Source organism: Apium graveolens, chromosome 9, assembly GCF_009905375.1.
Source record: "Apium graveolens cultivar Ventura chromosome 9, ASM990537v1, whole genome shotgun sequence".
Lineage (NCBI taxonomy): Eukaryota > Viridiplantae > Streptophyta > Magnoliopsida > Apiales > Apiaceae > Apium > Apium graveolens.
In genome coordinates, this window is record NC_133655.1 from 201,716,585 (window position 1) to 201,788,673 (window position 72,089).

The 72,089-nt window shown below is 36.1% G+C and overlaps 4 protein-coding genes across 4 annotated transcripts; 2 read left to right on the forward strand and 2 right to left on the reverse strand.

The window, feature by feature from the left end:
• Window positions 1-6,546: 6,546 nt before the first annotated feature.
• LOC141686831 (formin-like protein 14) lies at window positions 6,547-18,094 on the forward strand. Its single transcript, XM_074491915.1, has 18 exons — window positions 6,547-6,659; window positions 6,903-7,023; window positions 7,120-7,823; window positions 7,909-8,130; window positions 8,227-9,980; window positions 10,114-10,234; window positions 10,839-10,910; window positions 11,603-11,701; window positions 12,194-12,235; window positions 12,322-12,402; window positions 12,486-12,536; window positions 12,616-12,697; window positions 12,793-12,887; window positions 13,617-13,688; window positions 13,811-13,927; window positions 16,515-16,583; window positions 16,682-16,748; window positions 17,414-18,094. The coding sequence occupies exons 2-18, from the start codon at window positions 6,951-6,953 to the stop codon at window positions 17,653-17,655; spliced, it is 3,963 nt and encodes a 1,320-aa protein (XP_074348016.1). The 5' UTR covers window positions 6,547-6,659; window positions 6,903-6,950; the 3' UTR covers window positions 17,656-18,094.
• A 1,320-nt stretch (window positions 18,095-19,414) lies between these two features.
• On the reverse strand, window positions 19,415-21,045 carry LOC141685871 (GDSL esterase/lipase At5g42170-like). The gene is made up of 5 exons (XM_074490949.1): window positions 20,733-21,045; window positions 20,525-20,654; window positions 20,174-20,408; window positions 19,710-19,965; window positions 19,415-19,623 (listed from the first exon to the last, which is right to left on the reverse strand). Exons 1-5 carry the CDS (start codon window positions 21,013-21,015, stop codon window positions 19,442-19,444), a joined length of 1,086 nt encoding a protein of 361 aa, XP_074347050.1. The 5' UTR covers window positions 21,016-21,045; the 3' UTR covers window positions 19,415-19,441.
• Window positions 21,046-21,794: 749 nt separating this feature from the next.
• LOC141685872 (GDSL esterase/lipase EXL3-like) lies at window positions 21,795-33,584 on the reverse strand. Its single transcript, XM_074490950.1, has 7 exons — window positions 33,445-33,584; window positions 31,475-31,575; window positions 22,997-23,185; window positions 22,767-22,897; window positions 22,456-22,689; window positions 22,126-22,381; window positions 21,795-22,006 (listed from the first exon to the last, which is right to left on the reverse strand). The coding sequence occupies exons 1-7, from the start codon at window positions 33,582-33,584 to the stop codon at window positions 21,795-21,797; spliced, it is 1,263 nt and encodes a 420-aa protein (XP_074347051.1).
• A 9,840-nt stretch (window positions 33,585-43,424) lies between these two features.
• LOC141683044 (uncharacterized) lies at window positions 43,425-45,632 on the forward strand. The gene is made up of 2 exons (XM_074487730.1): window positions 43,425-44,820; window positions 45,132-45,632. Exons 1-2 carry the CDS (start codon window positions 43,692-43,694, stop codon window positions 45,167-45,169), a joined length of 1,167 nt encoding a protein of 388 aa, XP_074343831.1. The 5' UTR covers window positions 43,425-43,691; the 3' UTR covers window positions 45,170-45,632.
• Window positions 45,633-72,089: the final 26,457 nt, after the last annotated feature.

Below are 72,089 nucleotides of genomic sequence, written 5' to 3' on the forward strand. Positions count from 1 at the left end.
CCAGTGTCCTCCAAAGATCACCATAACCATTGAACCGTGTCAAATCTACCGCCCTTCCAACAAAAATTCTTTGCATGTGAACCTGTGAAGTTTATATATACACTTAATGCCCCTAAAATACATATAACATTTCAAACAAAGTAATCACCAATGATGCTAATATCAGAACTCATACTCGTATAGTTGTAGTTGTCACTTTTTAATTTAGAGGCATATTCTCTCCCAAAAAAAGAGTAAAATTTTAGGACACGGGCAACTGAAACCATAGTCGGCAAGAGATGCTTGTCTCTCTTCGAGTGGAAGATCTTCATCTATATATGATATTGTTATCTGACATTCAAAAATACAAGCATGATGTAGATTATGTATAAAAAAATCCCTCCAATTACATTTATAATTTACTTTACCAAGGTAATATAGTAGAATCTAGAGGCAAAGATTGCACAAGTACCTCTTCTCCTTTGCGAATGGGTCTGAGAGCAATAATTATTGTTTGCCTATCCCTGTACTGCGATTTCAAGCCTTATAAATCAGAGATCATGGAAAAAATCGATAAAGGACAAAAATTGATCTGACTTGCTACACGTATACGCAACATATCCCAAGGGAGAAGCTCTACTGAAAATGAAGCAGAAGATCGTAAGAATTAGATTTCAAAGAACCAAAAGTTTCTTTATAGTGTTATTTTTTCATTGAAAAGGTTCAGTGAAATCTGACAAGTTATATCAGTTTAATCTTACAAGGGCAATAAATAATGCTAGTTCAGCTGACACCGGTATTTCTGATTGCTAAGGATGTAGGAGCAAGCTTTACATTCAGGAAACCTGAATATATCTTCAGGAGGTTAGCCATGTCATAAGAGAAATTTGTTACTTTCTAAAAATACCTCTAAAGGAGGAATAAGATAGTCAAATTTGGAAGAACTTAATATTTATAGCATGAGCAGCATAAAGTGCAGGCATGTGCAAGTTTCATAGCACAACAGGAGACACTATTGGATTTGGCCTCAAAATTTTAAGAACATTTCAAAGAACAACCCACATAGCGCATACATAAAAAAGAAAAGCTTTTAAATAGTAAAACATACCTTGGTGCAACTCCGTGTTTGTTTATGCGACTCCTGTGGGGTTCTTGGACATGACCTCTCAATATCACAGCTAATTGAGGGATGATCCAACATATTAACATCGGACGGTACTGATTGCTGGTCAAATTCAACATCCAAAGATGGTATGGGCGTGTTGTGGTCAACTAACTCGATTCCAAATAGCCTGTAGCCATTTCCCTGTCTATTTTCACTATTATCCTTGTTAAATGGAGAAGCAAAAGAGTCTTTTCCAGCTTCAGCTTAGTTAGACCAATGCATTGACTTGCTAGAAATCAGAGGCATGAGACCATTATCATGTAGCTGATAGAGTTGTCCTTGCCATTAGAAGATAAAACTTGGGAGATAAAAAGAGGTCTGGCACTCGAGATGAATCACAATATCACACATAATTTTTTTTACGCCATATACAAACAGAACCAGTAACACGGAAGCACATTGTGTATATTGTATAATTAACATCTAATTCAAATTAATTTTAAAAAATCTTAAAAACACAAATTGAAAATGGGATTCTCGTTATGGAAAATAATTTTGTAGGAGGGTTAAAACTGATATACAAATATTAATTAGTTATTGTCAGTACAAAACATGCTTGCACATCGCTTTTATTTTTATCAAGCCAAAGCATTAAAAACATAAAAGATTCCTGTTAATCCAATCTATGCAAATTAAATTTTCATCAGTAACAATAAAAATACAATACAGAGAGAATCTTTTAAAATTGATAACCCCAAATTTAAGAATTTAACACCACCAAAAATCAGATTTTGTAAACAAATTCTAAACCCCCCCCCCAAAAAAAATTAGGGTTCATGAATAAATTCTAAAAATCCCAAAAATTAGGTTTGTAAATATTAAAGGAGCCCAAACATTAGGGTTTGTAAACCACATATTAAGAAATTATAATCAGAGCATACCTTTATTTGGATCTTTGAAAATAGAGGACATATTGTGAAACTTTGAAATAGAGCCAAACAAATAAACTGGAGATTTGTGACCGAGATATGAGCGAGCTTTGAGAAGTGATGAGCGGTGGCGATGAGCGGCGACGGTGAGAGGATGAATAAGCAGAGTTTTTATGTTGGTGTGGAGAAGAGTGTGCTCGTGTTATAATTTGTGGCTTAGTTAAAAGAGAGGATGGTCTTTCAATTTACTTGAGTGGCCTTTTTATTTTAATTTTAGCCGGATTTCCCCCCGCCTTTTTTTCTTCTTCATTTTTTCACATGTCTACAGCAACACCAATATAGATGTTGGCATAACAAATCTAAGGCAACACTTATAATAAATTTGGTTATGATGTTGCTATACGTAACATTTTTTGTGCCAACACTGTTTTTGGATATTGCTGAAGACCATTTATGTGGTAGTGTATATTTCACATTTGCTCAAAGATGTAAAGATCAGGTACCCCAACGCTGAAAAGTTCGCATATGGGTTCGTGATAGCCACTCGAAAATTGTGACATTATTTTTAAGGCAGAACTGTACAATTGATCAAAGCTCAACCACCGAATAAGTTCCTAAATAAGCCAACATTTTCATGCAGGGTGGTAGTACAGTTGATTCAACTGGGGGAATACGACTTGGAATATGTGTCGGGAACCTCCATTAAGGTCCTAATATTGGTTAATTTCATTGCAGAGTGCATCTTCTATGGGCTTGAGACCTTACATCAGAAGAACAACTCATTCGGACCCCGAGAATATGGAAATTATTTGTGGATGGTTCGGTTGCGGTATCAAAGTGTGAAGCAGGGCTCATGCTGTCAAGCCCCAATGGCTTTGAAATTTGTCAGACCATTCGGTTCACTTTTTCCCTTATTGACAATGAAGCAGAGTAAAACACTTAAGAGTCTTCAGTGGCTCGATGGTTATGCTGAAGCACTTTTCACGAGAATATGAGCAGAAAGACCCCCGAACAAATGTATACACTACCTAGGTACGAGAAGCCAATTTATATTTTGCTCTGTGCCGAAGCAACCTCATGAGAAAATGACTTCATTTCTTATCCCATTCGCTTTCGCCATGTAGGCGGTCGACATCGTGACATTCTTCCTACCAATACAAAGCAAGCTAAATATTATATCGGGGCCATTGATCATAACCAAATGGGTTAAGGCTCGTGATGCAGAACAAGGAATAATAGAATTAATTTGTGTATATTTTAAATTATCATATATATTTAAAAGTAATCATAATTGAGTAGGTTGTTAAGTTATATTAAGTATATTTATTAGGAAGATTCCAGAAGAATGATATAAGGATTTATTTTCTTTAATTAGTTATGGTAATAGATATTTATATAGCTTAGTTTTATTTGGAAAATAATTGGCTCTCAAGTAAATAATTAGCTTTATGAACACTTGTAATCCTTCTTTATGGAATAAAATTGAATTATGAATTAAAATCTGTGGATTTTTGTGTGTTTTGCTAATTCTCTACGGAGATATGCCTTTATCTTATATAGATCCTCAAGTATTATACGTTCAATTTTCATAACTTGACGGATTACTACGTGGAGTTGAAGTCATTGAACAGTCATATCCATGTAATTTTAACTATTGGGCAACCGTTGATATGTACGAAGAACTAAGGATTGAACATGAACAATTGTATGACGAATACAGAGAATTTTTGATGAATCAAATGAAGCTTTTTGAAGAAATATGCATCAAGTTGACAAAGCCTACAAAACCTTGTATTGTGGAGCAACCGAGTGTGAGAACTTCAAGTATTATTATAGACAAGATCACTTTAGGCGATTCAGAAGTACAAGATGTACAAGTTCATGACGAAGAACTTGTTCATCATCAAATTAATGTTCCAATAAACGAGACTGATGTTGATGAAGTGAAGATCATAAACAATGATATCAACGATAATTCACTCCTTCAAGATGTCAAATAGTGTTTTCAGACAGCTCATATTGTCTTTATTATTCCTCATTGGTTTATGAAGTCAAACATGTAAATGATATTTCTGAATGGATTCCAAAGATTTATGATTAACATGTATGAAGTCCTATTTGGGAATTATGGATTCTTCTTCACTATAAAACTCGTGGTCGAGTTTTTTTAAAGGAGAGAAGAATTCAGATGAAGGAATAATTGAATTAATTAATTTGCTAATATTTTACATTATTGTTTAGATTTAAATGTAACTATAATTGATTAGGTTGTTAAGTTATATTAAGTATATTTAGTTGGAAGATTTTAGAAGAATAATAGAAGAGTTTGTTTTCTTCAATTAGTTATGGTAGTAGTTATTTATAGGGCCTTAGTTTTATTCAGAAATTACTTGACTCTAAAGTAATTAATTAGCTTTATAAACACTTGTAATCATTTTTTATAGAATAGAGTTGAATTATGAATTAAAATCTGATTTTTTTTGTGTATTTTACTGATTCCATGCGGAGATTAACCTTTATCCCCTTGTTTAACCAATCTCTCACCCTTGTCCTACATCAGCTCCCCCTTTGGCAATGATCATTGAAGATGCTGTAAAAAAGTTAAAAAAAATTATGCTAGAGCAAGTGATCCTATGACTTGGAATTTCAAAAGTCTGTATGTCAGACAACGACACCCATTTTATAGGAAACAAAAATGTTAATCCACTACTTCAATGTTCAACAGAAGTTTAGTTTAGTTAGTCACCCCAAGGCAATGGGGCGATCAAAATTGCAATCAAGATCATATTTGATAGGATCAAGAGGAGGTTGGGTAAAACCAAAAGGTAGTGGGCGGAAGAACTTTCATGGGTGTTATGGCTTACCGAACGACGCAAAGGTTGTTCACATAAAAGACTCATTTTAGGCTTTCGTATGAGACATATGAATTTGTACTGGTAGAAGTCGATATAAATTCCTATAGAACATAAATGTTTAAAATAAAAAATAACGAGTTTGGTCTGAAATAAAATGTAGACGTACTAGAAGAAGAAAGAGAAGCAACCTATCAGATGAATATGAAGTATCAGATGCAATAAGCTCGAGATTATGATTCATGTGTTAAGAAGAGATCATTCCAAGTAGGCGATTGGGTGCTAAGGGAGTTGTCTAGTTCCATGCCAACCAAACAAGAAAAACTACAACCGAAATGAAGAGAACCTTACAAAACGACTGAGGTCATTCGACCAGGTACATACAAAATATAAATTAGATAGATTGTATGAGAATTTGATAAAAAAATACTTGACATGCTAGTAGACTTTGAAATTTGTATCAATAAGTAAGGTATCATGAACTCCCAAATTTTTATTTGAATTTTGATCGTTGCAATTTCCCATTTTATGTCTGCAATGTATTACGATTCCCTGAAAAAACGAGATATGTTCGTTACTGTTCAAGCGAATATTAGTGAAAGATTTTTTTCTCGCATATATTACACATTACTTACTCTATATTGTCTAGTTAAACATGCTCTTCATAAGTTATTGTTATGTAGTTAAGTGCATAAAATAGCGAAAGCGAAGTGCTGTTTGACGGGAGTACATAAAGTTTAATTAATTTTGAACGGGAGAATTTCAAGTGATAGTTTTCAAAAACTTATACATTAAGGCCTCGTTTATTTCGTCAATTTTATATTTACATGTGAACTTAAACTTCCTTAGAATTAAGTTACTGCTATAAGTTACACCGTAATTAGAAATGTATGTGTTTGGGTAATTTAGTGATTATGTAGTTAATTTTGGTAAGTATTAAATGATTTTGTACATGTTAGCTATCTAACTTTTAATGACCATATATGAGCTTGGTAACTAAGTTTCTATATTTTGTAGGAACTACAAATACCATGTCCAATTTAAAATACATTAAACCAAATAGTGTAACTATTTTATAATCCAAGGAACTCCAAATTACACAGTTGAGTTTTATCGAAGCAAACGAGACCTAAGTGGTTGGACAAAATTATTAAGTATATTTTCGTAATTTTTTATATTTTTTTTCCTTATATTTAACACATATTTTATGGATATTATTAAGTATATTTTTGTAATTTTTAAGAAAAACTTTTTTTAAGAAAAAATTGAAAGTTATATTTTTATTTAAAAGATTTTTTTTTAAAAAAAATTTAGAAAAATATATTTTGCAAGAGTTTTGAAGTACATGTCGAACTCCAGTCCATCAATATAAAAAATTGTGTGGGACATAGGAAGTATATATTAATTTATAAATTACCAATAAATAAGGATATTGAATTATATATAATTAAAATAATAAATATATTCAATTTCTCTCATAATAAATTCTAATTTTTTGCCTCAATGTTGCTTAAAATAGAAAGCCAAAAATGTAAAGCTTGATAAAAAGAATAGAATAATCCATTCAAAATAGAAAGCCGTTCAAAAAGCACCTTATTATCAGCCGGGTCGGTTTAGAGTCCTACCCACTTGTAAGTTTAAATCCATCTGCCCCCATTTGTTTTAATTTAATTTTGTAATTTCAAAACTCAAATAAATAATAAATTAAATTAAACACCAAAATTTCTAAAATCAAAACAAGTCACCTCTACTCAACTCTCTTCCAAATCATCCTCCCTTGTCTCTCCTCTTTCGGTAACCTAGATTTCTCAGCTTCATCTTCATTTTTTCATTTATTTTTATTTAATACGTTTAAATATAAATAGTATTTATATTTTGAATTTTAGTTGGTAATTTAAGTTAAATAATTTCTTCAGTTCATTTGTTATAATTAATCATTGCTGTACTGTATCACAATCTGTTACACACACATATTGTGTGTGTGTGTGTGTGTTTGTTATGTTTGTGTTAATTTGTTATGTACACACATTTTTTCAGGTACTGGATCATTTTAGGTTGTGCTAAGTAGTTTGGATTTCGAATAATATGTCACTACTCAGTAGATTCTTTCACAAAAGACCTCCTGATGGCTTGCTTGAATTTGTCGAAAGAGTCTACGGTAATTAAGCCTTTTCAATTTAGTGTCACTTGTTTATTTGGTTCTGTTAATACGACTGTGTTTAGTTGTTTGATGTTTCGTTTATGTGCTTTGCAGTTTTCGATTCTTGTTTTTCCACTGAAGTTTTACCTGAGGAAATTTACCAAATGTATTTACATGAGATTGTTAATGAATTGCATGAAGACTTTCCCGAATCGTCTTTTCTTGCTATTAATTTTAGAGAAGGTGAGAAAAGGAGTTCGTTTGCGGAAATTTTGTGTGGGTATGATGTTACTGTTATGGATTATCCGAGACAATACGAGGGTTGTCCGCTTTTGCCAATGTCTTTGATTCATCATTTTCTCCGTGTTTGTGAGAATTGGCTTTCGCTTAGGAATCATCAGAATGTTATTTTGCTGCATTGTGAGAGAGGGGGGTGGCCTCTTTTGGCACTTATGTTAGCTAGTCTGTCGGTTTTTAGGAAACTGCATGGAGGTGAAACGAAAACTCTTGAACTTGTTTATCGAGAAGCTCCTAAAGGGCTGTTGCAGTTGTTATCGCCGTTAAACCCGTTTCCGTCGCAGCTTCGGTATCTTCAGTATGTATCCAGAAGAAATATATCCCCAGACTGGCCTCCTGCTGAACGTGCTATTTCTTTGGATTGCCTTATTGTTCGCGGTATTCCTAGATTCGATAACCAAAATGGGTGCAGGCCTATTATTCGTATATTTGGGAGGAACCTCCTTAGCAAGGGTGGGCTGTCGACTCAGATGTTATTCACCATGCCCAAGAAGAATCGAAGCCTCCGACACTACTGTCAGGTATAATGCTTCTTTGCTTCAATTGTTTAATGCTGGTTTCTAGCTTTGTGCAATTGGGTGCTGACTAAGTGCTTTTATGTAACAGAAGGAGAGTGATGTTATTAAAATTGACATTCAGTGTTTGGTACAAGGAGATGTCGTGTTAGAATGTGTTCATTTGAATTTAGATCCTGAGAGGGAAGTAATGATGTTCCGAGTGATGTTTAATACTGCTTTTATCCGATCTAACATTTTAATGCTCAACTCTGAGAACTTAGACATGCTATGGGATTCCAAGTCAAGGTTTCCAAAAGGCTTTCGAGCAGAGGTGAAAACTTTTCACTGAAATACGTTTTCCATTTCTATATTTCATTCCGGATCTATCCTTTACATCTTATTGAGTAGTTCTTCCCCTCAAGTTCAGGTTCTTTTTGGTGACATTGAAAGCATACCTCCCCCTGAAGCTCCAATATCAATATTAAATGGTGAGGAGAAAGGTGGATTACCCATGGAAGCTTTTTCGAGGGTTCAAGAACTTTTCACTGGTGCTGACTGGGTTGATAATAGTGATGATGCTTTATGGTTATTTAAACAGCTCTCAGTGTTGAATAATGTGAATGATTTGTCCATGCTAAGGAGCAGACTTGGCGGATATTCATCACCTTTGGACTCCGAGGAAGAAAATAATGCATCTAGTACTGCTGACAGTTTGGACTTTTTGGATTCTGAAAAGGCTAATAGTCTAATTTATACTAATTCAATGATGAATTTTCAAGACGACCCATCATCACAGGATTCGGCTTCTGAGGAAGCATCTGATTCAAGGCCAAAAATATCAATTGATGTTGATTCTGCCTTTTCTCCTCCTGAAAATGGGGTTCATTTTGACGCCAACTCTGCCTTGGAATCCTCAGTACAATCGATATATGATCAACAATCTTCACTTTCAACTGAAAAAACATTATTGACTCCACCCCTTTCAATATCTAACGGTGTTGCTTTGACTAATGCTTCCCAATCACCTTCAATGGTAGTACCTCCTTCTAGCAATATATCTGGTGGACCTCCACCGTTCCTTAAGAATTCCAGTGCAGGAGGTTCGGCACCTATTAGTTCTAGCACAGGACCTTCACCACCTCCACCACCACCACCACCACCATCTTTACCTCTTAGCTCTAGCAGAGGACCACCTCCACCTCCACCTCAACCTTTAAGCTCTACAAGTGGACCTCCAATACCACCTCCTCCTCCTCCTCCACCACCACCACAACCCCAACCTTCTAGTTCTGGTAGAGAACCTCCTCTGCCACCACTTCCACCTCTTTTCCCGATTCCATCCAGTAGTACTAGCAGAGGTTCTGCTATGCCTCCAGGCCCACCTTCAGACTCCTCTGAAATTTCTGGAGAAGTTCCACCACCTCCACCCCCGCCACCTCCCCTTCATAAATCATTAACCCCTTCAAACACCACTGCAATCAAAAGTTCTCTTGTGCCTGCTCCACCTCCACCTCCACCACTACCTCCTCCATCCTCAATTGCAGCTAAGAGTAATGGCATTACACCTTCCAAATCATCGAAAAGTAAAGGCCCTCCACCTCCTCCACCCCCTCCACAGCCTCTGCATCCTCATTCAATTTCTTCCAAGGGTCCTCTTGCGCCTCCCCCTCCCCCACCTCCACCTCTTCCCGTCTCATCTAAGCAACCATTGCAAAAAGTATCACTATCACCACCACCACCGCCTCCACCTCTGCCTCCATTATCAGCGGCCTCTGCTTCTAATAAACCACCACCACCTCCTCCACCTCCAGGCCAAAAAACAAGTGCTGCAGCAAGGCCTATGCCACCTCCACCCCCTCCTGGACCACTTCGACAAGGAGCAATAGTCCCACCTCCTCCACAGGCACCAAAACCTCCTAGTGCTCCTCCACTTCCAGGTCGTGGTGCTGCAGCTGTCCCACCTCCTCCAATGGGCAGCAAGGGATCTGATACACCCCCACCGCCACCTCCCACTTCTGGTAAAGGACGGACTTCGTTGGGACCTTTACGGGGTCGCACTGCTACTGGTTCATCAATTCCACCGAAAAAAGCTTCATTAAAGCCCTTACATTGGGTGAAAGTTACAAGAGCAATGCAAGGGAGTTTATGGGCAGATTCTCCGAAACAAGAAAACCAGACAAGGTAAGTGAAAATGAATTATGGAAGCAGTACATTCTTTTCTACAGACCAGAGCAAAGAAAGTGCAAAAGAAATATTGTTCTCTTCTAGGTCTATGTTGTACATTTGATGTCAAATGACTAATTTTTTTTGGCAGGGCTCCTGAAATTGATATATCAGAGCTTGAAAATCTCTTCTCCGCGGTTTCTGTGTCAGATAGCAATGGCAAGGCAGCTAGACGAGCTTCCAAAATTAGCAAACCGGAAAAAGTGCAACTGGTAATTATCCTCATTTTCTTGTTGCACTTTGAGCCAGGTTACACTCAACATGTAGGTCAACATATTCATACTTATAATATGTTTATTCTGATGCCTTTCTTGTGATATTGGATTGGGATTATATAGTGTTTTTTATTTTTGTTTGGTTTTTCTTGGGGGTTGGCCTCATTCAATATTTATGTTTTTTTCTACTATGTGAGGGCTTTTAATAGTCTCACTAAGTTCTCCCACCGGAATGGCCATGGCCGTGGCTTTCTTCTTTTTTTTTTTCTTTTTTTTTTCCCTGGTACTATCTCCTATTTGACCTTACATTGCTACCTGGATTAAAGTTACCCTCAATATTACAAGAAAACGTAGTTTCTGGTCGAGAAAAATTTATAAAACGTTTTGTTGAAACATTTATTTTCTTAAATTTCGGTCTTTATGGCTTTACCATAAGCTCAAACTAGAATTGTAATAATTGGTTAGTTTTGTTAAGATTTAATTTTGATTCATATACTTAGAACTGTAGTGCTTTCTGTTTCTTTGAAGTGCCTCGCTCTTTGAGCTAATTAATGCATCATCGTTAATGAAGTTTATGCTCCTCTAATATTTAAATATGTAGGTTGACTTGCGAAGGGCATACAACTGTGAGATTATGCTCACGAAAATCAAGATTCCTCTACCGGATATGATTGTAAGAAATCCTGCTTCTCTAAAAGTCCTTTTTCTACATATTAGCAAATTTGAATTAGGACGGGGATAATATGTATAATGGTTTCCCCCCTGAAAAGTTGATATTAAATAACTATGATCCATGTTCTATATAAATATTACACTTGTTTATGATACACATTGGGTTAATATAAATAACTCGTTTCAAAGAAATAACTATTAAGAAGTAAGTATTTATAAATAAGTTTATAACAACAGGAAATAAATTTATAATTTTGATTATATAAATAAGTTATTTATCAAGAATTGACATTGTCTAGGTATTCTTTTCTTGTTAATTTCCGATTCCTGTTGAAAGCCTTACCGTGTGAATATCTATCAGCGAAATGAATCCGTTGATGTCAGAGTGAAATATTGGAACAGAAATATTGAAAGCTTAAGCTTGACAACTATGAACAGTATGTCGCTAACAGAAAGGAAATTTGTTGTCAGATTATTTCCTCAACATTATGTATTGAACGAAACTTTGTTTGCGACCTATTACTTTTACTCGTGATAGTGCTGAAAATATTTGTTCGTGAACTTTTGCAAAGAGGAACTAAAATGGGGATGCTAAGATGTTATTTCTTTACAACTGGGTTGCAGAATATTGTCTTTAATAATGTTTTATTTTGACATCGTACTTTAAGTACTCATGGTCGTGCATGTTTCCAGAATGCTATCCTTGCTATGGATTCGAACGTCCTTGACATCGATCAAGTTGAAAATCTTATTAAATTCTGTCCCACGAAAGAGGAAATGGATACTCTGAAGGTACTTTATATCTCTCTCTCTCTACTCCCTCCAACCCGGAACTCCAAAAAAATAAAATCAAATAAAAAATATATCTAGACACCCTCTCCAATACTAGATTTTTTTTACTACACAAACATTATGGTCAAAGTTTTTCATACTGCAAGAAGTATACTGAGTTGCATACATTACAATTTTCATTAAATGAGATGCTGAAGCAGGCATAACTTGAAATATCAAAATAAATATTCTTCCAAGTTCAAGTAACTGCTCTTTTCTTGATAATAGCTCCAAGAGGAAAGATGAGACGATATAAACCTCCTCAAAGCCACAAGTAGTTGGAATTCGGCTCATACTCCAACCTCTTATTTATATTTTTAATAATTTTTTTATTGAATTTGGGGCTGCTAAGCTGTATATAGCATGTCATCAGAATTTAGCAAACAGAATACATGTATCATAACCTAAAATTAGTTATTCATTGGTTTATTTATGCTCCTGGTCTATGTTCAGAACTACACAGGAGAAAAAGAAATGCTCGGAAAGTGTGAACAGGTCTGTCTCTTCATTGCTCTAGAATTTATTTAAGGAGATGCAATTTTTTAATATTCTCTGAATATTTATTTGAATGAGTGTTTTAGTTTTTCATGGAGTTGATGAAGGTCCCACGAGTTGAATCTAAATTACGAGTATTTGCATTCAAAATTACCTTCTCTAGTCAGGTAATTGAGCAATTGGTTGTCTGTTATTTGATTTAATATTGCTGCTTGCAGCAGTTTATTATTAAAGACTTGTCATATTGTAGGTTGATGACTTGAAACGTAATCTGCTTACAATAAAGAATGCTGCCAGTGAGGTAACCACATTACTAAGAATTTGTTTTATATTAACAAAATTGCAGCAGTGTTGTAATGTTACTTTTTGATCAAATGTAGGTAAAGGAATCTGGAAAGTTACGACAGATTATGCAAACAATTCTGACTTTAGGAAATGCCTTGAACCAGGGCACTGCTCGAGGTACCATATTTAAAGACTAGTGCAATATTACCAAGAAATTCTAACTTCGCATTCCAAATTTATATCTTCAGCTAATAATTTTGTGTTTGTTGCAGGATCTGCTGTTGGTTTTAAGCTGGATAGCCTTCTAAAACTTTCTGATACTCGTGCAAGAAACAACAAAATGACACTGATGCATTATCTCTGCAAGGTAGAGTTTAGGCATTTTCTTTTGTGAAATGCCCTAATAGTCTTATTGGCATTGTTGAGGGTTGCTCTTTGGTGTAAATTTGAGTTTCTCACAAGTCTGAAAGCAACTGAAAATCAGAGGACCTTCTGTGATTTTTCAGTTCATATAATAGTCATTAAAAAATCACAAATTTTAAGATTCAGAAATATGCTTTGAAGGAGGTTGTGCAATTTCTCAGTTCTCTTTCCAAAGGCTGTGCTTGGACTTTTTAGTTTATAATCCAGATTCCAATATGTTCAGGAACATTGTTTACTAAATTATAATTTCATTACAGTTAAAATGTTATCACATTAATCATTACTTTCCAGGAATGCCCGGAAAAGGAAGCAATATACTTTGGCATAAATAGCCTATAGTATCCTTGCATACAATGACAACGATAAACTCATGGGCCATTACCCTATTGGCAGCTAATATATATAATGGATGATTAGGATCAAGTTTTATACAAATTATTTACAAGAAAAACTTTAGGCAGTCTGGCAGTCGGGACCCGGAAGGTCCCACCCTTTCGCATACCCCAGGGATACGCTTGACCCTGCTATCTATTTATTTTGATTGTTTATTTTTTATTTTTTCTTATTTCAAGGTTTTGTTCTGCATCCATTTTTCTTGTGTATATTTTTTCCAATGTTTCTTGTAGTTAATCTTAATGTGTGCTCAACTTATTAATCTATGTTGTTTAATTAGCTCCTTGCCGAGAAAATGCCAGAGTTACTGGATTATGACAAGAATCTTGGTCATTTAGAAGCAGCATCCAAAGTATGTCAATCTGGATTAAGCATCTTAAATAGTTAGACTTAAATAATTTATGCATGGGTTGATGATTAGTGATTACTGAAGCTTAACTCATTCTTGTTTCATCCTTGTTTCCATATGTATAGATTCAACTGAAGAATTTGGCTGAAGAAATGCAAGCAGTGAGCAAAGGTCTTGAAAAGGTTGAGCTGGAACTCACTGCTGCACAGAACGACGGACCAGTTTCTGCAGGCTTTCAGAAGGTGAGAACGAGATAAATGGCATATTTTACTAGGTCATGTGCAATATAAAATATTATGCCTTGAGAAAGTTGTCTTTTGAATAACCTTACCATTCATGACTCCTCACTCATAGTACTCCTCTTGTACGCCCTTTGATCCGGAGATAATGACGTGGTTTAATTTTTTGTCAAATCGCATATTGTGACTTTATTTTGTTATCGGATCTATTATTAGATCAAAGCTTATCACGGTGCCAAAGTCGAGCTTTAACGCCCTAGTACCTTGGAGAGGACTAGTCATATATGTATATTTACCAGAAATTATGTATACCATAGCCACGCCAATTTTGTTGTTCAAATAGAAGCAATAGACTAATAAGTTCAGATTCAACAAATATTTAGTACTCCCTCCGTCCCTTTGAGTTCTGAACATTTGAAATGAAGTCTTCGACACGCATTTAAAGTCTCCTATCTAATATAGTTACATAAATTATTTTTAATTTTTTTTCTTCTGAATAAATATTAAATGTTTAAACTTGTATTCAAAAAAAGAAAATTTTCAAAATAAGTTATACAACTATATTAGATAATAGCCTTAAAATGCGTGTCGAAGACTTCATTTCAAATGTTAACAACTCAAAGGGACGGAGGGAGTATAGAACTGCCCAGAAAATTTGATTTCAGAAAAAGTGTACCAAAAATCTGATACTAAATGCCCAAAAGAGATTTAAGTGTATATATATATATCATACATTTATCTATATTTATGTATAAAGTGAAGCTATGGTGTATCTATCTGTATAAGTTGTACTTCCCTAAATTTTGGGTCGGGATTCCAGGTAATATTCATAGACACGATGACAAACTAGTCGTGATTCGTGAAACGACTAGTTCCTATACTGGAAAGCAGGGGTGCAGCACTACCCCTGCACACTAGATACGTTCGGGTGCGGCTGCATACGTACGGGGTGCGCCACCCGGCGTGTTGCCGTGTTTTACTGACTCGATTCGTTGGGGGTGCGGGAAGGGTGTATGGGAAGGGCAGGGACCGTAATTTTTTTTTTGTTGACTTTCACTTACCGGAGCCTTAATTTGAAGTTTGAGATGAGAGAGAAGTTTTAGAGGAGAGATGATTGAGCTCTTATTGTCGCCACCCCTTCACGGTCGATATCAACTGGGTCAATTTCTCTTCATCTCCGTCTTGAATTTCGAATCATCAATGTGTCTCAATTGGTTTGGGGAGTCCGTGTGTATCGTGCATGTATATATGGGCTGAGCTTTTGTTGTTTGACTGTTTGAAAGTTAAACCCCGATTTGGTCTGTTAGTGTAATTGACTACTTCAATATTTTATCTTATTTTACTTTCTTTAATAATAGTTTCTTAATTTACTTATTGTTATTATCATTTGTTATGTGCCGAGTATTTTTCAGTTGTATATAAAGTTTACAAATTATATTTATTTGGCTACTTTGTTTATTTAAAATGCAACCTTGGATTATATCAAAATATATTCTAATATTTTCCATATCCCCCCGCACCCGAATCCCCATAATTTTAAAATTGCTGAATTCCTGTATCCCCGCAACGCGTATCCCGGCACCCGCACCCATGCTTTCTAGTTCCTTTATGTTGGTTGGTCGACTGTTCATCGACTTGATAACACTGTACTAAATATTTACATGTACTGTTTTGTACTAATTATATGTGAGAAGGGAAGGTGGGATTACCTTACCTATGATAGGCAAGATAATATAGTAAAGCAACGTAGTTTCATTTTAAAATTACATAAAAAGAAATTTAAAAAACAAAAATAATTTAATGTGTATTCTCTGTATCATATTTTACTAACGTCCATCTTTTCTCAACGGCTGCCATCTTTCAATGTTATGCTGCAAAACCCAATTTTCTATGTTCTGCTGTAGAAAATTGATTTCTCAATATAAAAAAGAGTGTGTTCTCCACCTCTTTAGCCGTCATCCATCATGTAGAACACAACATTCTGCTGTAGAATTTTTTGTTTTGTAGTAGTGTTGTTCTGTTACAGAATACACATTTTGCTGCAGAATCCGACGTTCTATTGTAGATTTTTTGCTCCGCAACAGTGTTGTTATGTTGCAAAATTGAGACTTCTGCTGTAGAATCCAGGTTCTACTCCTAAATGTAAAACATAACATTCTGTTGTAAAATTTGTGTTCCGTAAATAGTGTTCAAACTTCAATATTAATTGATAAATATTAGTGTGTTAAAGATGAATCATGCATTTTTCTCTTAAATTTTACAGTAATAAAATGAAACACTACAATTGTAAAATAAAATATGTACTTCTACTAGTTTATCTTATCATAGGTATGAAAACCTCACCTTCCCTTTTTCTCTTTGTTTATATACATTATTATATTCTTGTATATTGCGTGTTCCATTTTCAAAATTAAATTGGTCAATCTGACCATAAAAAGTCAATTAAGCCTGTCAATGCTGGATAGAGGGAGTCTAAACTTCTTAAATACAATTGAACAGGATGATTCCTTTTGCTTTTGCTGGCTGAAGTCTATCAATAATTTATTATAATTTTTTTTATCTATATATGCAAACATGTTCATTCTTTTAGGTCTTGAAAAGTTTCCTGGATTCTGCTGAAGCTGAAGTCAGGTCACTTATTTCCTTGTACTCTGAAGTGGTAAGTACTTTTACTCCTGGGAGATGTCTGGATCCTTTTTGAGATCTAAGTTTTAACACATGCTCCAGTTTTGCTAACTATTAACACATGATCCATAGGGAAGAAATGCAGATTCGTTATCTCAGTATTTCGGGGAGGATCCTGCCAGATGCCCATTTGAACAAGGTTTGATATGAACTTGCTTATTATACTTGTCAAGTATTCTCTGGCTTACTCATTGAGTTGTTTATGACATCTTCTATGTTCCACATTTGCCACCTAAAGTGATAAATGTGTTGCTGCATTGTGATATAAGAGCAAGTCCCGTGCAAATTGCACTGTGCAATGCTATACTTGGTTCTATTGCTATATTATAGCACCAAATGTAAAAAAATCAACTCCAAAGGGGTTCTATATTTGGATGCAAATATGCATGCATCCTTGGTTCTATATTTATATATTGTTAGCATAAAATATATTTTTTGGATCTTTGTAAGTTAGCAATCAACAGCTAAAATACTACTCGTACATAAACTGATACTAGTGATACTATATAGTATGTACATGCTAAAAATATGTAGTAGCCTGTATATGTTTATATACATTGAATTCCCATTACCAGAGACATAATCAGACTTAAGGAGAACTGTAGCTTTCTCAGCACTTCAGTTCATGTAGACTACATCAAAATTATCACAACTTCCAGAAGAAACAACTGTGACGAGGTTGTTTGTTTGTTAAATAATTGCGCACCTGGATGGGTCTCTTTTTTTTTTTTGATAAAAATTCTGCTGCTTAAAACCTCAATATTTAGATTACCGTATTTTGAGATTTTGAGTTTGTTGATGCAGTGACACAAATTTTGTTCGTCTTTACGAAGATGTTCAACAAAGCTCGTGATGAGAATGCGCAGCAGGCAGATGCAGAGAAGAAGAAATTGGAAAAGGAAGCTCTGAAAGAACAAGCAGCAGCTAGTGCTTCATCAAAGAGGGAGAATACTGATTTTGAAACCCCAAAGGATATAAAATCCATGATTCGTGATCAATACCTATCTGCAAAGCAGAGGGAAACTCGTAATAATGGCACAGGCTGATGTGCAGTGGAGTTAAGAAATGTTGCCGCATTCTTGCAACTATCTTATGGAATTATTGCCAAATTTTCATTTTTACCACTGGCGAATCAGTTCGGGATATACCATTATTTTCCGGAATATGTGGCCACGAGTACATTGATTAATCTTCTGTAGGTATAGCCGAATTATTGGTGTAAAATGCATTTGTTGTATAGTTTTTGTAATTATAGCCAGATGCATTTTTATTGAATGCAGGTCGCTTTTGTATAACTAGAGTTGTTCAGGCTTGCAGCTTGGCAGCTTGAAATAGATTTGAGAAATGTAAAGAGCATAGTGTTTAAATTTACAACTACTGAGGTAGGATATTACAAAAAACCCAGAGAGCCAATGATGTAATGGTTGAAATATCGGCTATTATTCGAGAGTCTATTGACAAAATTGAATATAAGTTTCAGTAACATACTTCAGCATTTTCGTAGGTATATTTGGATTTTTCCATCCATGTTTAGCACCAATAATAAATTCTGTCGAGCATTGTTAATACAGTATATGAAATTTTTATGTAGAGTTATTTTTCTAAAACATCACTCCGGGTAAATAAAGTATAATCTTTCAATATAATGTATGGTGTTGGCTCCAAATGTCACTTTTTTGAGTCAAATGACCCTCAATATCACTTTTAAAATTTTTGGCCCTAAATGTCAATTCAAAACGGAGTTTCGGTTGAAGTTTTTGAAAATAAGCGAAAAACGCAGTTTCGTGTTGAGTTTTTCTATAACAATTTTTTTTAAATAAAAGAAAAACGCAGTTTCGTTTTGTGTTTTTGTCTATAAACGTGGTTTCAAACTGTGTTTTTGATGAAAATGCAATTTCAGAAATTGTTTCGGTCAAAAACGCAGTCTCATCTTTAGTTTATGGATATAAAAACGGCGTTTCAAACCGAGTTTTTTGTAAAAACGCAGTTTATAACCGAGTTTTTATCGGGCAAAAAAAAAAAACCAAAACGCAGATCCAAAATGAGTTAATATGAAAAACTCATCCTGAGATTGCGTTTTGCCCCCATAAACATGAATCGAAGTTGGGTTTCAATTTTTTTGGAAGAAAAAATTGAAAACAAAACACGAAATCGCGTTTTTTATTAATAACAAAAATTTCACCCGAAACTCCGTTTTGGAGTGATATTTGGGGTCATATTTTAGTAAAGTTACATTGAGGGTCATTTGAATAAAAAAAGTGACATTTGAGGTCTTTTTTCGTCCGGATGGCAAGTTTTCATTATTTAATAAACTTTGTTGGTTTATTAATTGTAAATATAAGTCAACAAGTTTATTAGTATAGTCTTTCAATATAACGTATAGTCCCAATGGCAAGCTTTCGTAATTTAATAAACTTTGTTGTTTTATTAATTGTAAATGTAAATCAACAAGTTTATTAGTTTTTTTAACCAAAATTCTCTTATTAAATATTACACTAATATTTTGGGCGTGAAGCCTATTTTTCATAGTTTAAATTAAAGTAACCTAAATAGCATAACTTACAACAAGTGAATTCTATTAGCTGTCTTGCACCGTTTTCAGCCCAAATTGTGGCAAATGAGGCATTTTGACTAGTGGTTTAACAAGTTTAGATGAATATATCTTTGTCTCCAGTCTGAGTAAATATAAAGAACATCGTTGAAGAACACACATTAAGTCACTAAGATGAATATTATATATCAGTCTTTCGGAGATGCTCGGAATAACTAAGCATCATTCTTAACAAATTTTCTACTACTCTGGGTGACAGTTGGGGATATTGTATAAAGGCATCAAAAGAAATTGTTGAAATGAAGAGGAAGGATTTGATCAACAAGGAGTGTATATCCTTTTTGGGTGGGATGGATGTTGTCCCAAAACAAGTACCTAGAACTATCTAAGCATGTCTCCCCTCCAACTGAAGCTGCTGCTTGTAATCCAATAGAGCAACAGCTTTTGTCAACCACCTCCATTCCTGATCAACAATTACATTTGTATTGTAAGATGCCTCAAAATTCTTCTGACTTTGCTTTGTAAATTGTTAACAGTGAGAGTAAATACCATAGCTATGAGGATGATGGATTATATCAAGCATTGCCTTGTAAATGTCCAAGTAGACCACTTTGGATAAAGGAAGATTGGGTATGGAAGAGTTGAGCATTTTCATGAGCTTGGCATTGTATATTAATGCAGCTTCATTTTGATCCTCTGCACAGCTTTTAGAATTTCTCCCACCCAATTTTCTCATATATGGAACACATCCAAGAGGCGGCATACCAAAAACACCGATTTTCCGCGCTCCAAGTTTGTATATTTGCTATCATTAAAATGCAGATGCTAATCTTGGTAATACACTGGGATATGATACTAGTTTAAGAAAAAAACAGGGTGCTTCTTGTAATTAATTGGGGATGAACCATACTAGCACAAAAAATAAGAGTTATAAGCTTCGGTTGCAAGTGCAACGGATGTTAAAAGGGTGATGTCTATTGACAGTGACATGGGAAGAGTAATTAGGGTTTTACCTGTATAAAAGTAGATGCATAGCCTACTAGAAGATCAGCATAAGAGGGAACATCATACTCTGACTTCCTCACACCACTGAGATAATAGGATGTTGCGAAATCAACTGTGCCGGCTACTACTAAAAACATGCTGTTTCCCAATACATAGCTTGTTCTTTCTTTTCCGGCTATCACTTGTAATTTGCTGATGTACTCTTCAAACATTCTCAGTTGGTATGACATTGGTATCACTTTTTGATAGATTATCATTTTCAGGATTCACATTTAAAATTTATAACCAAGTACAATATAGTAGACTACCTATATAGTAGTGCTTCTAATAAATATACAGAAGAATAGAACATAAATACCAGTAAAGAAGATGTGCAAGGGTCATATCCAGAAGCTCCCGAGTCAAAGCTTACACCAGTGAGAAGATCTGTGTCTGTGTTTTTTGGATTTAGATATGCAGGAACTGTATCTTTGATTCCTAAATCCCCAGCTGCCCACGTAAAAAGAAATCTGAACTGTTAACCGAGGAAAGCCACATAACAATTGATCAAGAGGGTAGGTACCTTACCTATAATATCCAGTGGAGTCTTTCCATTGGTAAACCTTCCTGTCGGCGCAAATCCATCCTGGAAATCCTTGCCATATGGGAGATAGTTGCATTTTGCTGGCGAAATGAGATAGTTATTGTTGCCTTGGTCCATGATGGAGTCCCCGAAGCTGAAAATAGCTGGAATTGTTATATTATCCGGGAGATGAAAGAGGCCTTGGCTGTTTAAAAAGCAAAAATATAAAGAAATAGTACTAATCAAGTTGATTTTCAAAGAGGAGCGATGCTTTATTTTCATCAACATTCTTGTTGCTGCAGATATTTTACCCTAAACTAATCCTACTACACCTAGCCTAGCCCTAGTTTGCAATTACTTTGAATTTTCTGGTTGATGTAATGCTGTTGATTCCAAATATAACATTTCCGCTTGCATGGCCTGCATTTACTATTAACTATAAGTAGTTTCCTCTTGCAAAACTAATGTGTCACCACTGCTCTACTTGACATATTCATTTGGAAGTGAGTTTGACTATGATAGTATGCAGCAGAGGGCAAAGCATCAAGGATTTGAATCCCTGTTTCGAGCTTCAAATTCTTTTAGATTTAATGCTTGTTTCCAAAAACATTGGTACCGTTAGGAATTAAGTGAAAAATGAAATAATATTAATGATGGGTAGATAAGCTACATAATCTGTTCCTTGATTAATCGAATCTGTTTTAACATATGAATGAAACCCCCAAGGTGAGGACAAGATATAAGGCGTCTTTAGTGTTAGTTTCGTATTACTTGTCAAAATGAACTTTATAGTTAATTTGTTTGATTTCGAAATGATTTGGGGGAAGGCGGGATGTTGTTCGGCATGTAAAAAGGAGAGCAGTTGATTAGAAACACTCAGTTGGCACCGCCAATCAGTACAATTAAAATTCTATTACAACTTAAACAATCTACTGTACCTAGACTTGTGCAAACATAAGAAACAAACAACCATAGACATTTAAAAATTTGCCCAGACAGTAGAAAACTCTGAATTTACGAACATGTACCAACTAGGCTGGACGCGAACACTATTACCATAGGATCATTCATTTTCCATATATAGGATCGATTAGTAACTTATGGATGTTTTCTTGTACAACACGATTGACAAGGATTTTATATCCTGCTTCGGTGGGATGAATACTATCCCAAAACAGAAACTTAGCATGTTCTGGACATGTTTTACTAAATTTGTTGCATAGAAACAGTGTCTCGATATCTCCTGTGCCACAGCAACCTTTATCCACGGTATCAAATCCTGATCAAAAAATCATCCAAAACATCAAATTATGGACTACTTGTGATATATATATATATATATAATCCTACTGATAAAAAAAAGATAACCCACTGATGCTGCAACAAAACCATAATTACCATATGCTTGGGGGTTCTGGATTATGTCAAACAGAGGATTGTAGATATCAATGTAGACCACATTAGATCGGGAAAGATTTTTGGCGAGAGAATCAAGTTTTGATGAAAGCTTGGTGTTGTAAAGTTTTGCTGCATCATTGTATTTATCTACACATGTTCTCTGCAATCCTCCAGCTAAAGTCCTTTGGATCGGCAAACATCCAATGGGAGGGGCACCAAAAACTGCCAATCGTCGCGCTCCGAGGTCATACAATTCCTGTCAAGCACCAATATTTTAAGAATTTTTTTTATTTGATTATAAGAAAAAAAAAAAGAATGACCGTATATAACCTTTATGATTTCAGAGCATTTGGACACCAAAAAATCAGCATATGAAGGAACATCATACTGAAATCTTCTAAATCCAAAAGAGAAATAAGTATTGGCAAGATCATTGCTGACAGCTACCAGTAAGAACACACTATTGGCTAGAATGTAGCTTGTTTTCTTTTCCCCAACAATACTTTTGAGCTTTTCAAGGTACTCTTGGAACATTTTTAACTGCTTTTCCAATGGTATAACTTCCTGCAATATTAATTTTCCTAATTAGCTAGCGATTTAGTTGACAGATTGAAATATTAGAGAATCTTATGTAGAATTACCGCTAATGTAGATGTTTGTGTATCATAACCAGTGCCCCCTGAAGCAAAAGTTACACCCGTTGGAAGATCTTTACTTTGTAGATTAGGGTCCAAGTATGCTGGTAAGAGGTCCTTAATTCCTAATTCTTTAACTGAAACAATGAAAAAATTGTTAGGCTTGGAAGATTAACAGAGATTAGTCATGACATTATTTGACACAAACTCTTTGTGCATGCATATAACTAAACTACCTAAAAGGTCAGCAGGTGTTTTAGAATTAGTAAACCTTCCTGTTGCCACCCCACCATCAAAATCTAGGCCATAAGGATGAAAATTGCACTTTCCGAACGTCAATGGAAGATGATTGTTGTTGCCGCTATCAACAATGGAGTCTCCAAACACTAAAAGTGCGGGAACCGTGACATTTGGCGGAAGTACTACTGATTCTCCCACAATCAAAGAAGAAACAAAAATGTAGAAAAATACTAGTTTAGTTGCCACCAAAGCCATAACATTAACCATATAATCAAGTAAATAATACTACTGGTTAAGTAAATAATACTACTAGTTGTAGATGTGTTTGTATAGGATCACAAAGAGTAAAATTGTATTAGGAAATATTACAAGTATAGTAATTGTAATTCATAACCTGATTTTTGTATAACGGTTTTGATCTTCTAAATAATTAACATATCACAACATATCACAGTTTTTAATTGCATGAATAAATAACTAAAAGACTAATATTTTGTTACCAAAACAAAACTTATTCTATTTTTATATTGATATACTATATTTATTTAGGTGGATTTTCTTTTTCATACTCTTTCAACTAGCACATTTTATATTTATGGTTGAGATATCAGCTATAACTGAGAGATGAGATAATTGACAAAATTGAACATAAGTTTCAGTAACATTTTCAACAATTTTTTTATGTATATTTGGATTTCAAATGAAAATCACTTTTATTTTATGTAATTGTAAAAGATTTTTATTAAACCTCGCAACAATAAAATAAAGAACATTTTCAAGTTCTAAGTATCATTCACATTTTAAAATAAAAAAATTAAGGATCCACTTTCTTATTTTTCTCTCTATCTTAACACAAGTAAGCACATGTATCTGATAGTGGTAAATAAGTGAATGCTAGAGTTCCTTAATTATGAGTTATCAACATATCATTGGATATTCCTTCATAAAAAAAATGGACCCTTAATGTGTTAATATGAATGTCAGGAATAATTTTGGAAAAGGTTTTTTTAAAATATTTTGGATAAATAAGGGCACAACTCAATTAAAACAGAAATTCAGCTGACAGCAGCTTGGATACATACAGGTAAATTCATCAACTTCCTTTCTCCTCTTACTACCTTGTTATTATTCACTTGTGAAATGTGATTAATGTCTCAGTTTACACACACTACATTTTTAGTAATTATTTTTGTAACTAGCTTAGCTTTGCATTTGCTCACTCTTTACTGCTACTAAACCCTAGCTACATTACATTTTTACAAGATATGGCACTTCCTAGCGAAATGTTGGATGAGATACTTTGTCGTGTTCCAGTCAAGCATCTTCTTCGTTTTAGATCCGTGTCGAAAGGATGGTGCTCTCTCATCGATACTACTCCTTTCATTAAAAAACATCTTAAAAATGCTGGTCTCATTTTTAACCAAGATGGAAAGTTTTACTTAGCCGAGGATTTTAGGTCTGATTCTGATTTCGACGAGGTTGTTGCTGTTGAGATGTTTGATCCACTCAAGACTTGTATCTCCGGTGCTCATTTGTTGTTGCTGCTAATTTGCGTTTCTAATAATAAGATGAATGACTTTTACATATTTAACCCATCTACCAGAAAGTCGAGAAAAGTACCTAGTGCTCCTACTGAGTTTCCGCGTTCTTTTCATATGACTGGGACTTCTCTTTCCGGGTTTGGATATGACCATTTAAATGATGATTACAAGGTTGTTGCTGAGTGTCATCTTCAGTTCCGTGGCAAAATGGCCATTGTCTATAGCCTTAAAACTAGTTCTTGGAAACAGATTCGGGATGTTCCTGATAACAACACTCGTTTCTTTGGACATTGGGGAATGTTTGCAAATGGAGCATTGCATTGGTTGGCAATCGATAATCATACATGGATCTGATATCCTTGTTGGTTTTGATCTTGGACTTGAACAGTTTAAAGTGGTTCATTGTCCTGTTAAAGATGGGCCTTTTGTCAATTTTAATACCAGGATTGTGGTTTCTGATGGAGGAACCGTTGGTATTCTTGATATGTACCCTAAGGGTCGTACTGATGTGTGGGTGATGAGGACTGATTCTGCAGCTGAAAATTCTTGGTCTAAAGCACTCACCGCAGAGGAGAAACGCGGTACACTTGGATATGAAAGCTTTGTTAGACCTGTTTATTATACCAGGAGTGGCCAGAGTGTAGTCTTAGAGGTGGATGGCTCAAAACTTTTGTGGTATGACCTTGAGAAGAAAAACGGCTAAGAATGTCAGGATTTGGGGAATTCCAAATGAGTTTGATTCACATGTGTACACTCAGAGTCTCGTTCAGCTCAAGGAGGACAATCAGCCGCAGAAGCCATCAGAAAACATGCAACAGACAAACATCAAAAAAGAAGGTATATAATATTCAGTTGTTTGTATGGTCTGTAGTTGTAATTTTTAGTTCTGCACAGGTTTAGTTGTTCACTATTATGGTTTTTTCCGCAGCTCATTTTAGGTTCCATTTTCCCTAATTTTGTATATATGTGATTTGCTTTCTTACTTTTTCATGTAAACAGAGGCTTGTGTAGTTTATCATCTTTTCTAGGCTATATGACCTCTGTGTCCTGTCATGGAGCTTGAAACAAAATATTTCAAGGTTCACTAACTTTGTGTTACCTCAAAACTGTACACTTAAATGGAATAATCATTTACATTGTATGGTGAATTATCAAGTGATATGACTGCCTCTTCTGTATTGGTACAAAGTTCACATGTTTGTATGCTGCATTTTACTTTGAGCATTAAGGTCTCTAAAGAGTTAAGGAAGTAATAAATGTCTTTTGTGTTGCTTACCTTTATCTGAAATTTTGAATCACGATCCGCTTACTGTTGAATTTTGTGTAATACTTAAATATCATATTTCTTTGGTCCACAAGTGGATTCAGCTCTAACTTACAAGTCAGAATTAGATAATAATGTTGTGAGAACTTTCAGAACTCCAACCACAGTTTAAGTTGTTTCCTACATCCAAATTTTGGATGTAATAATGTCTCAGTAAGAAGAGAAGCTACCGTAAAATGTTTTATTAATTTGGTATTTAGAGTCTCTTGTCGAACCAATATCTTATAATATTGGTGTGTACAATGTATCTTCTATCATCATAAATTGAGTAATCAGTGTTCATAAACTATTAACCACGATGTATGCTCTTTTCTTATTGTCGTTTTGCTTCCTGATTTGAGATATTAGTTGCTTGACTGTGTATGATGAGTATAATTCATTCTAGAATAAATTTCTTTTTGTTAGATTAAACAAGTTTTGACCTTATCTTTTGCAGGGATGATTTCCTTTTCAGGGGATTCAAACTAAAGTTGTAAAATTTGGGAGGATCAAAATATGGATGAGGATAACAAGGTATCACGCCTGTATGTTGTGAACCAGTAAAAGTTTATCATTATTGGAGAAAACACAAGTAGCTCAATAGCATTCACCTGCAGAGAAATATGATGTTTGATGTAATTAATTTGTATGGGAACAGTAAGAACTTGTTTGAGTTTGTATTATTTTTATCAATTAGAGATAATATCATATATTTGAACTTGTTTTTTTAAAAGATGGATTTTGTGTTGCAGGAATGCACTGGATGAGAGACAAGTAGAGTTGTAGATCGTGTTTGGAACAGAAGGGAGTACACCTAAGAGATGAATAAATCGATTTTATAGTCATTGTTCATTTCCCCTCCACTTCTGTTGGAATCCATTCTTGCTCTGCCCACCTTTAAAGTACAACCTCTCATAATACCCATGTTTGTGTATAATTTCTCAAAATACCCATGTTTCTTAATCTCTCTCCGCCAACTCATCAGGCCATATTACTTTTTAGCTTTGTCATCTTTATTTTATGTTAAATAGTACTCCAAGCATGTGAGCATGTCAAAACAACTGTATATAACTTTTATATTTAATATATTCCTTATATTAGTATCATCATATTTTATAATATATATTGTATATTAAATGTAATATTTAATTATTTAAAATTTAAACTAAATATGTCACTAAATGTATTTAAATTAAAACATAATATAAATTAACTTAAATATTAAAATGAAAATACTTCACATAAACTTAAAAGAAAATATATTACACAAACACTCAATTATTAAATACTAATGATCATATTGAGGACATCGTGAATTACGTCTTGTATGTCCTTCTTGTCCGCATCGTCCACAAACTATCACTTTTCGAGGATTGTCCATTTCAGTTCGAATACGCGAGCTTTGACCCCTTTGACCACGCTTTTTTTTTACCCTCCTCATACCTTCATCAGCAATGAGAAACCCATACATCTCCCAATTATTTGCTAGTGGAAATGTCCAATATGCTTGATTAGGGATTGGGTTAAACTCGTATTTCCACATATCACATAGTGTTGATAAATTGTGATAAGGTTCAATATAGTGCTGCCAATTTAGGTTGCATGCCAAACATCCTGCCACAATATGTGAACATGGAAAATGATATCTGCTACATTTTCCACAAGAACAAAAGCCCCTAGATACATCCACATTATGCCTGTTACCACCTTTCCAAGATCCATTTTTAGTTCTATATTGAGCAGTAATAACTTCAAAGACTCCTCTTTGTTGATTGTAAGAAATCACCCTATGTGCCGATGCTTTTTGCTCAATAATTTCAAATAATTCCCTTGATTTTTTGCAATAAGTTTGACCATTTTGAAGGTCCTCTAAAGTCTGAGTTCGTCGTTGTGCAACTAATTTCACAGATCGATAATATATATACTCTACCATTGCTGTGACCGGTAGAAATCGAGCAGAACGTAAGAGCCCGTTGAAACTTTCAATCATGTTTGTTGTTGCTTGGCCATAACGACAACCTCCATCATGAGACATAGTCCACATCTCTAATGGAATCTTACGCAACCATCTTTCTGCATCAGGATTAAGCTCCTTGATTTGTTCCATTGCTGCCTCAAATTTTCGTAATTGAGAAGTATTTCCAGCTACCCAACATAACATCTTCAAATGTGCACCTGGAAAAGCTGAACAAAAATTGCTACGTACATGCAACAAACAAAATCGATGTATACCCCACTCACCAGTAAAGCCACTTTCTTCCCTTTTCATGGCTTCAATAATTCCAGCATGTCTGTCGGAAATAATACATACACCCCTTCTATTTTGACAGACGTATCTTCGAAGGTGATACAAAAACCAAGACCAATCAACAGTTGTTTCTTCATGAACTAATCCGTAGGCAATGGGATATTGTTGATTATTTGAATCAGATCCCATTGCAACCAATAACTTCCCATTATATTTTCCTTTCAAAAAGGTACCATCAATACTGATAACAGGCCGAGCATGTTGCCATCCGTCAATCATTGGCTTGAATGCCCACCAAACACGTTTACAAACAGATGTCTTGGGTTCATCATTGTTAATATCAGCATCAATGAATGCAATTGTACCTGGATTAAAATGCATCAAAGCACTAAGAAATGTTGGAAGTTTAGAATAAGAAGTCATCCAATCACCATAAATATCTGATATTGCCTTTTGCTTTCCCATCCACGCCTTTTTATAACTAACATGATAGTTATACATTGCTGTAATTTGACTCTGAATGATATTCACCTTTAGATATGGACTTTCTGTAATCTAATTAACAAAAAGATGAAAAAATAATCAATAACATAATATAAAGTGAACACAAATAAAAATATAATGAACTTATAATTATACTTACTTGTTGTTTTATTACATTTGCAATCATCCTAGATGAAAGTTGTTGGTGATCTCTTTGAAGTGTTCTAAAAAAGCAATTATGTTTAGTAGGCAATTTTGTGGTCACGAATAAACCAGATCGCTTTGATTTCATGACTCGAATCCTCCACGGACAATCTTCCACAACACATTTGGCTTCATATCGCGTTGTATCACTTTTAGTAACATGGTAATTTCTAGAACTTTTTATGTGATTTTCTTTTATAGCACTTACAGCAGCTTGCTTATCTGTAAAACATTGACCTTCAAATAATTCATCATCAAGTGAGTTAACATTTGAACAATTACCTAAATTATCATTGATCTCTTCAGTTCTGAACCAAGGAGCAGTTGGAATATGTTCATCATCATTGTCGGTGCTATGATCTGAGTCATCTTGTTCGTCATTGTCTGTTTCACCGCCTTCAGATTCATTCACTTCCGGCTCATAATGATAATTTTGATCATCATCAGCACCACTTAAATTATATATTGCATTTGATCTTGCAATTTCGTTAAGAAGAGTAGTATGATCCATCTGTTATAAAGAAAACAAGTATTAGTAATAAATGATAAGAAACATGAAACTCATAACTACAAAAACTTAAAAATGTACCTGATGAGCATACTTTGATTTGCAGTTTCAAGAAGTTATTTATAGAGAAATTTAACTGAAAAGTTTGATTTAACAAATCACTGAAAAAGTTTGATTTAACAAATCACTGAAAAGTTGGATTTGACAAGTCACTGCAAATTGTTTTAATAATAAATATATATAATTTATTAAATATATATTAAAATAAGTTCTAAAGTAATTTTAATATATATTAATGATTTATTATTTATTTTTATGTTTTTAATTTAAATACGTGACATATTTAGTTTAAATTTTAAATAATTAAATATTATATTTAATATACAATATATATTATAAAATATGATGATACTAATATAACGAATATATTAAATGTAAAAGTTATATCCGTTGTTTTGACATGCTCACATGCTTGGGTACTGTTTTAAGATGACAAAGCTAAAAAGTAATATGGCCTGATGAGTTGGCGGAGAGAGATTAAGAAACATGGGTATTTTGAGAAATTATACACAGACATGGGCATTATGAGAAGTTGTACTCTAAAGGTGGGCAGAGCAAGAATGGATTCCTTCTGTTGCTTAAATGAAACAAGTACACTGTTAGTCTGTTCAATAATTTGGTTGCAACAGGTGCTATGCCTATGATTATGATGTAATCAGTTACTTAAATGATTACCGTGTTTATTATATGTGTTGAATTTGAATACATAGTCTTTACTTATCGACTAGGGCTATTTGTATGGCTGAGAAAAAACCGAATATATCCGAAATCGAAATCGAAACCGCTAAAATCCGATGAATACCGAACCGTCTAAAAATATCCGAATCCGAAACCGAAATATTAAAAACCGAAATCGATTGTTCGGTTCCGGTTATAGTCAAAACCGAACCGGAAAAAACCGAACCGATCCGATTATTAAAATAAATAAATAAATAATAATTTTATTTAATTTATATCAATTTTTAAAATAAAAATAGACAAATATATTTTTGCAGGAACTGAAATAAGCACCTTAACAGTTCTTTCAAAACCCTGCTATAAAAATTTCAAACTAGTTGCACACTTCACCTGTGTCTGGGATATCATTTTAATAGAACATAAAGCAGGCATTCTTACTAACACTGCCACAAGCCATAGTAATCTACTTATAAATTTACAAATGCAAGGCAGGGTTCAGATTATTTAACAAGAAGATCCAGTCTTGCTTATATTTATGGTCAAAACTTTAATTTAAATGACGTAAACTTTGTAACGCCCCCAAATCCGGGGTCAGAGGATTTGGTCGTCACTATAAAACCTCAATCCAAATGAACCTGTTTAATCAATAAACAAATGCCAGCGGAAGATATTTAGCATAAATGACCCCAAACAAATCCAAGATCTTTAAGGTTACAGTGCTAGAAACAAGAAATCCAAATTCCATCAATAAATTTTTCACTTTCTTTTAAAACCCTTTTCAATAAATTCTAACTCAAAACTAAACTCACTAGTATAACTTCGAAATGAAGTATACTAGGCCCAAATAAAATACAAAACTATAATATAATATAATATAAACAACTTTACACAATAAAACTTACACTAGTCCGCAACTCTGGACCAACCACCTTCCAAAAGCTTCTTCTTTGCTTCCTCGAATTACGCAGCTAAACAGTGCAAGCTAATCCTCACTGGAGGTTAAATTTGAAAACAGGCAAGTATGAGCGAAAGAAATGCTCAACAAGATCATTATGACATATATATAGGGTCATTTTGATATAAAACCGACATCTGCATTAGAGCAGAACATTTAAAATCATAATTGCTGAATCATAAAACTTTAGTTGAGGAATCCCAGAATTGATTCCTTAATTGTATTCAAAACCAATTGATATTTTTGAGCGAAATGCTTCAGCAATACTTTGAATCTTGACGAGAATAAAACTCGTAAAACAGCGTTTACGGAAATATCGTAAACCACAATAACATGAAACAATGATTATGGATTGAATCATAAACTTTATTCAAAACCGAACTCTTCAAACTAATACTTATTTTGCTGTCATATCAAATTAGATATCACTACGAACTTTGATGCTCACAACATCCCATACTTAAGTCAACACCAATCATCTGTACTAATACCACCTTTGATATTTAACAACAAACTAAGTATTCTCAAAATAAGAAACTGAATCAAAACCACATTTAATCTTTTATCCGAAAATAAAATACTTAGTAAATCATTCCTTGTAAGATGCCAAAAGCAATATAATAATTTAGATTGGAATCCTCAAACGACGGTGTGTTGCCGCCGGTGATCAGCCACAGAGCAACACCGGTATGCCGAAGCATATCCAACTAAACAAAGGGGTACCCAAGGCACATATCGGCCTAATAGTATTATATCCTGTATAATACCTAAATCTCCGCTGGACCGCCGCCACAGCCTCAACCATCCAATCTTAAAAACATTTTATTGAAAGGGGTCATAATACTCGACACCCTTATAAAACTTTTATTCGCCCATTCACTTGGGCAGAAAACCTAAACAACGTCATCTTTCTCAAAATCCACAACATTTATAAATCAGATAATTGGATAAGTAAAATCACTTAGCTATTCCGAACATAGAATAGCGGAAGAATACTAGCATAAACAGAATTATTTAATTCAGCGATATGTAAAACATTTATCGATTCTAAACTGAGAATAGGGAAAGCAATACTTGCATGATACGATTCAAAATAAATATCACTTGAACAATAAGTGATGATAGGGATACTTGCATAATATGATTCGAAATAAACGTCACTTGAACAATAAGTGAAGTCAGGGTACTTGCCTTAGGGTTTTTAGCAGTTAGCACACTCGCAAACACGTATCTATTCTGACATTCTGTCTCAAGACATCACCGTCCTTCTTTTCAACACTTGACTGATATGCTACTCCTGCGATTGCTAGAAGCCAGATACCCAATACCATTCCATCTCATTCTTTATCCAACGTCTTGTCCCGATCAACTCGAGAGATCCACATCTATAATTAAAAGATATAGCTTTAATTATCTAAACGATAATCACTCGACGTATTACGCGTCAAAAGCCTATCGTCTACCCATACGATAGCCAACACATAAATATAATAGACAAACACATGACCCTTGATCCACATACACACATAATTCATATAGCACATAAGCTCATAACTCATGTATCACATAATTCATATCACATATGACTCAGTTCGTCAGAAGGGTCGACTCGGTACGTTTAAAACTAAAATCGGGTCAAAATATGATTTATCGATCAAAAATCGACTCAGAATGATTCGTAAAACAAGCGACCTTTCGAAACAAAAGAATTTGGGTCTCGAAAGTATTTTTATTAAAATCGGAATATTTTTATGAGTCTAGAGGCGTTCGTTTTGTATTAAACGGACGAACGGTTGATTTATTAGGAATTTTTGAACATTTTCGAAACTAAAAACGGTCTCCGAATCATTTAATAATCAAATAATAGGGCTCGAACACCCGAAAATAATTTTATAAGAATTATCGAGCTTGGAAAATAATTTAAAATAATATTTTAAAACTCGAAACTATTTTTCAGAAATTTTTTAAATTAAATCTAATTAAATAATCAATTAAAATTAATTAATAACTAATTAAATTAATTAATCAATTAATATTTAAATTAGTTGACTAATTAAATAATTAATTATCAACTAAAATTAATTAACTAAATAATTTGGATTTATTTTTGAATTAAAATAAATTTTCAGAATTAAAATAATGAATTTTTGGAATTAAAAAATAATTAAAAAGAATTTCTGAAATTAATATGAAAAGAAAATACCACTTTTGAAAATAATAAAACTGGAATATGGTTTTTTAAGCATTTTAAAACATCAATCTGATTTTTAAGAATTTGTAAAACCCAGGGGCTGTTTTGTGAAAATAAGGAAAGAACGATGGCTAAATTGTAATTTCGCCATCGACTTCCTCATCTTCCTTCTCCGGTGGCCGGCCGCCATTAACGGCGGCCACCAAGCTTTCCGACGAACTCAGAAATCGCCCAGAACTGGACCAAAATCACGCCGTTTTATCGTTGCAATACCAGGAAACAGAATATGGAATCGAAATTATCAACACATCAACGAAACGACCGGAATCGTCGCCTGAAAATTCCGCCGCCGTTTCGACCTGTTTTCCGATCGCCACCTTCCCGACATCGTCTGTTAAAACCAGTGGTACCATTCGATTCGTCTTTTGACGATCTATACTTCTGTGCAATCAATTTTAAGCAATAACCCTTAACCCAGAAAAACCCAATTTTCAATTTAGAACATTCATATCAAAAACCCTAATTTTATTTTCGAGAATCAAACCCCCTTTTCTATATGTTATTGAACTCAGTTTTTGACGTATAATATACCAAATTGACCAGAAAAACATGCTCTACAACATGGAAGCATCAAATCACATCAACAACATCAAGAACAAATTTTCATAATTTAATTACTAAATAATTCGAATATAAATAAATAAATAAGAAAATTACCATGATTTCTGGGCAGAAACTGATGATTGATTCAGAAAGAAGATTTCGAGAGTTTCGTTTTGATATGCTGCACGCCCGAATCGGAGTTTGATAACGCCTTCGTTCTTGTGTTTGATTCTCGGGAACGTATCGGTTTTCTAGGGTTTTCTCTGTATTTACGGTGTTTTAACTGGTTGCAAATGAATAAACGGAATAAACGAAATAAGAAATAGACTATTTATATTTATGGAATATTGGATCGTTCTGGATCGTTTTGGATCGTTAAATTAGTTGCTTAGCCGCTAAGTAACTATAAAAACGATACAATTCAATACCAGAATTGGATAATTATCAAAACCGAGCTTTTTATAAAACACTATATACGAAAATAACGTAAAAATATCCCGTCTCTCGAGAATACGGGTTTTATTGATTACCGAAATAACTATCGTATCAAAAATATTGCGCCGGGCCGCGCACGGGTTAAACCGTAATCCGGATCGAAAAAGTCAAAACACGGAAAATATCCGGAATTACCAGATTAGGTTAGGAAGGAGTTTTCGGAAGAGTTTCGGGTTGTAAAAATGCAAAAACGGTTGAGGTTGGACGATTCCCAGCTTTATAAAATAGTTTTGTAATTATTCAGAAAATAATTAATAATTCATAAATCATTATAAAATCATCTAACAGTCCAAAAATTACCAGAAAAATATCACAATTACCTATATTTTATTTTGAGCACATAAAAATTAAAATCCTCAAATAATATCGCATATAAATACCCAAACATCAATTCCACTTATCAAATAATTCACAAAAAATTCACATAAAAATCACATAAATAATTCCAAATAATTATAATAATAATATCTGAAAATTTGGGATATTATAATCTACCCACCTTATAGGGATTCCGTCCTCGGAATCAGCAGAAGAAAGCACTAAGGGTTTTCTAACCAACTTCTCAATCTTGTATATGCAACTTTTCCCAAAATTTCCGATAACACTGCAATTCCTTATACCAAACAGTTACCACGAGAGCTTTACTCTGCAACATTGTTCCATCCATAGTTTTTGACCAATTCTTCAATAGAATTACTTTTTACTGATTGCGAGAAAGAAGAATAGAGAAGATAGAGAGAAAGAAAAGAAAGAGATATAGTTAAATAGAGAGAGAAATAAAGAAACACACTGACTTCGGTATACGCCACTGATATTCTAATCGCATTGCAGTCCACTGTCGTCCTTCGTAATTCCATCACATCGCCTTACTTTGACTTGACCAAGATAACTCAGCTTAGCTTGATTGACATACCTTTGAATATTTGAGATGATAAAATCATAGAATTTCAAAGAGAAAAGAATTTCATATCATAATAGGATAGAATCTGAATTTGAGAAAAAGTATTGTTGAAATGAAAGAATAACTGAGAGATCAATATGATCAAATGAACTTGGTATTGTGTGTCCAAATTAAGACACTACTAAAGGTTGTTAACCTTCATGTATTCACAATACACACAAGTGATGACGTCCCATCCAACTCCTATCACACAGACAGGTATACCTTGTGTCCCCTATAGTTAGGGTTGTTCATCTCAGTCAGAATAAAAGAAAATCAAGAGAATCCAAAATCAATGAATAAAACTGAAAAGATTTCAAAGATGATATTTCTGAAGGAAATGAAGTCCAGAGAACAAAATTCTGGCACAAAATGAATAAACGGGTGTTAGGGAATATATCCTCTAACAATTATTTCTTTTTGAAAGATGACAAAAGAAATTATAAAAATAGAAGGTATTGCCAAAGTCTTAATATTTATCTTCAATTTGAACTCTTCAGTTGACTCACCCTCTGATTCTAGACATTTCTTCACGTTCCAGAAATATCGATAATCTTCATCGTCGTCAAATCGTAGTAGCCTCGGAAGATTCCACCATAGAAGTTTGCAGCTTCCCGGAGTTCCATCCAGCTCAACACAACCATCTTGAATGAATGCGCCTATCTTAGCTTACTCGTTGGTACTATATCCAATAGTCCAACAGGAACTCGATACGAGCTCAAGCGTTCTCACATAGCTATACATACTCCTACACACTCTCGTTTCTAGTTTACTATAACCTCAGCTCTGATACCAACCTGTAACGCCCCCAAATCCGGGATCAGAGGATTTGGTCGTCACTATGAAATCTCAATCCAAATGAACCTGTTTAATCAATAAACAAATGCCAGCGGAAGATATTTAGCATAAATGACCCCAAACTAATCCAAGATCTTTAAGGTTACAGTGCTAGAAACAAGAAATCCAAATTCCATCAATAAATTTTTCACTTTCTTTTAAAACCCTTTTCAATAAATTCTAACTCAAAACTAAACTCACTAGTATAACTTCGAAATGAAGTATACCAGGCCCAAATAAAATACAAAACTATAATATAATATAATATAAACAACTTTACACAATAAAACTTACACTAGTCCGCAACCCTGGACCAACCACCTTCCAAAAGCTTCTTCTTTGCTTCCTCGAATTACGCAGCTAAACAGCGCAAGCTAATCCTCACTGGAGGTTAAATTTGAAAACAGGCAAGTATGAGCGAAAGAAATGCTCAGCAAGATCATTATGACATATATATAGGGTCATTTTGATATAAAACCGACATATGCATTAGAGCAGAACATTTAAAATCATAATTGCTGAATCATAAAACTTTAGTTGAGGAATCCCAGAATTGATTCCTTAATTGTATTCAAAACCATTTGATATTTTTGAGCGAAATGCTTCAACAATACTTTGAATCTTGACGAGAATAAAACTCGTAAAACAGCGTTTACGGAAATATCGTAAACCACAATAACATGAAACAATGATTATGGATTGAATCATAAACTTTATTCAAAACCGAACTCTTCAAACTAATACTTATTTTGCTGTCATATCAAATTAGATATCACTACGAACTTTGATGCTCACAACATCCCATACTGAAGTCAACACCAATCATCTGTACTAATACCACCTTTGATATTTAACAACAAACTAAGTATTCTCAAAATAAGAAACTGAATCAAAACCACATTTCATCTTTTATCCGAAAATAAAATACTTAGTAAATCATTCCTTGTAAGATGCCAAAAGCAATATAATAATTTAGATTGGAATCCTCAAACGACGGTGTGTTGCCGCCGGTGATCAGCCGCAGAGCAACACCGATATGCCGAAGCATATCCAACTAAACAAAGGGGTACCCAAGGCACATATCGGCCTAATGGTATTATATCCTGTATAATACCTAAATCTCCGCTGGACCGCCGCCACGGCATCAACCATCCAATCTTAAAAACATTTTATTGAAAGGGGTCATAATACTCGACACCCTTATAAAACTTTTATTCGCCCATTCACTTGGGCAGAAAACCTAAACAACGTCATCTTTCTCAAAATCCACAACATTTATAAATCAGATAATTGGATAAGTAAAATCACTTAGCTATTCCGAACATAGAATAGCGGAAGAATACTTGCATAAACAGAATTATTTAATTCAGCGATATGTAAAATATTTATCGATTCTAAACTGAGAATAGGAAAAGCAATACTTGCATGATACGATTCAAAATAAATATCACTTGAACAATAAGTGATGATAGGGATACTTGCATAATATGATTCGAAATAAACGTCACTTGAACAATAAGTGAAGTCGGGGTACTTGCCTTTGGGTTTTTAGCAGTTAGCACACTCGCAAACACGTATCTATTCTGACATTCTGTCTCAAGACATCACCGTCCTTCTTTTCAACACTTGACTGATATGCTGCTCCTGCGATTGCTAGAAGCCAGATACCCAATACCATTCCATCTCATTCTTTATCCAACGTCTTGTCCCGATCAACTCGAGAGATCCGCATCTATAATTAAAAGATATAGCTTTAATTATCTAAACGATAATCACTCGACGTATTACGCGTCAAAAGCCTATCGTCTACCCATACGATAGCCAACACATAAATATAATAGACAAACACAGGACCCTTGATCCACATACACACATAATTCATATAGCACATAAGCTCATAACTCATGTATCACATAATTCATATCACATATGACTCAGTTCGTCAGAAGGGTCGACTCGGTACGTTTAAAACTAAAATCGGGTCAAAATATGATTTATCGATCAAAAATCGACACAGAATGATTCGTAAAACAAGCGACCTTTCGAAACAAAAGAATTTAGGTCTCGAAAGTATTTTTATTGAAAGCGGAATATTTTTATGAGTCTAGAGGCGTTCGTTTTGTATTAAACGGACGAACGGTTGATTTATTATGAATTTTTGAACATTTTCGAAATTAAAAAGGTCTCCGAATCATTTAATAATCAAATAATAGGGCTCGAACACCCGAAAATAGTTTTATAAGAATTATCGAGCTTGGAAAATAATTTAAAGTAATATTTTAAAGCTCGAAACTATTTTTTCGAAATTTTTTAAATTAAATCTAATTAAATAATCAATTAAAATTAATTAATAACTAATTAAATTAATTAATCAATTAATATTTAAATTAGTTGACTAATTAAATAATTAATTATCAACTAAAATAATTAACTAAATAATTTGGATTTATTTTTGAATTAAAATAAAATTTCAGAATTAAAATAATGAATTTTTGGAATTAAAAAATAATTAAAAAGAATTTCTGAAATTAATATGAAAAGAAAATACCACTTTTGAAAATAATAAAACTGGAATATGGTTTTTTAAGTATTTTAAAACATCAATCTGATTTTTAAGAATTTGTAAAACCCAGGGGTTGTTTTGTGAAAATAAGGAAAGAACGATGGCTAAAATGTAATTTCGCCATCGTCTTCCTCATCTTCCTTCTCCGGTGGCCGGCCGCCATTAACGGCGGCCACCAAGCTTTCCGACGAACTCAGAAATCGCCCAGAACTGGACCAAAATCACGCCGTTTTATCGTTGCAATACCAGGAAACAAAATATGGAATCGAAATTATCAACACATCAACGAAACGACCGGAATTGTCGCCTGAAAATTCCGCCGCCGTTTCGACCCGTTTTCCGATCGCCACCTTCCCGACATCGTCTGTTAAAACCAGTGGTACCATTCGATTCGTCTTTTGACGATCTATACTTCTGTGCAATCAATTTCAAGCAATAACCCTTAACCCAGAAAAATCCAATTTTCAATTTAGAACATTCATATCAAAAACCCTAATTTTATTTTCGAGAATCAAACCCCCTTTTCTATATGTTATTGAACTCAGTTTTTGACGTATAATATACCAAATTGACCAGAAAAATATGCTCTACAACATGGAAGCATCAAATCACATCAACAACATCAAGAACAAATTTTCATAATTTAATTACTAAATAATTCGAATATAAATAAATAAATAAGAAAATTACCATGATTTCTGGGCAGAAACTGATGATTGATTCAGAAAGAAGATTTCGAGAGTTTCATTTTGATATGCTGCACGCCCGAATCGGAGTTCGATAACGCCTTCGTTCTTGTGTTTGATTCTCGGGAACGTATCGGTTTTCTAGGGTTTTCTCTGTATTTACGGTGTTTTAACTGGTTGCAAATGAATAAACGGAATAAACGAAATAAGAAATAGACTATTTATATTTATGGAATATTGGATCGTTCTGGATCATTTTGGTTCGTTAAATTAGTTGCTTAGCCGCTAAGTAACTATAAAAACGATACAATTCAATACCAGAATTGGATAATTATCAAAACCGAGCTTTTTATAAAACACTATATACGAAAATAACGTAAAAATATCCCGTCTCTCGAGAATACGGGTTTTATTGATTACCGAAATAACTATCGTATCGAAAATATTGCGCCGGGCCGCGCACGGGTCAAACCGTAATCCGGATCAAAAAAGTCAAAAAACGCAAAATATCCGGGATTACCATATTAGGTTAGGAAGGAGTTTTCGGAAGAGTTTCGGGTTGTAAAAACGCAAAAACTTTTGAGTTTGGACGATTCCCGGCTTTATAAAATAGTTTTGTAATTATTCAGAAAATAATTAATAATTTATAAATCATTATAAAATCATCTAACAGTCCAAAAATTACCAGAAAAATATCATAATTACCTATATTTTATTTTGAGCACATAAAAATTAAAATCCTCAAATAATATCGCATATAAACACCCAAACATCAATTCCGCTTATCAGATAATTCACCAAAAATTCACCTAAAAATCACATAAATAATTTCAAATAATTATAATAATAATATCTGAAAATATGGGATATTATAAACTTGGATGTGGAACTAATTTTTTAATTTATTTTGTTTAACTTGCACTATTTTTATCATTTTCACCTATTAAAAATGTAACGAGGTTTTTTGAAACCGAAACCGATCCGATGAGTTGGTTGCAGTTTTATATTTTAAAAACCGAATATATGCGGTTGCGGTTTCAATTTTACCATAAAACCGCACCGATCCGAACCATGCTCTCCCCTAGCTATTTGTGCTTGGGAAGGTAATGCACTAGGGGTGTACGTGGTTCGGATCGATTCGGTTTTTGGGTAAAAGTCGAACCAAACCGCGAAAAACGATTTTAGAAAATTGTGATCCGCAACCGTAAATGCGGTTGCGGTTAACCGCGTCAATTGCGGTTGCAAATTTGCGGTTATTGCGGATCGGTTTGCGGTTCAACCACTTATTTTAAAATAATTAATAATTTGCAAAAAAATAAATTCGGAATATTAATAAATTCAAGTTTAAGTTACGTGATAAATTTACATTCAAAAATAAAATACAAATTAATGATCCGTGTGGAGCGAATATTAAAAACATACAAAAATATGGAGGCGAGAGAAAAGAAAATTATAAAAAAAATTACATATTGATTATTTTTTCCATTTATTTGGTTATATATCTTATAATTATTGTGAATATTATGAACAAAGTCTTAACATTAACCTAAGATTAGTTAATAAATATTTATACTTATTAATTTATATGATATAAACTACATTTTTGGAAATATATTTTATTATAAATATATTTTGCGAGTTGCGGTTGCGATTTTGTGATTTTCAAAAATTTAAAACCACATCCAAACCGCGAATGGACGGTTTTTAAAATTTAAATCCACAACCAACCCGCGTTTCGCGATTATTCTCAAAATACGGTTCAGTTCCGAACGGTTGAGTTAATGGATTTATTTAACGGTTCGTCTGTACACCCCTGTAATGCACCACTATCAGCATTATACTAAAACAAGGTACAACATTATACTAAGGTACAGGTGACATCATCCTAATTTATTTGTCAAACTTTCCTTTATTATATGTGTCAAGTTCTTATTAATTTTACTGATGTCATTTTTCACAACGAATTCTCTTCAAATTTAATTTACATTCAATCTCTCTATCTTTCATTTATTATCTCCACTAATTCTCTCTATTACCCATTTCTTATTTCTGTCTTTACCCATTTCTCATTCTCTTTCTTTCTCATTTTTATATTCTTAAATTAATAACTTTTAATAGTTTCATTTTCTTCACTAATTTTATCTTATTGAAATTAATTTTAATTACACACATATTAATTATTATATTTTTTGTATTTAATAAAAAATTGATAATCATTATTTGTAATTTGGGTAATGTCATTTTTTAAACTTTTATATTTATATTTTATTCTATTCTCATTAGTATGTAATAAAAATATTGTATTAATATATATTATTTAAATTAAGCTGTTTTAAAATAACATTTTAAAAAACAGTTATAATATAACCCCGGAACTAATTTAGTTATTATATATAGTTTAGACAGTGAACTGAGAAGGTTGTTAACGAACTCTATGCTGCACAAATATTTGTTAAAATACAAAGGGATATCACATGTGATGGAAACAGATAATTGTTGTCGATTCTAGAAGATCTGAGCAACTTAGTTGAAGAATGACTTCATATCTATTATCTATGTGGATATTACCTTATGGTAAAGACTGTCTAAAGACTGTCTTATCCAGATTGTCGAACAGCTCAAGTTTGATACAGCTACATTACACCTGATCTATATTTTAAGAGCAAACACAACACGGGACTGGATGTAAGGCATCGTTAGACAGTGTATATGTAAAACTTTTGACATTCATTTGTTCATCCTACTCTGCATTTGAAAACCAGGTAGCAAAACTTGTAGTAGTTTCAGGGAGATTGAGAAAGAGGGACCCGAGCTCAAGAAAGAACTTTAGGCAAAAACCAGATGTATTGTTGGCTTCCAAAAAATGCAGAACTGATATAAATATTACTACCTACTTGTTTGAAGTGTCCTTCATTTTAAGGTATTGATCTTTGTTCGACAAACAAAGGTAGCAAACTCAACATACTAAGTAATGCAGCAACTACAGCGGTTGTCATGGCTGCTGCTGATGATCTACAGCCCAGTTTTGCAACTTTAGGCTTGCTGTTCTCTCCCTCTGGCTTGTGTTTTTCACTAGAAACGGGCGGGCCAATGTGGAGAAAGCATTTGTAAATACCGAACCAAAGTAAATTACTGGTAAAACTCATAGCAATAACAAACAAATATATGAAGGTTGCAAAGGAAATTCTTTTTTTTAATAGTTAAAGGAAAGAGACTAGAAACATGACAACCCTAGAAACAGAAACACACATAATAGGATTGATAGTAAAATAGCTGATAAATCTGAGATTGAAGAAGACTAGAACCAAATAAATCTGGGATGGAATAAGACTAGAACCAAATGAGCCTTCATTCATTTCCTTCTACTAGAATCAACAAATCTCAGTTATGCAGTCGCTCCTCCTCTTCTGCATCATCGTCATCCAAATCAGTTTTGGTTAACCCAGCTGGTGTACAAACATTTTGAACCAAATGGTCTAATGAATTTGGCTGCCTCAGCTGCAATGACCTCTTGTGCTTCTCAACCAAGTCTTTGACTAAATTACTCTGCTTCCCTCTGATGCCAACAAAGTTCTTAACAGAGCGTTGCTTCATCTGCTCTTGTTTCAATGTCTGTGCAACAGCAGCGAGAGTGGGAAACTTAGCTCTTTCCAACCTGGCTGCCTGCAGAGGAGGGGCTATTGAAATACATCCCGGTTAATGCACTGCCACGTCATTGTATCTACACCTATACTACAGTTGTATCATCCAGCTGTATTGTTCACATGCTTACAAGCTCACGGGTTGTGCGCGCTATTTATTTTCCATATATAGTTAGTTACAAGTATAGTAGTTAGTTAGTTAAAAAAGTATATATACTTTGTATATAAAAACTGCAATATACGTTGTAAAAGAAATAGCTTGAGAAGTATCCATTAATGGCGTTTTATCTGTTCTTCTTCATTACTTGATTCACAACATAGAGTGTGTTCATATTATTCAAAGTTACATGGTATCAGAGCCACTAAACAGTGTTGACGATGATGATCTGATTTGATTCTTTCTTCTTCTTCATGTTCGATCTGCTTCTTCGTGTTTCATCTGTTCTGCACTTCTTCATGCTCGATCTACTTTACGCTACCTAATCAAAGTCTGTGATATCTGCAATTCCGTTCCAAAATTCATCGCTTCAAAAACTCAGGTGTACACATTCTACAAATTCACTCTTAATCACATTTTGCAAATTGTTTGATATTGCATTTACTTGTTCTTGAAGCAAATCATAATTTCATTAATCGAATATGAGTTACTCGCATAAATCGATTGAAGCAATTGATATTTGTTCTTTTGATTCACTCCTTGTTTTATCAGATTTGCTCACATTCTAAACTTTATATTGTGACCTAAATTTGTTTCTATGGCTGCTCAAAATAATAATACTCCTACAGTAATTGATTCTTCAAGCGTATTTTACATACATCCTTCAGATGCCAGCGTTAATCAATTAGTTTCTGTGAAATTTAATGGAAATGGATACAATAATTGGAAAAGGAGTATGATGCTTATGTTATCAGTAAAGAATAAACTGAGTTTTGTAAATGGAACTGTTGTTGTTCCTGTACCTGGCACGGATGAATACAAGGCATGGGAGAGGTGTAACGATCTTGTTATTTCTTGGATCTTGTTTAATCTAGATGAAACAATTGCTTGTAGTGTTTTGTTCTTGAAGACTGCAAGAGACATATGGAAAGATCTTGAAGATCGTTTTGGTTATGCATCAATAACTCAAATCTACTCTTTAGAACAAACCTTATCAGAATTAACTCAAGGTCAACAGAGCGTTTCTGAATTCTATACTAAAATGAAGACACTCTGGGACAGCATAGATGATACACAACCTTTACCTGTGTGTGTATGCCCTACTACTACTTGCACCTGCAATTTGACAGGAAAGATACATCAAATGCAGCAAACTCAAAGAGTATTGCAATTCTTAATGAAGCTAAATGATCATTTTTCAGCAGTAAGAGCTAATATCCTCATGATGAATCCTTTACCAAGTCTGACTCAGGCTTACAGAATTGTAGCACAAGAAGAAACTCACAAAGAGATATCTCAAAACACTGCTGTTGATTCACTTGCTTTTGCTACTGAAAGGAAGTATCATTCTCAGGGACAAGCTCAAACTGTTAGGCCACAGATCTTTAACAATTCTCAGAGGAGTGGAAGTTTCACAGGAAATTTCAAAAGGCCAGCTAAACCACAGAACAATTACTATTGTACTCATTGTAAAATGGCTTGGCATAGTCTGGAGAGGTGTTTCAAAATTCATGGCTTTCCACCAAACTTCAAAGGCAATAAGGACAAAAGAGTAGCAGCTATGGCTCATAATCAACAGGATATTACAGATGCTTCTGATGTCCAGAATTTAAATACTAATCAACTATCCACAGAGCAGTATCAACAACTCATGGAGCTTCTAGGAAAGCACTCTATTTCTGAAAACAAGAAAGAAAATACTATTTCTGGCCATGCATTGTTGGCAGGTAACATCTGCCTAATGTCTTCTTCTAATAAACAATGGTTATTAGACAGTGGTGCTACTGACCACATTTGTCCAGACTTACAAGATTTTGAATCATTCCAAGCTATCACTAATAATGGAGACTCTATCACTATTCCTGATGGTAGAAAAATTAAAGTCCACCACATAGGGACAGTCAGATTAAGTGACAAGATAGTTTTGCAGAAAGTTTTACACGTTCCTGATTTTCAATACAAACTTATTTCTGTTCATAAACTTTGTCAAGACATGGGTTCTACATTGATATTTACTAATAAACAATGTATGCTACAGGGCCATTTGCAGAAAGATCCACCACTGCCTCTTGGTGATATGCACAATGGATTATATGTTTTTTCTGTCCCCACTCTACTATCTTCTGCAACTGTCAAAGCTCCTGTTACTACTGCACCTTCTGCAAATATCAAAGCATGTGTCTCTGTTGCTGCTGTTGAGAAAGCCAAATTATGGCATTTGAGGTTAGGGCATCTGCCTTTTCAACAAATTAAGCTGTTAAAACCTGATTGTGATGTTACAGACTATGTAAAGACAAATGTTTGTCAAATTTGTCCCATTGCTAAGCAAGCTCGGAATTCATTTCCAGTTAGCAGTATTAAAACCTCTAGTGTACTTGAGCTTCTTCATGTTGATCTTTGGGGTCCGTACAAAATTAAAAATCACAATGATTGTACTCAATTCTTAACTATAGTAGACGACTATAGTAGATACACTTGGGTTCATTTAGTCAAATTTAAATCTGATGTCCTGCAAGTTTTGATGGATTTTGTTTGTTATGCTGAGAATCAATTTAAAACCAAAGTTTTATGTATTCGTTCTGACAATGCACTTGAGTTTACATCAAAAGAGTTAAATTTGTTCTACAAGACTAAAGGAATAATACATCAAACGAGTTGCAATTACACCCCACAGCAGAACGGGGTGGTTGAGCGTAAGCATAGACATCTCTTAGAAACAACACGTGCATTATTTTATCAATCTAAATTGCCTGAAAAGTTCTGGGGAGAATGCGTGCTATGTGCTGCCTATCTAATCAATCGTATGCCTTTGGTTAGCATTGGAAATGTTACACCCTATGAGAGAGTATATGAGGAAGCACCTAACTTGGAACATTTGAGAATTTTTGGATGTCTTTGCTTTGTATCAACTATAAAGGTTAATCGAAGTAAGTTAGATCCTCGAGCATCTCCTTCTGTCTTCCTTGGATATCCTGCCACGCAGAAAGGATACAAAGTCCTGGATCTCAAGTCTCAGCAAATTCAGGTTTCTCGGGACATTGTATTTTATGAGCATCATTTTCCATTTCATATTTTGCTTTCTCCTTCTTTAAATTCAAAGTATGAACATGCATTTTTCTTACCGTACTCCACTACTGCTGGCACTACATATTTTGATGATGATGCTGTTAACCCCATACCAGTAGAGCATACTATTTCACAGACTTCAAATAGTAATCAGACACACGATGATACTTCTTCCAATTCTGATCAGTCACATGATACCACCTCCACTTCTGTTCACCAACCAATATTAAGACAATCTACTAGAGCCAGACATCCACCTGGTTACCTATCTTCTTATTACTATAACACTAGTTGTTTTGATAAGCTGCAGTCTCAGCACTGGTGCAATCTAGTGACTTTTGATCACACACCTTCAGCACACAAAGCTTTTGTTTTTCAAACATCAACTATTACAGAGCCTCGTAATTTCAAAGAGGCTTCTTTGCAACCTGTTTGGGTTGAAGCTATGGATAAAAAAATCCAAGCTTTAACTACTAACAAAACATGGGAGTTTGTTGACTTACCTCCTGGAAAGAAAGCAATTGGATCCAAATGGGTGTATAAAGTTAAACTTCACGCAGATGGCTCTTTAGAACATTGTAAGGCACGACTGGTGGCTAAGGGATATAATCAACGATATGGAATCGATTATGAAGAAACGTTTTCTCCTGTTATAAAAATGAGTTCTCTTCGTTGTATCATTGCTTTAGCTGCTAACAGAAAATGGCCATTGTATCAACTGGACGTAAATAACGCCTTTTTGCACGGTACACTATTGGAGGAAGTCTACATGCACGTGCCTGAAGGTGTACTCAATCCACACAACAAAGTTTGTCGATTGATTAAGTCCATTTACGGATTGAAACAGTCATCCCGTGAATGGTTTGCAAAGTTGCACTCTGAGCTCATTTCTCTAGGCTACAGTCAATCTAAAAACGACTATAGTCTTTTCCTAAAAAGGCAAGGTCAGTACATTACTATTGTTGCGGTATATGTAGACGACATTATAGTAACTGGAGATCAATCTACCGAAGTTGATTCATTGAAGTCGCATCTTGACTCAGTGTTTGGTATTAAGGATTTGGGTTTGTTACACTATTTCCTAGGTATCGAAGTTGGATATGTTCCATAAGGGATTGTCCTCAGTCAGCGAAAATTTGCTAAAGAAATTTTTAGCACTAGTGATTTTGATCTGTCCAGATCTGCTACTACACCTCTACCATTGCATTCCAAACTACGTACCACTGATGGTGATTTAATTGCTAATGCTGAACTCTATTGTTCTTGTGTGGGTAAACTAAATTATCTAACAAACACCAGACCTGACCTCGCCTACGCTGTTCAAACATTAAGTCAGTTCTTATATAAACCCAGGACTGCTCATCTTGAAGCTCTTCAACACACCTTACGATACGTATATCACACTTCAGATCAAGGCATTCTTCTTAAAGCAGCTGATTCTTTGACTGTCCAAGCCTTCTCTGATTCAGATTGGGCTTCTTGCCCGGATACACGACGATCCGTCACAGGTTACTTACTTTTATTTGGCCAGTCACCTGTCTCCTGGAAATCAAAAAAATAAGGCACAGTGTCCAGATCATCCTCTGAAGCTGAATACAGAGCTATGGCTTCTGCAGCTTCTGAGGTCACTTGGCTAGTACGTCTTTTGGAAGAATTGGGTGTTACCAATCTTAAGCCCGTCACATTGCATTGTGACAATCAATCAGCCTTGTATATTGCCAAGAATCCAGTTTTCCATGATCGTACTAAACATATTGAAATAGATTGTCACTTTACTAGAGACAAAGTGATGGAAGGCCTTCTCCAGCTCTCCTATCTTCCAACAAAGAATCAACTCGTAGACATTCTTACCAAAACAGTTCCTTCACCACACTTCACTGATCTGCTATCCAAGTTAGGAATGTTTCAAACACATTCTAACTTGAAGGGGGGTATTGAAATACATCTCGGTTAATGCACTGCCACGTCATTGTATCTACACCTATACTACAGTTGTATCATCCAGCTGTATTGTTCACATGCTTACAAGCTCACGGGTTGTGCGCGCTATTTATTTTCCATATATAGTTAGTTACAAGTATAGTAGTTAGTTAGTTAAAAAAGTATATATACTTTGTATATAAAAACTGCAATATACGTTGTAAAAGAAATAGCTTGAGAAGTATCCATTAATGGCGTTTTATCTGTTCTTCTTCATTACTTGATTCACAACATAGAGTGTGTTCATATTATTCAAAGTTACAGGGGCCAAGTACTTAAAGTACCGAGGCATTGGAAACTTGCCCATAAGCTCTAACGCTTCAACCAAATTCATCACCTCATGGAGCACCCGAAAATCCGTTAAGACACAAGAGTAAGTCATAACCAAAGTCTCATAAATAAACATCACAGCACTCATCTCATTGTACTCGAGAATAGTCCCAACATACTTACACACACCATTGATGTCCTTTTCGCCATTCTGCATATCAATGATCATTTCAACAATTTCCCTCTTGAGGAATAAAGAATTGCCTAGAACAAATTTAACGTAATGTGCCTTTGTCAAACTATACGGATTTGGCACAATTTTCCCTTGCTCCACATTTGCAGCAGCCTTCAGTTCATTGAGTCTAACAGTCGAGAAATAGTGGTAGTTATCAGTTGTGGGTGTTTTAAAGATTAAAAGCATAGTTAACCCAAAAACTACCACATACGAGGCAGTGTCTAGATACTGAATCGCGTCGAGATGAATAGCATTATCATGAGTTTGGGAGGGTAGCCTAATAACATCAATACCGAAACCTAACTTTTCGACATTGTCCAAAAAGCTTTGATCAAACTTAGGATAGAAACAACAAAGAATACCAATAGCGTACATGCAAACCTGTTGACAGTCAGTGGTTTCCATCAAGCCATTAACATTACTAGCAATTGCACTCCTCATGTCTGATACTTTATTAGCATCGGGAAGATACATGACATGCCTGGTTGTCGCTCGAAATCTGATAACTCCGGGGAGCGGGCGGCTCCGTCCGACGGCGTTCCTGGACCTTCTGTGCATGGGAGAGGTGTAGCTGCAGGTTGGGCGCCTGCAAAACAACACCGGAAGGGGGGTTTTGCTCCCACGGCGCCTCCGGTGTAAGAATAAGAACAGGCTTTGGAGAAGATGAAGGTATATATATATTTATATCATTTAGAGGCTGCTGTGTGTTTGTGTGTGGATGTGATGGCTGCTGTGTGTTTTGAGTGTATGAGAGTGTGTAAGTGCAAGAGAAATTATTTTCCAACCCCTAAACCCTTCATCCTTGGGGGTATATATAGCCCCAAGGTAGGGTTTAGGGGTAGTTACCTCTAAATCTGGGCCGTTGGATCTTGGGAGCGGAGGACGCCTGGCTTGGGCAGATTGCTTAAACGTGTCTAGGGGAGGACCACCTTCAGAGTGTCCTAACGGCCTCTGACACGCGCCGTGCTTGTCTGGGGTGTTGGTTGTTGATAGCTGTCATAGTCACGTGCCCACGTACCCCTCCTTGGCGGGTTGTGGGATGTGATGTGTCTGCTGAGACCTCCCTAACTGTGGTTTTGGCCCCGATCCGGGTCCGGGTATGCAGGCGGATCCGGATCCGGGAGGTAGGATAGACCCGGGCCTGGGCTCCTATGCTTGATTGGCCTGGGAGAGGGGGGTCTTAGCAGGTCGGTTGAGCATGCCTCCCCTTAGTCCAGGTTGACGCCTATCCGGGTCTCTTGTACCTTATCATTTGCCCCCACTCCCTTATGCAGAATTTCTGGATGAGGGAGTAGAGTAGGGTTGCATATTTGGCTTAGTAAAGAAAAATTTGTGATCCTGGTTGCCACCCACTCCGGATCTGATGTAATGGATACCAATCCGGATTTAGGTAGAAAAGTTGCTTCAGAAAAATTTGTGCCCCTGGTTGCCCCCCAATCCGGATCTGGTGTGATGGATGCTAATCCGGATTTAGGTAGAAAAGTTGATTCAGAAAAATTTCTGCCCCTGGTTGCCCCCAATCCGGATCTGGTGTGATGGATGCCAATCCGGATTTAGGTAGAAAAGTTGTTTCAGGAAAATTTGTGCGCCTGGTTGCCCCCCAAACCGGATCTGGTGTGATGGATGCCAATCCAGATTAAGGGAGAATGGTTGTCTCAGAAAAATTTCTGCCCCTGGTTGCCCCCCAAACCGGATCTGGTGTAATGGATACCAATCCGGATTAAGTAGAATGGTTGCTTTAAAAATGAATCTGGTTGACGATGATCCGGATTATTGCTATTGATCCGGGTCCTGGGCTGTGGAATTTGAAAAGTTTGGGATTTTGAAACGGCTTTGCTCATTTTCCCCCTTTCGAATTTGAATTTTGGGCAGTTACTCCCTATAATCCCGCCCCACGATCATTGAGGGGTTTAAATGTGCTTTAATATTCATATATATCAAATATAAATTCATTGGCAAACCAAGGGGTTTTTTGCTTTTTGGTTTTGTAACTGATCTGCCAGCCAACCGTACCCTGCCACATGGCAGGGGATGTTTATTCTCCAGGGCCTATAAAAAGCCTGCTTCTTCTTTCAATTTTTCTTTTATCTCACAAAAAAGATATAAACGAAGCCCAACAGTCTCCCTTTTCTTTCGAAGTCTTGCGTTTCTTGCTGGAGATTTCCGCCGCCGTGCCGCTGTTCTTTTTGTTTTGGTCGTGATTTGTAAGTTCTCCTCTCCCCCTTTTTAGTCTTTTTTTTATTCCTTTTCTTTTTTCTTGAAATTGATGCATGCTCGAGTTTTATATTCCGTTCTCGATTTGGGAGTATAAATCGGCCTATGTGGTTATATTTTGTGATTGGTGTTGTTGTTTTGTGGTTTTATTTGTTTGGATCTGTAGTTTTTGGCTTCTTTGTTATGTTTTTTGCACGAAAATTGGGTTTTGTGTTCGGGTTTTCTGGGGTTTTTGATTGTGTTCTTCGTGTTCTTGATGGAAATATATGTATGTATATGTGAAAAGTGGCATGTTTTGCCTTTTGATTCTCGAAATAACTGTTTGTGGGTTAGGGTTTTTCTCTGGTTTCGGGTCTAGTGTGTAGGATCCGGATCGGGGGGGGGGGTGTTTTTTGGGTAGAATTGTATGACGGGTTTTTTAAGCTGTTTTTGGTCGCGTTTGATCCGGGCATGGGTGTTTGTTGTTGGGATCCGGGTATACGGGCTTTGTTTTAAGTTTTTTGTTGTTATGGATCCAGATCTGGGTATTTGCCATCAAGATCCGGGTCCATGGTGGTTTGCTTTTGTGGATTGTAGTTAACATGATCCGGATCGTTGATGTTTTTCCGGGTTGGACTTGCATTGGTGGTCCGGATCATTAAGTTATGATAAAATTAACATAACGTACCTGATCCGGACCACTTAGCAAGACAAATAAAATCTGTAGGGCCCAGACTAACTAACCTTCATTTTAATAGGTATATGGTCCGGATCAAGGAGCGGGCTAGGAAAGTCTATAACTGCTACCCAAACTTTTCTGGTGAGGAGAGTGACCCGGATTCATCTGGTATAGAACAGATCCGGGTAGAGATGGTTAAGAAAGTTCCTGCTTCCGCCGAGATAATCTCAAAGTTCAGGTATAAGAGAATGCCTGGGGGCTCAGTTCTCTTCACGCCCGAGGGGTATTGGATAGATGTTAAGTATCACTTTGTTGAAAAGCCGACCGAAATCGAAAACGAGGTCTATTATAGTCGGGTTAGATATGATAGACAGCCCGACGGTCACCCCGGGGTATATAACCAGGAAGCTCTTGAGAGGATGTTCTCTGCTTTCCCTATAAGCCAGGATCACTACCAGTTGAAGGACTCGTTTTCTGAGGCTGATCCGGGTGAGATGAATGAGGCGGTCCGGGCTGCATTCCAGTTGACTCCGGATATTGAGTGGAGATGGCCAGAACCCAATGAGAGGATCTATCATCGGCCAGAAGATGGTTTTGTCCCGGTTTGGATGGAACATCTCAGATCCGGGTGGAACCCCCGGTGCCATATGTTTATCAAGCATCTCTGTAAGCACGTGTACAGGATTTCCCCGATGCAAATCACCCCGAATGGGATAAAGTCGATGACATGGTTCATCGCTTGCTGTAACAAATCCGGATTCTTGCCCACCTTGAAGCTTTTTCATCAGATTTTTTCTCTCCAAATCGAGTCAGAAGCCTTTTTATGAGATCAGGTTCCGGGCCTCGGAGTGTGGTTACGGCCCGGGTAGAGCCAAGCCAATAATGCACCAGTCTTCTTTGAAGTATTGGAATGGTGAGATAATCCTTCTGAAGGGATATGACTTGGCCTATCTCCCTTACTTTACTACTGAAAGGGTTCAAACCAAGTTTAACCCGGCTGTGCTCGAAGGCCGGGCTATCACCCAGATTAGATGTTTCTGTGATTCTCTCGAGTTTCAGCCGACTCGGGACACATTCATGAACCATAAGCTTCTTTTCAATCTTGGCTGTAAGTTTTCCTTTAATTGTGAATAAGATGCTTGCCCTTGATCCAGATTTCTTTCAGTTAACTTGATAATCCGGATCAAGGTCCAGTTTGCTTTTAACTTGTTTTTATATGTTTTTTTTGACTTTGATCAGGATCTCTTTCTTCCAGCTTGATGATCCGGATCAACGTATAATTTTCTTGTAGAATATAGTTTGTTGTATCTGATCCGGATCTCTTTCACCCGTCTTGATGATCTGGATCATGCTTCAGTTTGCTTTTAACATGTTTGGCTCAATTTGTTGCCCCTGATCCGGGATTTAACCTTAGGTTTTTTTTTGTTCCCACAGGTCTTCCTCATTTCAATCGGGATTTTCTGAGAATCATGTCTTCTTCCGCATATGCTGCTGCTTTCAACACTCTCGGGCTGGCCTTTAAGACAAGCAAGGGTGCCCCTGGTCCCGGATCTGGCTCCGCAGATATTGAGGGAGGGGCCGAGTCCTCCGTCCCTCAGAACATCCCAGATCCGGGCCATGAGTCTGAGCCCGAGGTTCAGGAGATTCCGGGCGGTGATGGCCCTCCGAGTAAGAAAAGAAAGTCTGTTCCGAACAAGCCACCCCGGGGCAAAACTGTGGTTTCCAACCGGGTTATATGTGATTCGGAAGGCCGAGGGCCCGATGGAGAGGCCGTGAAGATAGGCACCAAAACTCTAATCGACCTAGCCGGGTTCATGTCTGTAATAACCCTAATTTTTGGAAAATTTGAAACCCTTATGAATAGTGTTTTTGCTGAATGAGAAAACTTTTCATGCCACACTATGTAGGGGTTCTGATATGGATATTCTGAGATTTTATTAGTACTTTATATGGGATATAAGTGTATGTAAAGATCGTCAGAATCCAAATTCAAATACTTTGATTTTTCTCGGAAATCCACTAGATACGGAAAGAATTGAATATAAGGTAACAGGATACGAAGGATTTAAATTAAAGGATTATAAGAGAGGATCATAAAAAAGGAATATAATGTATTGAGAAAGGTTAAGGGAACCTAAGTAATAAGATCCCGGGTATGATCCTTCAAACGATAAACGAAAACGAAAGTTAAGCGAACCGTATAACAGATCAGCGGTCATTAGACAAACAATTAGGAAGTTAATCAAAGGGATTAGAGAGAGTGATGTCACCCAACCAATGAGAAGAGGACAAGGAGGGAAAGATGACATCACCACATGACATAGGCATGACATGGGAAGGAAGGAGATGTGGTGGCTTTTTAACCACACAAAATCAAGGGCAAATAGGTAATTAACTAAAACAAACACAAAATCAAACCAACCAAGCCAAGCAAATCATTTTCATCAAAAAATCAAAAAGAAACCAAGGCATTGTTCTTCATAGCTCTCGGCTTTTTACTATTGCAAAGGGAGAGAAATTCAAAATCAAAGATCCAAGCCTCCTAAATTGGTAAGATAATTCCCTAATCATCTTTATGCTTAGTTAGGGTTATATCATGAGTTTAAGCCATCAATTCCTTCTCAATCTTCTTCATTTAATCAATGAAGAAGACAATGAATAGTGTTTTCAAGTTTTTAACTTGAAATTTTTCTTGATTTCCTTGAAGATCCAAGCATTCCTAAGACTTATCAAAGCTTCTTAAGGCTTCCTAGCTCCTCCCACCACTTCAAGGAAGGTATATCATCTCCAAACCCTAGATTCCTATGTATTATAAGATGATTTTGATTAGTAGGGTGATATTGTAGCTTAATGTTTGTGATTTAGAGTTTGGGATTGAAATGGTATTGAAATGGAATGGTAAATCTTGTTGTTTTGGTTAAAAGAATGTAGTATAGTTAAAGTCAAGCTCAAGCATAAGTATGAATGTTAAAATTGAATTGGTTGGGGCTGATATGATGTGATAAGGATGGATGTTGGTTGTATGTTTGATTTGAGGTTGAATTGGGTTGGTTTTGAATGGTTTTAAATTGGGAAATCGCGTAAACATAGTCGTCGTAACGTCCGATTTTCTTTAGACTGTTTTTGTGCATAACATTAGGACCCGAGAACCCCCTGCTAGATTATTACCATTGCCCTGTTTAGATAGTTCGTGTTACGAGCTTCGTTTTGATAGGTAGTTCGTTCGATTCCGATGCACGGTTTAGGAGAAACGACCGTTTCAAGTAACGGCGTTTCGCGAACGAAACATTTCCCCTCGCCTTACTTTGAAACATAGGTTAAAGACCAAAAAGGGTTAATTAATGCATGAAACATTTATGGTAAGTGTGTTAGGCAGTTAGTAAGACACTCGCGAAGGAATCGCCTTAAAACTCGTAAAGGTTAAATTATTAAAAATGGTGGAGCCGAGGGTACTCGAGTGACTTAAGCGAATCAGTAAGCGCAAAACAAGCGTTAGAGTCTAAGTTAGTTAAAGTATAGATTTACAAGTGACTTTGGTTTAATTCCAACTTACTTGTTGTTATAGGTTACCAGACTCGTCCCGAGCCATTCGTAACCCCCAGTCGCTCAGGCAAGTTTTCTACCCGATATACTGTTGTTGTGATGTATATATGTATATGCATTATCTTGCGATAGATGCATGTTAGTTAATTAGCAAATGTTGCAATATATTGAAGCATGCTGCTATGGTATATATATATATGCATGTCTGTTTCGTAATCTGGTCATCTATCTGTTGATTTCAATGCTTATAGTTGTATAATACCTATGCTAGAAATAAGCAAGCAGTTGCGTATACCCTTAGTATAGGGGATAAAAGGTGAACATATTTCTAAATCGGGAGTCGATGTTCCCGAGTATATTATATATATATACATAGATATATATATATATGGATATAGTTTTTAAAACTATTGATCGAATAAGGTTTATTCGATACCTTTATTTTATTAATTGAATATTAATTCGAGTATTCATTCGAGTGCTTATGACTCAGTTTATTTTATTATTTGAATATTATTTGAATATTCATACGAGGGCTTATGACTCAGTTTATTTTATTATTTGAATATTATTTGAATATTCATACGAGGGCTTATGACTCAGTTTATATTATTATTGAATATTACTTGGATATTCATTTGAGGATGTATGACTCCTTTATTTTATGAATATTATTTATAGTATTCATTCGAGGTATTATGACTCCGCTTATTACTTAATAATATTCTTTATTGTATTAAAGAATAAGGTGTCGATAGTTAAACTTATTTTTGATTATTCAAATAAAGATATTACTTTCGTATAAGTATATCTTTGATTATTTGCTATTCATTCAAGTATAAGTTTTCCAACTTCTATCTCAATTATTCTTATGGGATTATTATTTAAACAATAATATTCAGATATTTCTTTCATATATGGGGACTGATTTACTTCATTAAATCAGCTTTACTCCAAACACTCTTTAAAGTATTTTCGAGTCTTCAAAATGATTTTTAAAAGTTAGAGCGGATCCCAAAACTCATTTTTATATTTAAGTTCTTCCTTTTTAAGGGGATTTAAATACTCGCTCAAAACCTGAGGGATCCGGCTCTGTGGTGTATTTTATATTCGCAACAAGGTTGCAGTTTTGGGAAATGAATTGATTACTTACCCAACGTTCGGGAAGTAAGTCCATCTATTGAGTCGGCATAAGCAACATGGGCTCAGTGGGCGTCCATGATAGTGTAAGTGGCTCAGTGGGAGTCCATCAAATGCATAAGTGGCCGAGTGGCAGTCCAGCATAAGGTCCTATTACGACCAGGGTGATGACCAGTGGGGAATTCGTCCATCTACTAGTAGAAAAGGTTACTTATTGGTATCTTTGCCTGATCAGCAAGATATCGGGTTTATGCCAAAATTCTTTCCTTTCCAAATTTATTGGATATTGCAATTCTGTTCATACTTTACATGACGGAGGTTTTCAGGAAACGTATGTATATATATAGGTGTATATATATATCGGGACTTAATGAAGTATATCATAACTTCATTTCCTTCAAAATATTTCAAAGATTGAATCTATACAAGTCTTATCTTGTAGTCTCATCAGTGTGATGAACTTTTGAAACTAATTATAACTTGAACGGTGGTAGTTCAAGTAGTATTTGGAAAAGATATAAGTATATTGGAGTATCTTGTAACTTCATCTTTTAAACTTATATCTAGTAAATGATTATCTTATGCATGATAAAGATTTTCAGAAAAACGTTGAGACAAGGTTAGATATATGAGATCACCTTGTAACGATATTTTTATACAGTTATACACTGGAACTCTGTGTGTATTATGCATGGAAGAGGACTTCCCATATTTTGAAAAGTATATGTGTATATATATATACTGAATATTTTGCGACTTCATCGCATTAAGATATCAACTTGGTTCATTTCTTTTGACCAAGACTTTCATGAGTACTATGAGAAGGCTCATATATTGTTAATCATTATGCATATTATTTTGGTGGGCTTGCTGCTCACCCTTGCTTCTTCTTTCATCACACAACATCAGATAGATAAGATGAACAGGACCAAGCTCCCGATTCGCAAGCGATTAGGAGACGTTCCGCAGTTTTCTAGAAGCGTTGATGCCGCCATAGCTGAGGTAGGAGCTACCAATAGGCTAGGCTTTCAACTTTTGATGTACCAGATTTATGTATATTTATGAATTGTAATAATGGCAAAGAAAATGTAAATTTATTCAGAAAACCTTTTAAGGTGTATTGGCAGATAATTGTGGAATAAAATGACTTGTGATTATTTTTGGATATTCATCTCTGAGACTATAACTTGTGGTGTGTGTGTTTATTGTGGGGTCACAGTACAGAGTAGTTGAGTAATTATTAAGATTGGGTGTTATTAAGGGAAATGGAACTCGTGACAACCCGGATCCCGACCCCGGATTTGGGGGTGTTACAGAAGTGGTATCAGAGCCAAGCGTTATAAACCTCAGAGATGATGTGATGTTAAGATAATAAGTTCACTAAGATAATAAGAACTCTTGCCAAGTTCATAGTCGGGCTACCTAACGTAGCACCGACAGTTAAAACCCTTACGGGAACCCTTATAAATATCATGATAATAACATAGTTCGTTCTTGTATAGGGTAGCGGGGCACCGAACCTTGAGGTTCAGGAGCATCAGCATGAGGATGTTTTATTACAAGTCGGAGATCAAATTGTGAATCCGATGGAGTACCCTAATGAGGGACCGGATGAGGTTCAGATAGAGAATGTTGCGGTTGAGGATGTTATTCCGGAAAGGATTGTGGCTGAGGAGGATCTCATGGAGGATCCTGATGAGAATGAAGAGAGGACCGCTGAGGAATTGATGACCGTAGTCAGGGCGACTACCAGAGCAAGAATGGCCGCGAGGGTGGCACTAGAGGATGAAGAGTTACCAAGGGCACAAAGGTTAATGAGGGCAGAAGGAGTGGGGCCTTCCACGACACCAATTATACCAGTATTAGACCCTCTTCCAGAGGTTCCTGTAGACATCCATGAGGTCCCACCAATTCCTGTCCCATCCCCGATATAGAGCCCAACACCTACTGAGGAAATGCCACCTTTATCTCCTGCACCATTGTCACCTGATACCGTGCTTGGTTATCCATTTGGATCTCCTGGGTCTGCGCCACCTGCACCCCATGGACTGCTAGATGCTACCACTCAGGTTTCTCTTATCGTCGATTATCACATGACTTTGGGCGGCCTGTCCGAGGCCCGTAATGTTAGGAGTGATCTGTTGGATAGACTTACTGCACCAAGGATTGAGGGCGGGGTACTTCCGGCGGGATTAGCCCATAGCATGGAAAGGATTGAGGCTACCACCCGTGTTACAGCTAGAGGCCATCTTGAGGGTCAGATTGATCCAGCTCTACTTGCAACTATCCTAGACCTCATCACCGCTTTAATGGAGCAGGTTAGGGATGTCGTGCGTGCTCGCATTTCTTGATCCATGGTAGTGTGCAGAGGTAGAGCAATCAGACAAGAATTTCAAGCAGCACCGCTTTTGGAGGATTAGCCTAAGTTATGAATGATTAGTTTTAATGACGAGATGACTATCTATGGTAGTACTTTTGGGATAGGAGCGATAAGTTCAAATGATGTAATCCTCTTTAATATGTTCAGTTGTTGTACCCTCGAACAAATGGTTACGTATATATTCGTTGATTTCAGTTCAGATCAGTTTGTTTGTGATAAATCACATTGTTAATTGCTCTATTAACACTTAAGAGAGTGTCATGAAGTTTATCGAACTTGAGAATTCATAATTTGCAATCGTACAAGGACTAAACGAGGGGAAGACTTAAGCAAAGTAAGTAAGACAAAAATCCGGAGATTCTCAAAATTTTCCAAGTAATATGACCCCACAAGGAATAAGATTAGGGGCAAACCTTGAATGTGATAATCAGGGAGGTCGCAATTAAGATATAAAGAACCCGGAATATAATAAAGTGGAAAATGAAGATTTTAAATTAAAAGATGACCCCAATTATGGGGAGTAGGAAGAAATATTTAGACTAAGAAAGCAAAAGTCGAGCGAGATAAGGAGACCCGAGACGGTACTCCTATACGAAAATTCATGGACCTGTCTAAACAGAACTTATATTTTATTCCCAACCACCACCTTGAGGAAACAATGTGGTGTGAAATTCTTTCAGGACCTCTAAGTCGCTAAGCTCTCAGAGTTCCAAGGAACAAGCTGACCCAGTCGAGGCAAGAGCCTGGCTAAAGGAAATATAGGAATCATTTGATATTCTAAATGATTGACGAATCACAAAAGACTGTTTTTATCACTTACCCTCCTAAGAGAGAGACCACGCGCTGATGAAAGACCAAGGAAGGCACGGAGCAAGAGATTATAATAAACTGATTTAAGTTCAGTCAATTGTTTTCAGGAAAGTACTTCCCAAGGTTATAGAGATAGAGTAAAAGCTTTAGAGCCAGAACAAAGGTAGACGAGTATGATGAATTATGAATCTAAGTTGTAAAAGTTGTCAAGATTCGTTCTAAGGACACGAACCCAGAATGACGGGATGTTTGAAATCAATGCTTGTGTTGTGCTGGTTCATGAAATAATGATAAGAGAAAGGAAAATAAAAAGAAACTGAAGTGGAAAGGAATACAAGGGCAATAGAGTTTGAGGTATGATAAGGGAGTTGGGTATGAGGAAACCCTAAAGACTCGTAGCAATAGACATAGAAAAGTATGCATTCGTCAGGATGAGGGTGATTCACCATGAGTTGAAGTTGATGGTTGAAGGCATAAGAGATACATATAGTTTACCCCTTGTAAGTTGGGAGGATTTGAGGAAACCTTGAGATAGTTTGAAGGATAAATAATGAGACGCGGATAGACTGAGGAGACAAGGAAGTAAGAAATTAGGAAAATTGGATGAAGGAAGTGACCTTCAAGAATGTGAAGTGTAAGACCGGTGGCTTGATACCCAGAAAGGGAGACGCCAGGTATGAAAGATATCCCAACATTGAGGTGACTGTTGAGATAAACAACAAAAGTAAATAAGGAATTATTAAGAAGAAGTTCACGTTGAACACGACCAATATCTTCCAGAACATCCTTGTTATCGTTACCAAATTAGGCAAGACAAGCGGATAACCGTTGTTATCTTTTGGAGGCCATATTGATTGACCCCATTTTGAATACAGATGTTATTGTGAAATTAGACATGTACTATCGAGGTGGGAATGATTGAATAAGACACCCTTATCAGGGATATATGACTTGATTTATCCATGGAAGGATGCAGGTACCTTTTAAAGGTGGAATTAAGGATAGAACATCGGTAACTTAAAATGAATCCTAGGGGAATGCATAAAGGTTGGCATGTCACCCTTAATAGGGACAGTATGAGTTTTGACAGTATGATTTGGAAAGGATTAAGGTAATAACGACCTTTAAGGATCAGTGGAGAAATTTTTCAGAAGTATATAGATAATGGTTTTAGTATTAGTAAATGGTATTTTGATATGCCCTGTATCTAGGGAATACAGGAGGAACGATTCAAGGATAACCTTAGAGGTTTTACAAGGAGAAAGGTAATATTCAAAATTCTCAAGAATAGAAATGTTGATAAAGGAAATATGACGTAATTATAATGATGCCAAGTGGGGCACGTGTTACACCACGAGAAATTATGGATCGAACCAGTAATGGTCGAAATTGTTCAGGGCAAGTAGGACTTAAGATAAAAGATGTTCTAAGTATGATTGAGAGTCAGTCGTGACAGTGATTAGCCTCTAAAGACTGAGGCAATAACTTATGGAAAAATGGTAATTTTTTTTTTTACTCATCTGATTTTAAGGAAAACATCTTCACTCAAGCAGTGATCGGAAATAGGGTAGAAAATTAGTGAAAGTGGTTAAAATGAAATTGACTATAAGGAAATTTTACTATCAGGAAAGGCCAAAGAGGTGGCCGACACTTTAAATGTAAGAGGATAATTATAGGCGCTCGTGCGAGAGGAATACAGTGATGATGGTTAAAGCTGTGAAGGTTGTATTATGGTTTGGAAGATTGACATTCCTTCTGATGAGTGTGCAATACCCAACCGTAATAGTAGTTGGTAAATGTTTAATTCGTGTAATCGCCATGAACGAGCTATCTATCTTAGAAGGTCCTATCTTGAGATAAGCCAGGACCATGTTTCAAAAAGGACTAAATGAACCTTTGAGTTAAGTCTTCTATTGAAGGCATATGATTAAGAATGGTATTAACCTGCTATCGTTGCCTTGATTAAAACTCTTCTGCAATTTTATCTGCTTCATGTCATAAAAGTACGTCAGAGTTTGGAGTGTTCTTCATGAATTGTGATTGGTGGTTATGTTAACTCCTTAGAAGGATTTGATACGACATGTATGGACTCCGTATGGTTAGATATTAAGATTTCATGGAACGTGAATGACGACAGTAGGTCAGTAGTGGACCCTAGTAATGCAGCAATGATTCTGTGAGTAATGAACTGGTTACAACCATGAGAGTTGTATTGGAATGGATGTTGAGATTGAGTACCACTAAGCGGGTCGTGGTAGTGTATAAGTTATCATTGATAGACTAATTAAGTAGAGTATATACCTATGGAATATTTATTCTTTCTTATCAATAGAGAGTCGTATTATTATACGAGGAAGGTTACGGTGCAAGCATAGAATTCAAGTAACGATGATGTCTAGAATGAGATCCCAGGTTTGATTTTCGATATCGAAGGAGTTTCAAAGGTGATAATGTATAAGCTCGAGGAAGAGCATGGGTCCATAGAATGATGGACGGAATAGCAAAAATATTTAAGCATGTAAAATGCGAGGCGATAATACTTGATGTTGATATATATACGTATATGATTTGTTCTCCTATGACAAACCTCTATAATTCAGAGGTAGGTTCCAAGCCAGATATTTTGTGGTAGTATATTTTTTTTCTCATATATACAATTCTCTTCAGTTCGTTCTTTTCTCTTCTTTTTATTTCATGTAAGCTGAGAAGAACAACCCTTCCAGAATGGGAGGTATTGCCGAATGACTATCTATCTGTGTGATAGAAGCCGAGTAGGATACCAGCTATTGTTTAATTGCTTGTCAAGTACTAAAGGCTGGCCACCTTCTGTACTAACTATGCGATATAACAAGTGTTCATGATCATAGTGATCTCTCAACAAATTCATTTACTTCTATATGATTGATCAAACTTTGGGAAATAGAAACAGCTGAAAAAGGAGTAATAAAGTTGTGGTAGTATTCGGAATGGGAACACATTCGTGATACTAAGGTTGACGTGGTTATTAAAAGATTATAGAACGCTAACAAGCAAAAGTATAACCAGTATAAGATTAGGAACGGAAGTTGATAGCGATTACGAACTGGAAAAGAATGGGTATTGAGAAGCAAAAGCTATAATGTTAGAAGCTATGATGAGAGTCTGTGTAATAGACTTGAAAGAATTTGGAATGATCACTTAACGCGGATTAAGTTATCTTACGACAATAGATCATATGTCATTATCGAGATGTCGCCTTATGAGATCCTTGAGGGAAGACAATGTCGATCTCCCTTATGTTAGGATGAAGTTGTAGAGCGCAAGATGCTCAGACCAGCAGTGGTCCAAAGGACCAAGGATATGATAGATCTAATCAGAGGACGGCTGGTAGTAACCCAAGATGGACATAAGAGGTATGCTGATTTGACACGAAAGGACAAGGAATGGGAAGTAGGGGACCTAGTGTTGTTATAGGCATTCCCTTGGAAGGGGTTAATGAGATTAGGAAAGAAAGGAAAACTAAGCCCAAGATACATTGGACCTTTGAGATATTAAGACGGATTGGAAAGTTAGCTTACGAGCTAGCCCTACCCCCGAACCTGTAGCAAGTCATAACATGTTTTGCGTATCAATCTTAAGGAAGTGTAATTCGGATGCCAGACAAATAGGGGCATATGAGCACATAAACATGCAACCCGACGTAACCTATATGGAGTAACCAGGAAAGGTTATAGATTGAAAAAGGAACAAGTGCTTAGGAGAAGGATTATCAAACTATTCAGAGTTTGATGGAAGAACCACAATGTGGGAGAATTTCCATGAGAATTAGAAAGTGTAATGCTAAGAGAGTATCCCTATTCATTTTCTATCTGATTCCGGGACGGAATCCTTTTAAGGAGGGGAGACTGTAATAACCCCAATTTTTGGAAATTTTGAAACCCTTATGAATAGTGTTTTTGCTGAATGAGAAAACTTTTCATGCCACACTATGTAGGGGTTCTGATATGGATATTCTGAGATTTTATTAGTACTTTATATGGGATATAAGTGTATGTAAAGATCGTCAGAATCCAAATTCAAACACTTTGATTTTTCTCGGAAATCCACTAGATACGGAAAGGATTGAATATAAGGTAACAGGATACGAAGGATTTAAATTAAAGGATTATAAGAGAGGATCATAAAAAAGGAATATAATGTATTGAGAAAGGTTAAGGGAACCTAAGTAATAAGATCCCGGGTATGATCCTTCAAACGATAAACGAAAACGAAAGTTAAGCGAACCGTATAACAGATCAGCGGTCATTAGGCAAACAATTAGGAAGTTAATCAAAGGGATTAGAGAGAGTGATGTCACCCAACCAATGAGAAGAGGACAAGGAGGGAAAGATGACATCACCACATGACATAAGCATGACATGGGAAGGAAGGAGATGTGGTGGCTTTTTAACCACACAAAATCAAGGGCCAATAGGTAATTAACTAAAACAAACACAAAATCAAACCAACCAAGCCAAGCAAATCATTTTCATCAAAAAATCAAAAAGAAACCAAGGCATTGTTCTTCATAGCTCTCGGCTTTTTACTATTGCAAAGGGAGAGAAATTCAAAATCAAAGATCCAAGCCTCCTAAATTGGTAAGATAATTCCCTAATCATCTTTATGCTTAGTTAGGGCTATATCATGAGTTTAAGCCATCAATTCCTTCTCAATCTTCTTCATTTAATCAATGAAGAAGACAATGAATAGTGTTTTCAAGTTTTTAACTTGAAATTTTTCTTGATTTCCTTGAAGATCCAAGCATTCCTAAGACTTCTCAAAGCTTCTTAAGGCTTCCTAGCTCCTCCCACCACTTCAAGGAAGGTATATCATCTCCAAACCCTAGATTCCTATGTATTATAAGATGATTTTGATTAGTAGGGTGATATTGTAGCTTAATGTTTGTGATTTAGAGTTTGGGATTGAAATGGTATTGAAATGGAATGGTAAATCTTGTTGTTTTGGTTAAAAGAATGTAGTATAGTTAAAGTCAAGCTTAGGCATAAGTATGAATGTTAAAATTGAATTGGTTGGGGCTGATATGATGTGATAAGGATGGATGTTGGTTGTATGTTTGATTTGAGGTTGAATTGGGTTGGTTTTGAATGGTTTTAAATTGGGAAATCGCGTAAACATAGCCGTTGTAACGTCCGATTTTCTTTAGACTGTTTTTGTGCATAACATTAGGACCCGAGAACCCCCTGCTAGATTATGACCATTGCCCTGTTTAGATAGTTCGTGTTACAAGCTTCGTTTTGATATGTAGTTCGTTCGATTCCGATGCACAGTTTAGGAGAAACGACCGTTTCAAGTAACGGCGTTTCGCGAACGAAACATTTTCCCTCGCCTTACTTTGAAACATAGGTTAAAGACCAAAAAGGGTTAATTAATGTATGAAACATTTATGGTAAGTGTGTTAGGCAGTTAGTAAGACACTCGCGAAGGAATCGCCTTAAAACTCGTAAAGGTTAAATTATTAAAAATGGTGGAGCCGAGGGTACTCGAGTGACTTAAGCGAATCAGTAAGCGCAAAACAAGCGCTAGAGTCTAAGTTAGTTAAAGTATAGATTTACAAGTGACTTTGGTTTAATTCCAACTTACTTGTTGTTATAGGTTACCAGACTCGTCCCGAGCCATTCGTAACCCCCAGTCGCTCAGGCAAGTTTTCTACCCGATATACTGTTGTTGTGATGTATATATGTATATGCATTATCTTGCGATAGATGCATGTTGGTTAATTAGCAAATGTTGCAATATATTGAAGCATGCTGCTATGGTATATATATATGCATGTCTGTTTCGTAATCTGGTTATCTATCTGTTGATTTCAATGCTTATAGTTGCATAATACCTATGCTAGAAATAAGCAAGTAGTTGCGTATACCCTTAGTATAGGGGATAAAAGGTGAACATATTTCTAAATCGGGAGTCGATGTTCCCGAGTATATTATATATATATACATATATATATATATATATGGATATAGTTTTTAAAACTATTGATCGAATAAGGTTTATTCGATACCTTTATTTTACTTAATTGAATATTAATTCGAGGGCTTATGACTCAGTTTATTTTATTATTTGAATATTATTTGAATATTCATACGAGGGCTTATGACTCAGTTTATTTTATTATTTGAATATTATTTGAATATTCATACGAGGGCTTATGACTCAGTTTATATTATTATTGAATATTACTTGGATATTCATTTGAGGATGTATGACTCCTTTATTTTATGAATATTATTTATAGTATTCATTCGAGGTATTATGACTCCGCTTATTACTTAATAATATTCTTTATTGTATTAAAGAATAAGGTGTCGATAATTAAACTTATTTTTGATTATTCAAATAAAGATATTACTTTCGTATAAGTATATCTTTGATTATTTGCTATTCATTCAAGTATAAGTTTTCCAACTTCTACCTCAATTATTCTTATGGGAATATTATTTAAACAATAATATTCAGATATTTCTTTCATATATGGGGACTGATTTACTTCATTAAATCAGCTTTACTCCAAACACTCTTTAAAGTATTTTCGAGTCTTCAAAATGATTTTTAAAAGTTAGAGCGGATCCCAAAACTCATTTTTATATTTAAGATCTTCCTTTTTAAGGGGATTTAAATACTCGCTCAAAACCTGAGGGATCCGACTCTGTGGTATATTTTATATTCGCAACAAGGTTGCAGTTTTGGGAAATGAATTGATTACTTACCCAACGTTCGGGAAGTAAGTCCATCTATTGAGTCGGCATAAGCAACATGGGCTCAGTGGGCGTCCATGATAGTGTAAGTGGCTCAGTGGGAGTCCATCAAATGCATAAGTGGCTGAGTGGCAGTCCAGCATAAGGTCCTATTATGACCAGGATGATGACCAGTGGGGAATTCGTCCATCTACTAGTAGAAAAGGTTACTTATTGGTATCTTTGCCTGATCAGCAAGATATCAGGTTTATGCCAAAATTCTTTCCTTTCCAAATTTATTGGATATTGCAATTCTGTTCATACTTTACATGACAGAGGTTTTCAGGAAACGTATGTATATATATAGGTGTATATATATATCGGGACTTAATGAAGTATATCATAACTTCATTTCCTTCAAAATATTTCAAAGATTGAATCTATATAAGTCTTATCTTGTAGTCTCATCAGTGTGATGAACTTTTGAAATTAATTATAACTTGAACGGTGGTAGTTCAAGTAGTATTTGGAAAAGATATAAGTATATTGGAGTATCTTGTAACTTCATCTTTTAAACTTATATCTAGTAAATGATTATCTTATGCATGACAAAGATTTTCAGAAAAACGTTGAGACAAGGTTAGATATATGAGATCACCTTGCAACGATATTTTTATACAGTTATACACTGGAACTCTGTGTGTATTATGCATGGAAGAGGACTTCCCATATTTTGAAAAGTATATGTGTATATATATATACTGAATATTTTGCGACTTCATCGCATTAAGATATCAACTTGGTTCATTTCTTTTGACCAAGACTTTCATGAGTACTATGAGAAGGCTCATATATTGTTAATCAATATGCATATTATTTTGGTGGGCTTGCTGCTCACCCTTGCTTCTTCTTTCATCACACAACATCAGATAGATAAGATGAACAGGACCAAGCTCCCGATTCGCAAGCGATTAGGAGACGTTCCACAGTTTTCTAGAAGCGTTGATGCCGCCATAGCTGAGGTAGGAGCTACCAATAGGCTAGGCTTTCAACTTTTGATGTACCAGATTTATGTATATTTATGAATTGTAATAATGGCAAAGAAAATGTAAATTTATTCAGAAAACCTTTTAAGGTGTATTGGCAGATAATTGTGGAATAAAATGACTTATGATTATTTTTGGATATTCATCTCTGAGACTATAACTTGTGGTGTGTGTGTTTATTGTGGGGTTACAGTACAGAGTAGTTGAGTAATTATTAAGATTGAGTGTTATTAAGGGAAATGGAACTCGTGACAACCCGGATCCCCGACCCCGGATTTGGGGGTGTTACAATGTCCAGTATCCCCTCCGAAGAAGATTGGGAGGAGGTTGAGGGTTATAATATGACTGCTGCCTTGAAGAGGGTCACAGGTCAATGGGGGCAGGTAACTTATGAATTTTTATGCTCATAGTTCCGGATTATGCCCCCAATCCACTTTTTGCTTGTAATAATGTTCTTTTTTTTTATTTCTCAGCTCGGGAGTGCGATATCTATCTGCTCTGATGTTGCCTTCACTGAGCTCAAGGAGGCCAACAACCGGATTAAAGCTGAGAAGATGCTTTCTGATTCCCTGAGGGGTGAGCTGGAGGAGGCCCGGGAGGGGTTCCGGGTTGTGGAGGCCGGGTTGAACGAGAAACTGAAGAATTCGGAGGCCTGGGCTGAGGGGCTTACCAAGGAAGTGGAGAGGCTCAAGGCCGAGCTTGCTGCTAAAGAGAATTTGAACAAGGAGGCTATCATTGCTGAGTTCAAGGCCAACGATGTTTATGACTTCGAGGTTGCTCATGCCGGGGTTCCCGAGGTGCGCAGGTCCTGGGTAGTTGCCGAGCGCCATATCAAAACTGACCCCTTTGCTTCCTGGGAGAGCTTTATTCAGGAGTTCCTTGCTGCAAAGGCTGCGGTTGAGCAGGGTCAAGGTGAATCGGAACCCTACGATGGTCCGAGCCCCAGCTTCCTATAGATCCGGACCAGCTTTGCAAAGCTTCTCGGGCCCAGCCCATGTAATTTCATTTCTAGGATTTCTTGATTTCGTACTTTGATTTGAACTATATGTAATATTTGGATTTGTTCCGGGCTGATGTCAATCCGGATCCTTTGAAATTTTCTTTCATCGTAGAAATGTTTGCTTTTTCTTTTATCTGTTGTTTTTCCTTTTTGAGCAATCCGGATCCTTGCTATTGCCCCTAAGCCGGACTGGGTTCATATCGGGTTTGGTCCGGGTATGGGACAGTGTCCGGGTTGATTCTTACTTTTTTACTTTATGTACTTGCTTTTAATTTTGCTTTCAATCCGGGTATGTTAAACCCGGATTGATGTTTGCTTTTTTGCTTTATTTTCTTGGAGAATTTAAGTACATAATGTTTGTTTGCATCCCGAATTTGAATGCTAATCCGGGTTGTTCTTTGCTTTTAAATCTGCTTTCAATCCGAGTATAAGGCCCATCCGGGTTGATGTTTGCATTTTTGCTTTATGTACTTGGAAAATGTAAGTACATAATGGTTGTTTGTAACCCGGATTTGAATGCTAATCCGTGCTATTTTTTGCTTTTAAATTTGTTTTCAATCCGGGTATAAGACCCACCCGGGTTGATATTTGCTTTTTTGCTTTATGTACTTGGAAAATGTAAGTACATAATGGTTGTTTGTGACCCGGATTTGAATGCTAATCCGGGTTATTTTTTGCTTTTAAATTTGCTTTCAATCCGGGTATGTCTAACCCGGATTGGTGATTGCTCCATTTACTTAGAATTTTTCTAAGCAAATAGTGGTAGCTTTTGTTGTTTGCTTCTAACCCGAGTATGAGAACGTGCCCGGGTTGTTTTTTGCTTCCATAACTGGTAATTTAAAAGTGATAACTTTCTAGGAAAGGAAAAATCTTTTCATTGATTTGCAAATTTTTTCATACAAGATATAGGATCATAGATTGGTTGCTTGCCATAGGCTACAAGTTCTGGTTGCTTTTGGTTGCTTTTTCTACTGGTAAAACTTTCTGAGCCTGAGTCCATGCCATGTATTCGGTACTTCAGACTCATCCATGTTCATGAGCTTGTATATTCCTGGCCTTAGAACTTCCTTGACTTTGTATGGGCCTTCCCACTTTGGCATTAGCTTTCCAGTGTTGGTGGGGTCTGAAGCTTCCGTGTCTCGAAGTACCAGGTCTCCAACTTGAAAGTTTTTGACCCGGGACTTCTTGCTGAAGTGCTATCTTGTTTTCTGCTTATATTTTTCCATTCTTGCCACTGCCTGGTCTCGGACTTCATCAATTAGCTCAATATTCCTTCTGAGCCCCTCCTCATTTGCTATCTCATCAAAGTTGATTGCTCGATGGGAGGGGGATCCTACTTCAATTGGTAGCATGGATTCAGTTCCATAAGCCAGCTTGAAGGGGGTTTCTCCTGTGCTTGTTCTGGGGCTTGTTCTGTATGCCCAAAGTACATTAGGCAATTCTTCTGGCCATTTGGTTTTGCTTTCCCTTAGTCTCTTCTCTATCCCCCTGAGAAGTATTCGGTTTGTTACTTCAACTTGGCCATTTCCTTGAGGGTAGGCTACTGATGACTTCTTGTGCCGGATGCCCCTTTCTTGAAGGTAGGATTCGAATTCTGAACCAATGAACTGTGGACCATTATCTGAGACCAGTACCCTCGGGATCCCAAACCTCATCAATATGTTGTCCATGAACTTGATGCAGTCTTGTTGGTTTATTGTTCTCATTGCCTTTGCCTCTACCCATTTTGTCATATAGTCAATTGAGACTAGTAAGTATCTGAGGTCTCCTCTGGCTCTGGGAAAGGGTCCCATGATATCAATTCCCCATACAGCAAATGGGATTGGTGATAAGACTGAGGAGGGTAGGACCGGGCTCATCCGTGTCACATTGCTGAAGAGTTGGCATTCCTTGCATTTTTTCACAAAGTCTATTGAATCCTGGTGGATAGTAGGCCAGTAGTACCCCTGCCTTATGATTTTGTGAGCTAGTGCTTTTGCGGACATATGGTCCCCGCAGATTCCTTCGAGAACTTCCATGAGGCAGTATTGTGCCTCTCCTGGGCCTATGCACTTGAGTGTTGGGGAGGAGAAGGTCCGGCGATAGAGTATTCCCTCTTCCATGAAGAATTTTGAAGCTTTTGCTTTTAACCTTTGAGCCTTCCTTTTATCCTCCGGGAGCTCTCCCTTTTCCAAGTAGTTAATGAATGGAGTCATCCAATTTGGACTGTTTTCTATCTCCATGACTTCCTCAGACTCTGTGCTTGGTTTCTGCAATTCTTCGAAGTAGACGGAGCAATCCAGGTCTGACGAATTTTGAACAAGTTTAGACAATGCATCAGCTTCTGAATTCTCCTCTCTGCTGATTTGGATGACTTGGATTTTTGGTATGGAGGTTAGGTAGCTTTGGACCAGAGCCTGGTACTTGGCTAGAACTGGATCCTTGGCTATGTACTCGCCATTTGTTTGCTTTACGATGATCTGGGAGTCGCTGTAGATTTTGAGATTCTGAATCCTGAGTGTTCTTGCTAGCTTCAATCCTGCAATCAAGGCCTCGTACTCTGCCTGGTTGTTTGTTGCTGAGAATGCAAATGAGATTGCTGTTTGGATTGTGAACCCTTCTGGGCTCTTTAGGATGAGCCCGGCTCCCGATCTTTCATTTGTTGAAGAACCATCAACTTTGAGAGCCCAGGCTTCTGTTTCTTGATCTGTGTTTCTCTCAGGGTCAATGTTCATGGGCACGGGCTCTTCTTCTGGGAAATTGCATTCTATGATGAAATCAGCTAGAGCCTAGGCTTTGATTACTGTTCTAGGAATGAAACTTAGATTGAACTGACTTAGCTCAACTGACCAATTTACCAACCTCCCTGAGACATCTGGCTTGTGTATTATCTTCCTTAATGGTTGATTTGTTACAACTCGTATCTCCCTTCCCTGGAAGTAGTGTCTGAGTTTCCTGGATGCTGTGACTAAGGCATAAGCAAACTTTTCTAGTCTCGGGTATCGGGTCTCTACATCTTTTAGCACTTGGCTCACATAATAAACTGGTTGCTGTTTGCCATTCTCTTCCCTGATCAAGGCTGCTCCAACTGCCAGGGCCCCTGCTGACAGGTAAAGGGATAGGGGTTCCCCGGGTTGAGCTTTTGTTAACACAGGGGGTTGAGAAAGGTACCTTTTGATTTCTTCAAATGCGCTTTGGCATTCCGGGCTCCAATTAACTTCTCTTTTGTTGGTTGCTCCTTTTAATAGGTCAAAGAAGGGTAGGCATCTCTCAGCTAGCTTGGAGATGAATCTTCTGAGTGCTGCTAGTGATCCTGCTAGCTTCTACACATCTTTTTGTGTTCTGGGAGCCTTCATCTCTTGAATTGCCTTTATCTTTTCTGGGTTGGCTTCAATTCCTCGGTTGCTTATCATGAATCCAAGGAATTTTCCTGCCCCTACTCCAAATGTGCATTTTTCTGGATTGAGCCTGAGTGAGTATTTTCTCAAGTTGTCGAAGCATTCTCTCAGGTCTCCTATGTGCCCGGGGACGCTTGTGGATTTTGCAATCATATCGTCCACATAGGATTCCAGGTTCCTTCCAATCTGGTCCTTGAAGATTTTATTCATTACCCTTTGATATGTTGTTCCCGCATTAGTCAATCCGAACGGCAGCATTACATAGGCATAGACCGCCCTGTGGGTGATGAAGGCTGTCTTTAGAATGTCTCTGGGATTCATCTTGATCTGGTTGTACCCCGAGTAGGCGTCCATAAAACTTAGCATCACATGCCCAGAGGTTGCATCGATCAATTGATCAATATTTAGCAAGGGGTAGGGGTCTTTGGGGCATGCACTGTTCAAGTCTGTGTAATCGATACACATTCTCCACTTTCCGTTTGGTTTTTTCACCAACACTACATTTGCCAGCCATTCTGGGTATTTGACTTCGCATATTATTCCAGCTTTCAGTAGTTTCTC

Bases quoted from the DNA above. Each gene is read 5' to 3' on its own strand.
- LOC141686831 (XM_074491915.1), top strand. From the start codon at position 6,951: ATGTCACTACTCAGTAGATTCTTTCACAAAAGACCTCCTGATGGCTTG. The intron at 10,911-11,602 runs GTAAGAAATCCT...GCATGTTTCCAG, and splicing joins TTCCTCTACCGGATATGATT to AATGCTATCCTTGCTATGGA. The intron at 12,236-12,321 runs GTCTGTCTCTTC...TGAGTGTTTTAG, and splicing joins TGCTCGGAAAGTGTGAACAG to TTTTTCATGGAGTTGATGAA.
- LOC141685871 (XM_074490949.1), bottom strand. From the start codon at position 21,015: ATGTTGATGAAAATAAAGCATCGCTCCTCTTTGAAAATCAACTTGATT. The intron at 20,409-20,524 runs GGTATTTATGTT...GATAATCTATCA, and splicing joins CCTTGCACATCTTCTTTACT to AAAAGTGATACCAATGTCAT. The intron at 19,624-19,709 runs GTATTTACTCTC...ATTGTTGATCAG, and splicing joins CCATCATCCTCATAGCTATG to GAATGGAGGTGGTTGACAAA.
- LOC141685872 (XM_074490950.1), bottom strand. From the start codon at position 33,584: ATGGTACCACTGGTTTTAACAGACGATGTCGGGAAGGTGGCGATCGGA. The intron at 23,186-31,474 runs GTGGTATTAGTA...TGGGAGAATCAG, and splicing joins TTTGTTGTTAAATATCAAAG to TAGTACTTCCGCCAAATGTC. The intron at 22,007-22,125 runs GTAATTATGGTT...TTTTTTGATCAG, and splicing joins CCAGAACCCCCAAGCATATG to GATTTGATACCGTGGATAAA.
- LOC141683044 (XM_074487730.1), top strand. From the start codon at position 43,692: ATGGCTGCTCAAAATAATAATACTCCTACAGTAATTGATTCTTCAAGC. The intron at 44,821-45,131 runs GTAACATCTGCC...TGTATGCTACAG, and splicing joins TGGCCATGCATTGTTGGCAG to GGCCATTTGCAGAAAGATCC.